The sequence below is a fragment of the Aotus nancymaae genome, unplaced genomic scaffold, assembly GCF_030222135.1.
Source record: "Aotus nancymaae isolate 86718 unplaced genomic scaffold, 86718_ANA_hifiasm-v0.15.2.pri h1tg000015l_1, whole genome shotgun sequence".
In the NCBI taxonomy this organism is placed as follows: Eukaryota; Metazoa; Chordata; class Mammalia; order Primates; family Aotidae; genus Aotus; species Aotus nancymaae.
The window spans coordinates 8,706,119-8,774,027 of NW_026988427.1; the positions used below are offsets into that span (position 1 = coordinate 8,706,119).

General features: G+C 50.9%; 2 protein-coding genes and 2 pseudogenes across 4 annotated transcripts; 3 read left to right on the forward strand and 1 right to left on the reverse strand.

Moving 5' to 3' along the window:
- Window positions 1-29,745: 29,745 nt before the first annotated feature.
- LOC110568817 (high mobility group protein B3-like) lies at window positions 29,746-32,116 on the reverse strand (annotated as a pseudogene).
- Window positions 32,117-32,894: 778 nt separating this feature from the next.
- Window positions 32,895-36,829, forward strand: TMED9 (transmembrane p24 trafficking protein 9). Its single transcript, XM_012437953.2, has 5 exons — window positions 32,895-33,089; window positions 33,229-33,329; window positions 34,378-34,503; window positions 34,865-35,011; window positions 35,977-36,829. The coding sequence occupies exons 1-5, from the start codon at window positions 32,906-32,908 to the stop codon at window positions 36,124-36,126; spliced, it is 708 nt and encodes a 235-aa protein (XP_012293376.1). The 5' UTR covers window positions 32,895-32,905; the 3' UTR covers window positions 36,127-36,829.
- Window positions 36,830-40,475: 3,646 nt separating this feature from the next.
- On the forward strand, window positions 40,476-57,763 carry B4GALT7 (beta-1,4-galactosyltransferase 7). Of its 3 annotated transcripts, XM_064376597.1 has the most exons (8): window positions 40,533-40,604; window positions 42,538-42,699; window positions 44,393-44,755; window positions 47,361-47,586; window positions 48,581-48,664; window positions 48,976-49,080; window positions 49,562-53,596; window positions 56,762-57,763. In XM_064376597.1, exons 1-7 carry the CDS (start codon window positions 40,555-40,557, stop codon window positions 49,715-49,717), a joined length of 1,146 nt encoding a protein of 381 aa, XP_064232667.1. In that variant the 5' UTR covers window positions 40,533-40,554; the 3' UTR covers window positions 49,718-53,596; window positions 56,762-57,763. The 3 variants fall into 3 exon arrangements, with proteins under 3 accessions (XP_021529103.2, XP_064232667.1, XP_021529102.2); XM_021673428.2 differs by lacking the exons at window positions 42,538-42,699; window positions 56,762-57,763 and having other exon boundaries at window positions 40,476-40,604; window positions 49,562-50,291; XM_021673427.2 differs by lacking the exons at window positions 40,533-40,604; window positions 42,538-42,699; window positions 56,762-57,763 and adding an exon at window positions 42,725-44,195 and having other exon boundaries at window positions 44,493-44,755; window positions 49,562-50,291.
- Window positions 54,730-57,067, forward strand: LOC105707130 (large ribosomal subunit protein eL6-like; annotated as a pseudogene).
- Window positions 57,764-67,909: the final 10,146 nt, after the last annotated feature.

Here is a 67,909-nt window from a genome sequence, read left to right on the forward strand (position 1 = left end):
GATTCACTTGAGCTTATTACATCTGTAGGTTTGTGTTTTTCACCAAAGTTGGAAAATTTTTGCCATGATTTCTTCACATATTTTTTCCAGACCCTATTTTTCTCTTCTCTCCTTCCAGAATTCCAGTGATAAGAATGTAAGATCTTTTGATGTTTCCCTGTGGGTCCCCGAAGTTCTGTTCCCTTTTTAAGCAATCTTTTTTGTCTGTTATTCAGATTGGATGACATCTATTGGTCTACCTTCTTGTCTGTTATTCAGATTGGATGATATCTATTGGTCTACCTTCTTGTCTGTTATTCAGATTGGATGATATCTATTGGTCTACCTTCTTGTCTGTTATTCAGATTGGATGATATCTATTGGTCTATCTTCTTGTCTGTTATTCAGATTGGATGATATCTATTGGTCTACCTTCTTGTCTGTTATTCAGATTGGATGATATCTATTGGTCTACCTTCAAGTTCACTGGATTCTTCCTCTATCATCTCCGTTCTGCTATTGAGCCCATCCACCGAGATTTTTGTTATTGTTTTTTTCAGTTCTAAATTTCCACTTGGTTCTTCTTGATATCTTGTTTCTTGGCTGAGACTTTATGTCTTTCCATTCATTTCAAGAGTGTTTGCCCTTACACATTGCACCATTTTCATAATAGCTGCTATAAAGTCTGATATCTCAGCAAAGCAGTCTCAGCATTGGCATCTTTACCCAAGTAGTTGAGCCTTTCCTGGTTCTTTTTTTTTTTCTTTTTGGGACAGAGTCTCACTCTGTCACCTAGGCTGGAGTGCAGTGGCACGATCTCAGCTCATTGCAACCTTTGCCTCTTGGGTTCAAGCGATTCTCCTGCCACAGCTTTCAGAGTAGCTGGGATTGCAGGCACATGCCACCACACCTGACTGATTTTTGGAATTTTTAGTAGAGACTGGGTTTCACCATGTTGACTGGGCTGGTCTTGAACCCCTGACCTCAGGTGATCCACCTGCCTCAGCCTCCCAAAGTGCTGAGATTACAGGCGTGAGCCACTGTGCCCGGCCACTCCTAGTTCTTTCTATATAGAGGAATTTTTGGTACTTTTCTGTTAGCAGGCAAATGATCCAGTTGAGTTCAGCTCATAAATTGCCAACAGCCTCCTGTGGCCTGTGGTTCCAATGTCAGTTCACTTTACAAAGCTTTTGCTGTTTTTTATTTATTATTATTTCATTTTTATGATTTATTTAATGTTTTGCTATTTTGCCATTTGGACCTGCCCTATATGTACCACCCATGGCTAATCTGGAATTCGGGCAGTGGACTACCCCGTAGTTCAGTTCTCAAGTCTAAGCGTGCAGTTTAAGGTCAGATCCTGTATAGATCGTGTACATTTGGGGAAGGGATCACTTTTCCCAGCTCTTCTCGCTCTGAGATCTCCCTTGTACTTTCTGGTTCACTGAGGTTCTCTCCAGTACTTTCTGGTTCAACACTTGTCCAGTTCTCGGGCCAGAAAGCTGCAGCTGTATTTCTCCTCTGCCATACATTTCCTGTGACTGCATGCACTGAGCCCAAGCACCAGAGATAGCAAAGCAGCAGGGGTTTGCCCCACCTCCACGGACCATGGCTCCTTCAGTTGGAGAGGAAAATTCCCCTTCCTCAGAGTTTTAGGTTCCTGCCAGCTTTCCCTGCTGCAGCTGTTGCTAATGAGAGAGTAGAAAAGAGAAAAAGAAAAGAAAAATAGGAAACTTCTTCACTCACTCGGAGCAGTGGGAGACCCCTTTCTTGGTCCTCAAACCAGAATCAGAGGGTTTTCCCTGGAGCTCACTCTGTAGATGCTGATATCTGCTTCCAGGTTTGGGGCTGCATTAAATTCAGGGGTTTCAATTCAGGAGATATTGGATGGGGGAAAAATATTAACTTTTCACCAATTTGGTGTTACTCTGATACATGGTCTTTTTTTCAGAGATTTAAAAGAGTTAATCTGGGGAGGGATAACAGGGGTGGGGGGATTGGGGAGGGATTGCATTAGGAGAAATACCTAATGCAGATGATGGGGGGAGGGATGCAGCAAACCACCATGGCACATGCATACCTATGTAACAAACTTGCATGTTCTGCATGTGTACCCCAGAACTTAAAGTATAATTTTTTTAAAAAAAGAGCTAATCCATGCAATTTGTCCAGGTTTGAAGCTGCGTTCAGTGGGAGAGACAGGGTGGGGCAAGTGTACTTCATCTTACCTCCAGCTAGAACCTCCCCACTAATTTTTAACAGACCTGCTGCACGCATACACGGTGCTAAAGCCGCCATTTAGCACGCGCCTCTTACATCAGGCACATCAACAGGGTTTTACGCTCACAGACTTATGCCCAGGCAGCTAGGGTTTGAGCCCACTGGCCCTCTGTCTAGCTGTGTGATGCCAGGCAAGAATCCAAATGTACATGCTCCTCAGTTTCCTTGCCTGTAAAACAGAGACAGTTGTACGGGGTGGCAAGGATGAGGCACCGTAACATCTATAAAGCTCTTTATCTCAGGACCCAGCACATAATAAGTGCTCAAGAAATAATAGCCACTTTTGGTATATTATTATTATTACTCATTTTGTTGCAAGCAGAGTCCTGGCATTGCAAGTTACAGAGATAGACTCTGCTCATATTAAGCAAAAAGGGAAGGTATGTTTGGGGTTATCTGAATCCCCGGAGGCTGGGGGACCAGGTCTGAGAACACTAGGGACTGAGGCCTGGTTGAGGGTCTCAGCTGAGTTTACGTCTGGCCCCACAACACGGGACAAGCTACCCTGGAGCGTCCACTGTGGGAGGTGGCACCATCACTGCCCTCCTTGAAGACCACACTTGGTGGGGACCTTTCCAGAGGGAAATGGGGACTAACAAGCAAGGGGGGCCTGGGTTCTTGGAAAAAAAACCCGCAATAAGAAAAACCCTTCTCTCTTACTAGTTATAAGACCAAAGGCAATTAACCTAACCTCTCTGCCTGTGTGTTTTCTCACTCGTAAAGTAAGGCAAATAATATGAACTGAAGACTTAATCTGATAATGTCAGAAAGGAAGGATAACTCAGAATCAGACAATGAGCAAGTGCTCGATTATAAAATATGATGATGACGATTATGTGTGGCTGCTCATTCAATCCTCACAACCACCCCTGGGTGTTATTGACCTCACTCTCTGGGTGGAGAAACTCACAGGGGATGCAGTGATTTGGCCAAGGACACACCGTGGCCTTGGATCTAAATGCAGGTGGGATTGCCTTTAAAACTGGTTTGATTCAACAACAAACCTTACCTGTCCTCACAGAATGCCACCAATGCTGGGCAGGCACCCAGTGTGTGTGGATGGATGATAACTACACAAGGCAACATTTGGGGAAGAGGGTCTTGTAAAGAGGTTGATGTGGGAGCCCAGTGCTGCATGCAGACGGGGTTCACCTGGGTGTGCAAAGTGTGTCTGCCCTCAGCACACCTGCATTCTGCTATGTGTTTTTCTCATGAAAAATGTCACTTATTTGGATGAGGCTGTCAGGATGAGAAATTTGACGACCTACCCACTTGATGACCTAAGATAGGATCCCCACAGAGTCTATGGGTCATGAGATTTGGCGGGAAGACCTCTGAGCTGACCAGTCTTATCTGAGACCAGCTGATTTGTCCCACCTGGAGGGCACAGCTGGGGTAGGGTGGGGGGCAGGGCAGGGCTGCAGCAGGACGAGAAGGCTGGGGCAGGGGAAACAGAGGGTCCCTGTGGGATCCACGTGGGACAGGAGGCGATGGTGCTATAGATGACACTCAGTTTCTTTCCACTTTTTTTCTTTTTTTTTTTTTCCGCTTAAGAAAAAGCTGTAACGAGACAGCCTATGGAACAGCAAGATTGATTACGTTGTTCTGGCCTTTGAGGGAAGAAGGGGGAAAAAATCAAATTATCGGACAGGGTCCTTTTAAGAAGCTGCTACTTTAATTTATTTTCTTATATTTTGTCAATAGCTGTTGCTTTTTTCTTAAACAAGTGCTGCACTTTATAAATGGATTTGCTTGGGCAAAACAAACACAGTCATTTCACACTTTTCCTTCCCTCTAAAACTTACTTAAAATGTGGCGAGTGGCTAAGATGGACCCCCAGGGCCTGACCACCACTCAGAAAGGTGACCCATGGCTTTAGAAAGACACCTGGGAGGTGGGGCAGGAAGCGGGATGGACGCAGCAGCAGACCCATGGCAGACGATCACTTCCCCACCATACAGCATTTGGGGGCTCCAAAATCACCTAGGGGGACATTTTTAAAGCACAGATTGTCCCACCCACCCATGAAGAGTGATTCCCTGGGCCTGGAGGGTGTCCCCAGACTTGCGGCGTTTAAAACTCAGGTGATTGGATAGCAAAGCAGCCAGGAGGCTCAAATCCCGGCTCCTCAGCCTGGCCTTCCTGCCTCCTCTGGGCAGCCGCCCTGCCCTGGTCCCCACCCCACCCAAAGTGCCCCGGACTCCCTCAGGGGCTTCCAGCTTCTTCACCTCTGCTTCCTTGGCTTGCTATGTGGACTTCACCTTTTCAAACGGCTGAGTCTCATTCAGCCTCAGAATTCTGGGTAGTCATCAACATCCATTCATTCATTCCTCTGTTTATTGAAAACTTATTTATTCAACATCTTTATATGCCAGCCTTTATATACCAGAGTAATATACCAAGATAAAAACAAAAAGAGAAAGTCCTTGCCCTCCAGAAGCCCGTGGAACAGCTGGGCCACAGTCTCCCATGTGCCCCACGCAGAGCAGGAGTCTCAAGTCCAAATGTCTCCTGGGGTCCAGCGGGGCCCTGGGTGACTGAAGAGAGCAGGCCGGGCCTTCTAGACTGAGCTACCCCCCAGGTTTGCCTTGTGGAAGCCCGCCTGGTGTCGACAGACTGTTTTTCAGGAGAAGTCAGCAATCCAGGTATTTCCGTGAATCCCGGCTTTTTTATGTGACTGGTTTTCTTTAAATCCACGCTCCCTGGGGGCCCCACGGAGCTGTCCTGCCTGGCGCCCTCTGCTGCCGGGTCCCCCGTGGCCAACCCTCGCGGTTCCCAAGGGCGAGGCGCAGACCCCGTGGCGCAGGAGCCACCGCGGGTGGGCGAGGCCCTGACCCGATGCCTGCCCCGTTGGGACCCGGCTCGCGCCCCTCGGCCTGCAGCTCGGCTGAGACGCCTCCCTGGGACTCCGCCCCGCGCCCGGGAGCCGGCCCAGGCGGCTGGGTTCTTTTCTCCCACCCCGGCGGCTCCCGGGAGGCGCGCTCCACCCCGCGGGCTCTGCGGGCTCCAGTAATAAATTGCAGCGGAGGCGAGAGTTGAGCGACGCGCGGCGGGGCAGGAGGTGCGGGGCAAGGCTGGAGGCTGGGACCCGACCCCCGAGAGGGGACGGCGAAGTGAAGCGGGACGGGCAGAGTGCTGCGGGGTGCGGGGCGGGGAGGGAGCGGGACCCGCGTCCTTTCCTCTGAGCCTCGGGGAGGCGGCGGAGCAGAGCGGCACTGCAGGCCGCAGGGGTCTAAACCGGGATCCGCCGGGTCCTCTGCGGCTTAAACAAGATGAAGCCCGAGCCTGGCCCCTCCTCCTCTGCACACGCGGTCACGTCCCCAGACCCCTTGCAGGAGGAGCCTTGCTCCACTCACGTGGAGTCCGGGATGCCTCGGATATGACCCCCTCCTGGTGCCGACAGCCTTCTGCCTGGCAGCTGGGAGAGCCCCAGAGTGACAAGGAGAGGAGCTAGCCTGGCCCTATATGCAGTCTGGGGGGGTCTCAGGCAGGGGGATCCTCGGAGGGGAGCAGTGCGGCCCACGGAGACACCCACCCATCAGGTCCCCAGCCATCAAGACAGCGCCTCCTAACTCCTGTGGGAGGGGCCTGGACAGGCTGGTTGGGGGCAGCTTAGAGTCCCCATTCGAAGAATGCATGTCTTGAAGCAGAAGGGTCACCAGACTGGTCCTGGGATGTGACGGGGGGACCCCAGTGGTCCAAGAGGGGCATGTGGAAGGGATGGATCCTGTACCAGGCAGGATCGAGGTCCGTGTGGAGCCAGTGTGGAAGGCAGAGACCCCTGGGCTGGGGGTGCAGTGTGGAAGTCACGTAGATGCCTGGGAAGTTCCGCCCCACTCAAAGCCTTGACCTCCATGGGTCCCTCCTCCACCTGAGTGCAACCACAAATGGACCAAGAGCACCCCAAAATGGACCAGATTTATCCTGAATTTAATGGGGACTCAAGACAGAAATTAAGTTTTGTTTTAGAAAACCTCAGCAGGGATTTTGCACATCCGAGATGGGTTTGTGACCTTGGAGGCTCTGCCCAGCACCAGGCACAGAGTTCTCAGTAGCATCTGGCGTCCAGGCAGGGACTGTGTGCAGCGTCTGCTCTGTGCTGGGTCCTAGCTTGGGGACGAGTGCCACAGGGTTCCTGCTCTTGGGGGCTGATATCAGAGGAGGAGATGGTCAATACAAAAGTTAAAAGGAGCTCGGGAGTTCATCTTGGATGGTGGCGAGTGCTGGGAAGAAATGCAGACATAGGGAGGGCCCTGGGACAGGACTTGGGGCTGCTTTAAAGGGGGGTGGATTGGCCTCTCTGAGTAGGAACACTGGGCTGAGCCTCAGATGAGAGGAGCTGAAGGTGAAGGTCGGAGGACAAGGCACTCCAGGAAAGTGAACAGCAGGTGCGAAGGGCCTGGCAGGGGCCTGGGTCCAGATCAGCAAGGAGGGGCCCACGGGCGTGTGCGTTCACTGTTCAGCTCAGCCATCTTGGCAGAGAGCCAGCTTCCCTCTGCCAACAGTTCCAACAAGGGTGCAAGAATACAATCTCGTTGGCCAGGCCTGAAGCCAGAGGCCAGGGTCAGCTCTTCCTAAACTACTGGGAGATGAAGGTTTCCCGAGTGAGAACCAGGAAGGAGAAAGATGTGGGCCAGGCAGACATCGGAAGCCAACCTCGTTTGGGGTGAGGATCGAAGGCTCGGATTGCTCAGGGAACATGCCCAGGAACCCGAAGTGGATTCTGGCTCCCAAGAAGTCTGCTGATCCCCATCCAGTGCCTCCTCTGAGCCTTCCTCCACCCCAGCCTCCTCCAGACCTCTCCCTCTCCTCTGGCCACCCCGTCACCTGGCACCGGGGACTGCCTCCTTCCTTCCTAGTCATCACCACCTGCCCTCCCAGCTCTCACCTGCTCCTGGCAGCATCCTCAACAAAGGGGGACTCGGGGAGCAGGAAGATAGATGCCTGTGCTCGCCACTCACCCCGCCCTCTCTGTTCCCGACACCTGCCCTGAGAAGGGAGAGTGAGGAGGGCACGCTCAGGTACACACCAGTGCCTGTTTTGTGACCAGGGATGGGAGGAAGAGCCACCCCGCCAAAGGCTGCGTTCACTGTCCCACATTCAGCCCTGGATTGTGAGTGAATATTCAGGCACTCATGCAGGTGTACCAAAAGTGCCACCTTACTTCCCCGCTATCTACATTCTTCCTTTCCAACCTCCATTTTCTGCTGAATAGCAGAAAAGTCTTGATGAGTTTAGTTCAGCTCTGTCAGCTTCAACTCAGTTGATTCAGGGCCCCCTTCCCCCACCTCTTGGCCTCCCGAATCCCAGCAAATATTGGTGATGTCATAAACATCAGGGGAGGTGGCAGATGGGTCATCGGTCGATGTCATCCCTGCTGGCACCCCCAAGACATGCACGGGGACATCTGGTTCTTGGCCGTCATCTCCCTTCCGAGTTGGCAGCCGATGCACTGTCCGCGTCCCCATCTGGTCTCTGCTTGTCAGGGCCAAGCAAGTTTTGGCCGTGGCCTCCTCTTGTCACAACTGGGATGCCCTTCCAGGCCCTCCTTAAGAACTTGGCTGCTCCCTGCAGGGCTCTGGGACTGGGGAGCTCGCTGGGCTCTCACAGGCCCTCTGTTGAGCCACCACTCACCCCCTGTCTAGTGTCCCCTGACCGCCTCAGGGCACAGCGTACCTGAGGACCCTGCCCCTCCCAGGAGATTAAGTTCAGCCCCACCAATCCCGGGATCAGAGCTGCAGCTTCCCCTTATCCTTCTCCAGCCTACCCCTACCCAGCCCCAGGAGAGCCCTCTCCCTCAGTTCCTTATTCTTCTCTCCTCCCCAGACAACGTTTAACCTCATCTGTCCATGCTGAGGGGAGACACGTGCTGTGCAGAGAGCGTCCCCTATGTGCTGCGTGGGGTAGGACCCGGGCTTTGGAAGCTCCACAGCTAAGGTGTTTCTCTCTGCTTCTCCGTGCAGCCTGCGCCCTCAAGGATGGGGTCTAGTTGTTGTGGTAGTGGGGAGTGCCACAGAACAAATGGCCCACACTAGGGGTGACATCACAGTGTCACCCCCTGGAAGACTGGAAGGGGGCAGTCCTGGGAAGATGGGTGCTGCAGAACTGTGCACCCCTCTCCGGGGCAGGTCCATGAAATCAGTGAGATGCCTGGTTGGGAACCCCTTGGCAGGGGCCAGGAAATCTGCCCTGTCGCCCAGCGGCAAGTGGACATGGAAATCAGGACCCCCGGCCCAGCAGTTGGTGAACAAGACCCCAGGGCTGAATTTGGGGTGGAGGAGCCAGGCGGGGCTGGGCCTGAGCCTCTGGAGTCCCCTGTAATGTCCCTGCTGCTCTCCTGGGCATTCAGGAAGGCTTTGTTAAGCCCCAGCAGTAACAAAGTTGTGTTCAGAGATCCAAGAAAAAGGCTGTTCACATCACAACCAGGATGTATTAAGGGATGGCGTTCGTCACAGGCCCCTCAGCGGTGGGTGGCAGGAACGAGGTGGAGACACCCCAGGCAGAGTGAAACTAAGGCAGCGCGGTGTAGGTTGAATTAATGCAAGCAGGAGTCCCTCAGAGGGCTCCCAGCTCAACAGAGGGGCTTACAGATTCCAGACGATGGGCTCATTGGTCTGGTCAGGCCGGGAAGTGTGACCTGGGCCCTGGCAGGCTCCCAGACTCTGAGCCACTCAGGCTGAGGCAGGAGGATCACCTGAGCCCAGGACTTCGAGGTTGCAGTAAGCCATGATCACGACACTGCACTCCAGCCTGGGCAATAGAGCCAGACTCTGTCTCAAGAAAAAAAAGATAGCAAAAAAGTCAATATCTTTAGGTTCCAAGTGACCAAACCCCCCCAGGACCATCTTAATCATAAGAGGAAATTGCTGACTCACAGTTTAAATTATTATTATTATTTGACTGTCGAGAGGAGGTCACTCAGAGTCTCCGTGGGGCTTTGCAAGAACCTCCATGGGGAGGGAGGCTCCGAGTTCCAAGATCAGATTAGAAACTGGCTAAAGCTGCTCGTGTGGCCGGGGTCTGACTGAGATGAAGCCAAGGCAGACTCCCAATTGTCCTGAAGCGCAGAGGTGCTCCAAGCTCTGCTACCTGCTTCTTTTTTTTTCTTTTTCTTTTTCTTTTTTTTCTTGAGACAGGATCTGGCTCTATTGCCCAGGCTGAAGTGCAGTGTTGTGATCATGGCTTACCGCAACCTCAAAGTCCTGGGCTCAAGTGATCCTCCTGCCTCAGCCTCCCAAGTAGTTAGGACTACAGGCACATGTCACCATGCCCAACTAATTTTTAAATTTTTGGTAGAGACAGGGGCCTTACTATGTTGCCCAGGCTGGTCTTGAACTCCTGAGCTCAAGCGATCCTCTGACCTTGGCCTCCCAAAGTGCCGGGATTACAAGCGTGAGGCACCTCGCCTAGCCTCACCTGCTTCTGAAGTTTCCTCAAATAGCAACTCCTCCCACCAGGATGACTGGAATTCAAGTCAGATAATGCCCGCTGGTGAGAAGTGTGAAGTCAGAACCTCACACGCTGCTGGTGGGAATGTGAAGTGGGTGCAGCCCCTGTGGAAAACAGTCTGGCAGCTCCTGAAACAGAGACACCAAATGGCCCAGGAATTCCACCCGTAGGTACACACACGCACAAGAGAAATGAAAACATATGTCCACGTTGAGACGTGTACACGGATGTTTATAGCAACATTATTCATAGTACAAATGCTCCTCCACTTACGATAAACCCATTCTACGTTGGAAATAACCCTAAGCTGAAGATGCCTGTAAGATGCATAACCTTCTGAACATCAAGCTCAGCCCAGCCTGTCCTAAACGTGCTCAGAGCATTGACATGAGCCTGGAGTTGGGCAAAATCATCTAACACAAAGCCTTTTTTATTTTTATTATTTTTAATTATATTTTTATTTTTCATTTTTATCATGTTATTTATTATTATTATTTTTTGAGACAGAGTCTTACTCTGCCACCCAGGCTGGAGTGCAATGGTATGATCTCGCCTCACTGCAACCTCCACTCCCTGGGTTCAAGCCATTCTCCTGCCTCAGACTCCTGAGTAGTTGGATTACAGGCTCATGCCACCACAACCGGCTATTTTTTGTATTTTTAGTAGAGACGGGGTTTCTGCATGTTGGCCAGGCTGGTCTTGAACTCCTGACCTCAGGTGATCTGCCTGCCTTTGCTCCCAAAGTGCTGGGATTACAGGCATGAGCCACCACGCCCGACCCCACAACGCCTTTTTTATGATACAGTGTTGAACATCTCATGGCAGGATGCTCACATGGGTGCTTGGAGTACAGCTTCTCCTGAATGCATGTGGCTTTCACACCCCTGTAAAGTCAAAAACCATTATGTTGAACCATTGTAAGTCAGGGGCCATCCGAAGTCAAAAAAAGGTGAGAATAACCTAAATGCTTATCGACTGATGAATGGAGAAACAAAATGTAGTATATCATTCGGCCTCCAAAGGAATGAGGTGCTGATTATTGGCTCCAGGGTGCCCGATCCCTGCGAACATGGTGCTGAAGGAAGGCAGTCTGGTGCAGAAGGCCACACATCAAGCGCTTGCTCTCCTGTGAAGTGACCGGACCAGGAAAGCCTGTAGCAACAGAATGGAGATTTGTGATCGCAGAGGTAGGGTGATGGCTAAAGGGTTTCTTTCGGAGGTGATGAAAATGTTCTAAATGATCATGGTGGCACACATCTGTGAATATACTAAAAACCATTGAATTGTATACTTTTAGGGGGCAAATTGCATGGTATGTGGATTACATCTCAATAGCACTGTTTTTTGTTTTGTTTTTTAAAAAAGAAACTCCTTGTAAGTCTTGCAATAGGACTCCTGAGAGGGTTCTGGAACCTGAGAGTCTCCCGGAATAGAGAGTCCTCACCCAGCCACTCACTCCCATCCTGCACCTGCTCCCACCACATCTCTGAGGGTTGGGACCAAGTGCCATCCATGGTGGGGGACAGTGGGCCTGAGCAGGGAGCCTCAGCCCCATACCTGGTAGGCTTTGAGTTGTCTCCCACGCTCGGAGGGACCCTCCCTGTCTCTCTGCTGCTGTCAGGGAGCCAGGGCCCCATGGAGGACTCTCTGTGCCCATGCTCTGCACACCCCTGCCCTATGCTGGCACCACCCGGAGACCTGTGATTTGCCTTTAACTTGCCTCCTTGGCCGCGCTGGAAGGCTACCCTGCCAGCCACACCAAGTGCTGCTGATTCTCACCCAGCCCAAGGCTGTGGCCTGCCTTCACATCCAGGGTCTTGCCTGTTTGCCCTTTGCGTGCCTCCCAGGAATCCCACCCCCCCGACCCAGTGGGGTCACAAGGGTCCCGCCTTCCCACTTCTGCTCTGACACCCTGCCCAGGGCTTTGTGGTTCCTCTCTCTGCCACCTACTTCTTGCCCAAGACGACTCCACAGGGAACCTCTGTGCAGGAACAGCTGTGCGCTCCCCCTCACGGTGGCCAGTGACTGGACAGTAGCCTCGTGCGTGCCAGGTCTCTGCAGCTGACCTCTAAATTCCTGGCAGGTGGGGCCAGCTGGGACTGGCAAGAGCCGCGTGCTGGGCTTCATTCGACTCTCCCGTGTGGAGAGGCTGGGTCAAAGAACAGGTGGGAAGGCCTTCCCTGGGCTGGCTGCTGCCCTGCCGCAGATGCTTTGGACAGCAATGGGACAGCGTCTTCTCCAGCTGAAAATGTACCCCTCCCCACCAGAGAGTTCACTGCTCACCTGCCCTCAAGAAAGCCTTGCCCAGACCCCTCGAAGCACTCTTTGTCATTGTGAAAAGCTGGAGGCCACCCAAGGGGTCATCAGGGGGGCGTCAGGGGGCTACAGCACAGGACAGTCACAGACAGGAGCACCCTGGACAGCTCCAGGAATGACTGAGACCCACGCAAATCTCGAAGACATGTCCAGTGAGAAAAAACGAGGAGTTGAATGAGACCACGTGACACCTTTCAAGAAAGGGTAAAGGGCCAAGTGCGATGGCGCATGCTTGTAATCCCAGCACTTTGGGAGGATGGCTTGAATGCAGGAATTCAAGACCGGCCTGGGTCGTGAACACAGTGAGACCCTGTCTCTACTAAAAATAAAATTAGCTGGTGTAGTGGTGCGCACCTGTAGTCCCAGCTACTCTGGAGGCTGAAGCAGGAGGATCGCTTCAGCCCAGGAGTTCAAGGCTGCAGTGAGCTGAGAGCAGACCACTACACTCCAGCCTGGGTGACAGAGTGAGACCTTGCCTAAAAAAAAAGAATGGCAGGGCAGGAATTCACAAAAGAGTATTACTTCTTTTAAGTCATCTTTACGTATTTGCAAAATCAAGAGGAAAAGATCTTAATAGTGGTTACCTCTGGGAAGGGTAGAATGGGCTGGGATTGGGGCTGGTGCTCATGGGTCTTTACTTGTGATGTTCTAGAGTTTTCAAAAGGAGAATGGATCCTTGTATGACATGTGTAATTTATCATAACCCAAGAAAGACAAAGAACTCCAGCAGCTGGGCCACATGCCCCTCGTGCCAGCCTCACTGCTGTTTCCCTCGAGGACCTTCGTGGCTCCCCGAAGCCCCACCCCCGCCTCATGCCCCACCATACTCCCTGCCTCGCCCCCCACCCCCAACACCTCCCTCAGTCCTCTGCCTCTCGATGGACCTAGAGCTGGCGGCTGTTAGATCTTCCATTTAAAACTCCTCTCCTAGCCCGCACTGGGGAGTTTCTTATTCCCTTTCAGATGTAACTGTCTGTCACCAATAATAGTCTTTTTCGATTTCATTTCCTTCAGCTCCTGCCAGACACTCTGAGAGCCTCCTTCCCATCTCTGCTGCCCCCCCAGCCCCAAGTCAAGGGAAAAAAATACATTTTTGCCTTTACTGTGATGTATGCGATCCCATAAAATAGTGAAACAGATATGAAAGGTTGAGAGAAGGTAGATAAATGGCTCCTATTATTCTACCAATCAAATGAAATACCTCTCCACGTCCTCATCTGAATGATAATAAAACTCGGAGAGGCTGCTGGTTCGCTGTTGTCGTCTCTGCCAGCAGCTTGAGCCGCGGAGCCACAGGCCAAGGTAACCTTGGGGAGTCCTCTGCAGGACCTGCAGGGGCCTGCATCCCCCACCCCATCTCCTCGTCTTTCCATGTCTACCCCCACAAGAGCTCTTCCCCATCCCCATCCTCCCCTTCCTGCCCCCGCACAGGTCACCTCTGTTTGCCCAGCCTCCTGCTCCCTCCAAGGTCCACAGGGTAGAACCAGGGTCCGAGAATCAAAACTCAGGGTCCCTGCCCCCAGGAATGCCCTCCTTTCTGCCACGGCCTTGTCTTATACTGCTCAGCCATCCTGGCCTCCTTTGAAAGGCCCTGCCTGCTGTCTGGGTGGGCCACCTCCCTGGGTATTCCCCGAGCCCTTGCCACACACCTCAGTGACTGGACAGTAGCCTTGTGCGTGCCAGGTCTCTGCAGCTCACCTCTAAATTCCTGGCAGGTGGGGCCAGGTGGGACTGCAAAGCCCGGGTGCTGGGCTTCATCCGTCACAAGTACGCTTCACAAGCATGCACCAAGACCCTCCTGTGTGGAGGCGCTGAGTCAGAGAACAGGTGGGAAGGCCTTCCCTGGGCTGGCCGCTGGGTAGGGGCAGCCCCTTCTGAGGCTCACAGTGCCGAAAGCTTCTGCTGCTTCTGCCCCTTGGAGCTCACTGTTCTGTTTCCCATGCATTCGAGTGCGTCCTGCAAGTCCTCACCTGACACCACCCTCCCTCACCAGTCACCAGGGGACACTTGTGACTTTTCCTTCCCTGCTTTTACCCCACTTTTCGGGAAGCCCACTGCAGACCAGCTTGGCAGCCTGTCAGTCAGGAGACCCACCCTCCACCCTAGTGGGTACTCACCCCTCTGTGCAATTTTGAGTCTCAGCAGAATTTCTCACCTGGGTGGCCAGTTCTCACCACTCAGCTCCCCAGTGCTGCCCTGACTTCTGCCCTTTCTTTCCAGTGAATTCCCCTTTGCATTAAGGTAGTCAAAGTCAGGCCAGGCACAATGGCTCACACCTGTAACCCCAACACTTTGGGAGGCCAAGGCAGGCAGATCACCGGAGGTCAGGAGTTCAAGACCAGCCTGGTCAACATGGTGAAACTCCGTCTTTACTAAAAATACAAAAAATTAGCCAGGTGTGGTCATGCGCGTGTATAATCCCAGCTGCTCAGGAGGCTGAAGTAGGAGAATCTCCTGAACCTGGGAGGCGGCTGCAGTGAGCCAAGACTGCATCAGTGCACTCCAGCTGGGGCAACAGAGAGAGACTCTAGACTCTGTCTCAAAAAAAGAAAAAGGTAGTCAAAGTCGGTGTCTGGCACCAGGACTGGCCAAGGCACGGACAACGCCCTCAGTTGGTCCCCAGGGCATCGGGACTTCCTCTGTCACCTTGAAGATCTACAACAACGCAGCGTCTGCCTCTCCCCCATCAGGCCAGGCGCCTCTCTGGACCCCTCTCCTCCCCTGATCCCCAGCCCCAGGGACAGTGCCTGCACCCACAGGAGATGGGGGTCAATGACAACGAATGAACTGTGGAAATGGTACCCATTTTAGAGATGAGGAAGATGAGCCCCAGAGGACACGCAACAACTCAGTACCCAGATCTTCGTCTTTGTTCCCCGAGCCTGGGACTCTTCCCTCTGCATCAGTTGCTGTCAATTACCAGGCCATGCCCTCTCCTGGGGCTTCCTTAAGCCAACAGAGGGGCAGGAGGCTGAGTCCAGGGGAAGAGCCTGCTAAGAGACAAGCCAGGGCTGAGGCCTCAGGGGCTCAAAGGAGGGGAGCATCCACTGTGGCACGCAGGGTTTGCTGTGCACAAGCAACGGGAAGCTTCCGGGAGGCTTTGGGAGGTTGTCAGGCAGCTCTCTGGGCAGCTGGGAGACAGAAGCCTGGACCTGGGAAGGGTGCAGAGCGAAGGCCGCCTGGAGCCTGCTCTGGCTGCTTCTCAGTCCCTGTGTCAGTTCTCTGCTCAGGGCTCCAGACCTCACCATAGAGAAGAGCCAGCCAGCCAAGCCCTCGGCGTGTGGGCCTCCTCCAGAGAGTGTCAGACCTTGGTGGCAGTCTCCACCACTCATCCCCTGCAAATGCTAGAGGAGAATGAGCCCCAAAAGCAAAAGCAGGGGCTGTCACCTCCAGAAGGGGAATGGATTCAGGGCAGCTGAAGCCTGAGAAGCCAGCCAGCCAGCCCACCAGCCTGTCAGTCTTGGCCGTTGCACTGCTCAGCCTGTGAAGGGCTGCAATGGGGCTGAGCAGGATTTGAATCACAGGCTTGGAGCTCAGGGTTCTCAGACAGGACAGAATCTGTACTTTGCAGCCAAGGACTTCTAGGACCTCACAGAGGCAGTGACAGAGCCAAGGCCTTCCCACCCACCACAGGGCCACTCTGAATAGGGACCCCCAGGTCTCCCCCAGGGAAGACTGTGTACCCGTGGCGGTTGCTTTGAGCCACGTGATATTCAGCAGGCCACCACAGCTCTGCTCCGAGCCCAGCTCCTTATGCATAAAATGAGGCTGCTTTGCGGACTACTGCAAGCATTAAGCAAGTAATAAATGTATGTGCTCCTGTGCTAATACGGAATGGAAATGAAAACATATGTCCACGCACGGATTTGTACACGAAGGTTCACAGCAGCTTTATTCATAATCGCCAAAAACTGGAAAGAACCCAAATGCTCCGTCAACTGCTGAGTAAATGGGGAAGCTGGCGTAGCCCCACAACGGAATACTCCCCAGCAACAAAAGGAACAACAGGGCTGAGTCTCAGCAGCATCATGCTAAGTGACAGAAACCAGACTCAAAAGGTCGCATCTGGATGACTGCATGTATGGCTGGCTTTCATGCCTGGCGGCAATTTTCCATGACTTTCCAGGAACGCTGAATTCGTCAGTATGGAAGCATTGCTCCCAGGGAAATGCAGAGCTAGGTTCCTGCAAACCTCTGCTCACAAGATTGTGGTCATCTGATCAATGTATACCTTTGCGGCAAGTGTGCTTCTGTTTAAAGACACCTTATTTAATAGAGAGGCTATTGGTTTATTAGCATGAACTCATGGCCACAGCACTGTAACTCATGACTGAGCAAAGCTTATCCAACACATGGATTGTCTCTGTAAGACACATCACAGCCTTCTAGCATCGAGGAGCACCAGCCAGCTTGAGGTCCGTTTTGAACAGTGGAATCCCCAACAGAAAGTACGAAAATGCAAGAAAGGCAGCCCTGAGAAGATGGGGAAAGGCCCCGTTGAGTTTGACCTCCGCAGAGACGCGCGCATCCGCAAACGAAACTTCCCAGTGCTCTGCTGTTGCCCAGGAATGATCACAAAGTGCCACGAGGATTGATCTGGAGGTTACAAATCCATTTTCGCAAGTGGACAACTCCGCAAATATGGAATCTGTGAGTACTGAGGATGGACTGTATGCAAAACTTTAGAGAAAAAAATCTAACCCGCAGTGACAGAAAGCAGCTCAGTGGTTGTTTGGCAGCAGGGTAGGAGCAGAGATTGACATGAAGGGCCACAGGGCACCTTCTGGGTGATGGAAATCTTCTCTATCTTGGTGGTGACACAGGGGAATACGTTTGTAAAAGTCACTGAAATACGCACTTAAAGTGTGGAGACTTCGATGTGTGTGAATTAGACTGAATACATTGACCTTACAAAAACTCCTTAGCATGATGCCTGGTCATTCCTCCATTCCTCTAGGGATCTTGGGAGCAGCTCCCTTGGGAGAGGTGCCATGGGACAGAGGAAGGAGCAGGGATCGCCGGCTTGGGCTCCATCTGGAAGTGGTTTACACCTCACTCCCACCCCCCAGAGAGGGCATGTGTGACCCAGGCCTTCAACTTCTCCCTCCTTTCCCACTATGTCCATCAGGACTTTCGGCTGCAGATGACAGAAACCCAACTGAGACCCCCTTAGACAAAACAATGGCTCTACCATGAGATATGGCTACACCCACAGCTCAAGTGCCATCACCGAGCCAAGGTCGCCCACCTTCTCTGGACTCTATGTTTCTCTGTCAGCCTCACTCTGGACCACAGGCAGGAAGGTGGTCACCAGCAGCTGAAGAACTCCAGGGGAAGGGTGCGGAGCCTCTCTGTCCCAGGGAAGACCCAGGAGCAGGCAGCCTTAGCCCCTCTCCATGGCCAAGACCATGGAACGTGCTGATGCCAGGCCTGGGTCCTATGCCACTCTCCTTGAAGAACACAAATCAAGGAGTGAGGATTTTCCCAAAGGAAAATCTAGGTGACATCACCAGAAGGTGGGGGAGAGATGGGGGTCGGGCAGAAGCAGTAAGTGCCTGACACACAGTTCACCCTGAGCCAGAGCCACCTTTCTTGCATGTGTCATAGACACATCAGGAACCCAAACCTAGCAGGAAATAAACAAGAAGTGGGAATTAAACTCGATATTCTAGAACTCCATGGAAAACAGCAGCATATTCTGATGCTCAGTATCCCATGGCAAAGAATGAAAAGGCTTCCTCTTCTCCCTGCAGCTCCCCACTGGCTGGAAGACACTGCCTGGCTTGCTCCCCCAGCTCCCTGCTCCTGTTTCAGAATCCAGGCCCCGCTGATTCCTCTGCCACAGAGACTCTACCAACCCAAACATCTTGCCCCTATTTTTGGATCAACACCAATTATTTTGAAAATGATTTTCCTGGCATCCCAAGAGCTCTCATTCTGCTGCGGTCTTAGGGAAATATCGTGCTTCTATCTTTTTGGCAGGTCCCTGACCAATGGAACTTCTTGGCTACCACTGAATTTTTCAGACTCTAGCTACTAGAGGATCCATTCTGTTCCATCACCTTCAAGAACCTTCTTTAAGGACATAATGAGTTTTTCTCCAATTTAATAGAATGTATTAGGTATCTGCTTAATTGGAAACAAGAGGATGGAGATGGTTCCTGCCCTTGTCTCTTCCTTGCTAATCTTTATCCTTCTTACTTATTTTCTTGTGTTATTGCATTGGCTGGGTCTCCATGACAGTTCTGAATCATGACACTGAGTCAGCATCCTTGTCTTGTTCCTGCTGCTAATGTTTCAACATGAAGTATAAAGTTTGTTCCAGCTGGGCGTGGTGGTGTGTGCCTGTAGTCTCAGCTACTCTGGAGGCTGAGCCCAGGAGTTCTGGGCTGTAGTGCGCTTTGCCAGTCAGGTGTCCGCACCAAGTTCAGCATCAATATGGTGACCTCCCGGGAGCGGGGGACCACCAGGTTGCCTAAGGAGGGGTGAACTGGCCCAGGTGAGAAACGGAACAGGTCAAAACTCCTGTGCTGATTCAGTAGGGGGATCTCACCTGTGAATAGCCACTGCACTCCAGCCTGGGCAACAGAGCAAGACCTCATCTGTAAAAAAATAAAAAATAAAAATTAAAGTTTGTTCCTTATGTCTGGTACATGCCCTTTATCAGGTGAAAGAAATTCCCTTGTATTTCTAGTTGCTAAGAAACTTTGATTTTTTTTTTTTTTGAGATGGAGTTTCACTCTTGTCGTCCAGGCTGGAGTGCAGTGGTGTGATCTCGGCTCACTGCAACCTCTGCCTCCTGGGTTCAAGCGATTCTTCTGCCTCAGCCTCCTATGTAGCTGGGATTACAGGCATGTGGCACCACACCCAGCTAATTTTTTGTATTTGTTTTTTAGTAGAATGGGGTTTCACCATGTTGGCCAGGCTGGTCTTGAACTCCTGATCTCAAGTGATCCACTTGCCTCAGCCTTTCAAAGTGCTGGGATTACAGGCGTGAGCCACTGCGCCTGGTGATTTTATTTTTAATCACAAATTGATCCTGAAATTTATCAAATGTTTTCTCAAGATCATATTTTACAGGTATCTGTAATCCAAACACTTTTCTGTTTTTTTCCTCTGTCGAAGGGATGAGTCTGCTGTGGTTCTTTCATGTGAGACCCTCCCCTGGTTTGCCAGCGCCTGCCCACTGGGGGTCCAAGGCATGCCTCAGCCCACAGGAACTGTGACAGCAACATCAAACTGGGTATTCGATGGTGAGGTCAGCACATATGACAAAAATCAAAAGAATAGTCAAGATCACCCTCAAAAATTGCTTAAATTACCCATAAAAAACATGCTTGGGTTTTCATATGACACAGATGTCACATATGACAGAAATCAGAAGAACAGTCAAGATCACCCTTGGAAATTGCTTAAATTGCCCATAAAAAATAAAATAAAATAAAATAAATAAAAATAATAAAAAACTTTGGTTTTCAGGTCTGAAACCCTGAAAGAATTCTGGAGTGTCCCTGCCTGCTGGACTGGCTCCATCCTGCTTCAGTACTGAGCTTTATTGTATAACTTTAATGCTCAGGCCAGGCACTGTGGCGCACGCCTGTAATCACAGCACTTTGGAAGGCCAAGGTGGGAGGATCGCTGGAGCCCAGCACTTTGAGATAAGCCTGGGCAACGTAGTTAGACTCTGTCTCTACAAAAGAAGTTCAGCATCAATATGGTGACCTCCCAGGAGCGGGGAGGGATGAACTGTGGAAATGGTACCCATTTTAGAGATGAGGAAGATGAGCCCCAGAGGACAAGCAACAACTCAGTACCCAGATCTTCGTCTTTGTTCCCTGAGCCTGGGACTCTTCCCTCTGCATCGGTTGCTGTCAAGTACCAGGCCATCCCCTCTCCTGGGGCTTCCTTAAGCCAACAGAGGGGCAGGAGGCTGAGTCCAGGGGAAGAGCAGCTTCCCTGGTGCTTCCCTAAAAAAAAAAAAAAAAAAGAGGCGTAATGGCACCTGCCTGTGGTCCCAGCACTCGAGAGGCTGAGGTGGGAGGATCACTTGAGCCCACGAGTTTGAGGTTGCAGTGAGCTATGATCTCACCACTGCACTCCAGTCTGAGCAACAGAGCAAGATCCTGTTGCAAAAAAACCCCAAAACTTTAATGCTCATGAACAGATTTCTTAGTTGCTGGGAGTTGGGTTCTCAAGTCAGCCGGAAGTGAGACGAGACAGGAGGTGGCTGAGCCATGCACGCGGCAGCGTCCGGATGCCCTCTCCTAGAGTGGCCAGGAAGGCCTCTCTGTGTCCTCTGCATCTGGCCGAGGCTGGTCCAGACACATGGGGCCTCCCCTCTCCCATTTGCAGGCGTAGTGACCAGGCAGTGATGAAGTCTTCCAAAGCCTGGTTTCCCTTGGGTCCTCGGGCCTGACTGACCCAGGCAGGATCTTGCTCTCAACTTTTGTGTATGGCCCACACCACTCAGGGAGGGGGTCCTGCCCACTGACCCCTTAGACCTGGCACCTGGGCTCTGGCCTTGACCGTGACTTTCCTTGCTTTACTGTCACCCATTTCTCGGCTCATCTCTTCCTCATGGGCCACATTGCAGCCACAATGGCCCCTTCTTTTCCTGAAATGCCCAAGCCCATTCCTACCTCAGGATCTCTGCACTGCCTGGTCCCTTTGCCTGGAATAATTTTTTTTTCTCACCACGCAGGTCTCAGCCCACATGCTGCCTCCTCAGAGAGACCTCCCTGGAAATCTTCAAGTAGCACCTCTGTTTCCTCATCCCAGCACATAGCCCTGTTTACTTTCTTCTGATCATGTATCATCATCTATGCCCCGCTTCCATGAAAGAAGATCTTGACTGTCTTGGCCACTTTATATGGGTACCAGTCCTTGGCACAGTGCCTGGCACATGTAAGCACTAGGTGTTTGTTGAATGACTAAACGATAGCATCCTGCCTGCCTCATGACGCTAGATCCAGCTTTGGGGCGTCTCCCTCCCTCCCCCACACTGACTCCCCTCTAACACTGCCTGCCTAACCTTGGGGTTCCAATGCTTAGAGCCTTCCTGGATGCCACCCCAGAACTCCAGTTCCACTTCCTAGACTGGGCCCTATCTCCAAGGCCTCCTCCTACTCCCATGGGCAGCTGAATTCCGGAGCCCTCCCCCACCTCATCCCCTGTCTGTTCCTCCCGCCCCAGGACCCAGGTTGGCCAGCAGTCGAAGCAGCTGCAGGCGTCCCAGCTGCGTGTCAGGCCTGGCTCTGCACATCTCCATCTGCCTGCCTCTCCCCGCTGTGCGGGCCTCCAGGCGACCGTGCCTTGGTGGCACCTCCTGTCCCATTCATCCCTATTAGCTGCTGTCCACACTAGGCCCGAGGGAGATCAGTTCCCAGCGCTGGCCACTGAGCCGTGCTAATGAGGATGTAAACGCCTCTGCTGCTGGGGTGGGTGGGAGGTGCAGGAGGAGCCCAGGAGGCGGAGCGGGCCATGGGGGATTCCTCACTGAAGGCTAGGGGCCAGGCTCCCTCTGGAGACACTGGAAGGCGCCCTCTGTGAGGCAGAGACCTTCTCCCAGCCCTCCCCCAGGAACCACAGTTCTCTGCTCAAGCAGAGAAAGAAAGCAGAGGAAGCAACCTGGCCTGGGACTTAGGGACCCAAGGAGCAGGGGCCATGCAACTCTGTTGATTAGAGGGGCCAGGCCAGGCCCCCTGCCTCCTAGCCCTCTGAGCCTTTGCTCAGGTGGATACCTTCACCAGCAGCGCCCTCCTTGCGTCTACCCAACACACCATCCTCCTGCAAGGCTCCCAGACCAGCACACCAGCTCCCTCACCCCACACAGAACCACTCCAGCCCAGGGCTCCCCGTCCCTTGGAGCTCGCTCTGGTAATTCTGACTATGCCAAACTGTACTGATCTGCATGAAAAGATGCTCAGCCTCTCTCATAACAAGAGCCGTGCAAAGGAGAACCACAAAGAGAGACCATTTTCTTCCATCAGATTCACAAAGATGAACCGGGTGGGTGAAACGCAGGGTGGGCTCCGGCTGCCGCCAGCGGGAGGACAAGGGGCCGCCCGACGGTGTCTGTGGCACTGTAAACCAGTGTAACCTCTTCCAAGGGCAACTTGGCAACAGCTGTGCAAATTTAAAATGCACCTGCCCTTTAACCCAGCAATTCACTTCCAAACACTTACCCTACAGAGACGGAAGTGCCCGAAGATAGAGTCCAAGGGCGTTCGCTGCCTAGAAACCTCCTGCATGTCCAAGAAAATGGGCTCAGTCGGGCAGTGTCCACCTGACTGGGCATTCCTGGCTTCCTCGCCTGTGCAGCCAGACGGGCAGGTGCCTGTCCCTTGAGCTCTTAGGTGTAGATCAGCTCATATAAATAAAGTGCTTTGAGAATCGTCCAGCACATTGTAAGTATAAATTCTTGCTATTATTATCACTTTGCTGTTGTTGAAACTGAGTAGATCTATACATACTGATACGTCATTATCTTCCAGAAATGCGCGTTAGTGAGAAACACGGACAGGGTGTATGGAGGCCTCTGGTGGGCTGTGCGGGTCTGCGGAGGTGGCTCTGGCGGGCTTTGTGTCTTGAGGAGCTTGGCTTTCTAAGGCATGGGCCACGTCCAGGGCGGCACAGACAGCACTGACCACGGTCCCTGCCCCTGGGAGGGGAAGGGGACCAGGGGACAGGGGCGAGAGAGGATTTGCACTTATCTTTCCATGCAGTGTGTGGTTTTTAGCCACCTGCCTATACCACCTATTTGAACAAATCAATCACTTTTAAAGCCTGCTGATGTACCTGTCTGTGTCTCCCCCCGGCGGCGAGCCCCTGGAGCGCAGGGACTGTGTCAGAGTCACTAATGAATACCAGGTGCCCAGCACAACCCAGAGCACAACATGACTTGGTAAACGTTGGCTGATGGTGAGCCAGCTGGGTTCCACGTGTCCCTGCTGCAGGAGCCCGCACCTGCCCTGAGCATGATTCCAGAGCGGTTCCCACAGATCGGGAGTGTGACAGGCTGGAGCGGTCTGGGAAGGGGCTGGTTGAGGAAAGCAGCTCTCTCGCAGGGAGGCAGACCGAGCGAGCTAATTCCCACAGAGGATGATCCCGGGAAGCAGGACTCAGGTGTGCAGATGCGGCCAGGGCTCCGGCACCCAAGGCAGCCTCTAGTCAAGGGCTGGATGCCTGGACCACAGCAGAGGCCCCTCTTTGCAGGGTGCTGATGTCCCCATCGCTCTGCATAGCTGGCATTACCAGGGCAACAGATTGACAGGGCCTTGGCAGGGCTGGGGGTTCCTTTGTGACTTTCCCACCTCTGATGGGCTGAGGTCCAGACCCCAGACTTGTGGTAACGCTGCCCATCAAGCCAATGCCCCAGCTGAGGAGCAGAAACGAGGCCCCCAGGCCTGAGCAGGGATCTGCCGGGGCCACCTCCATCATCAGCCCTGATTTGGGGCCACCCTCCCTGTCCCTCGTCCTCCTGCCCAGTGAAGCAAGAGGTCTTAGCCACGCCTTGTACCAATGCCTTGGCATGGAAAGGGCCCCAAAGCGGGAACAGCCTGACTGTCCTCATATATCAGGTGGAGAGGGAAAGCATGGCTCCCCGCTGCCGGCAGATACCCCTGCAGTCATGACACGAACCGGCTGAATGCACGAAAGTTTTTTTTGGAGACAGGGTCTTGCTCTCTTGCTCAGGCTGGAGTGACGTGGTGTGATCACAGCTCACTGCAGCCTCAAACTCCCAGGCTCAAGTAGTTCTCCCGCCTCAGCCTCCCAAGTAGCTGGGACTATAGGCATGCACCACCACACCTAACGGATTTCTTAACTTTCAATTTTCTGTAGAGGTGGGATCTCACTATGTTGCCCCTCTCACCCCTGCCCACCCGTGGTCCCCTTCCCCTTCCAGGAGCAGTGACTGTGGCCAGTGCTGTCTAGGATTAAGGGCATGAGCCACTGTGCCTGGCCCACAGCTAGGTCTTGAAAACACATTGTAGGGGGCGCAAATGCAAGCTGCAGCGACATGGGAACAGTGTCTGCCATTCGAAACACACAGGAAAAATACTAAACACTTTCTATGGGTGCAGAATATGAGCACGAAATTTAGAAAACGTAAAAGGTCCGGAAGGATAGACAGTGTGACCCACAGCTGTGATGGCACAGTGAGGGACTGGGGGGTGGCGGTTTTAGGGGACAGAATGGGGTGGAAACAGGACCTTAGCTTCATCTCTTTTTTTCTGTCGCTCAGGCTGGAGTGCAGTGGCACCATCTCAGCTCACTGCAACCTCCACCTCCCAGGTTCAAGCGATTCTCCTGCCTCAGCCTCCTGAGTAGCTGGGATTATAGGTGCCTGCCACTGGGCCCAACTAATTTTTGTATTTTTGGTAGAGATGGGGTTTCACCATCTTGGCCAAGCTGGTCTTGAACTCCTGACATGCAGACTGGAAAGAAAAAAGAAAACTATCCCTATTTGTAGATGACGTGATTGTCTATACAAAAAATCCCAGGGAATCTACAAAAATCCCCTAGAACTAATAAAGGAGTTAAGCAAGTTTGCAGTATACAAGAGAAACACATATAAATTAATCACATTTCTATAGAAATATAATATGATAATAAACACGAGGAAATCAAAATTAAAAGCACAATACCACTTACAATCACTCTGAAAAAAATGAATTACTTAGGGAAACTCTTAACAAAACATATACAGTATTTGTGTGCTGAAAATTATAAAATTCTGAAATAAGATATTGATGAAGATTCAAATAAATGCAGAGACATAGTATGCTCATGGATTGGAACATTTAACATGGTAAAAATGGAAATTCTTTTCAAATTAGTATATAGGTTTAACACAATTTCTTTTCTTTTCTTTTTTTTTTCCGAGTTGGGGTCTTGCTTTGTCACCCAGGCTGGAGTGTGGTGGTACAATCATAGCTCACTGTAGCCTTGAACTCCTGAGATCAAGGGATCCTTTTACCTCAGCCTCCCAAGTAGCTGAGACTACAGGCATGCACTTCCACGCCAGTTAATCCAGCAAATTTTTTTGTCGGGGGTAGAGATGAGATCTTGCTTTGCTGCCCAGGCTAGTCTGCTTCAAGCAAGCCTCCTGCCTTGAACTCCCCAAAGTGCTGAGATTACAGGTGTGAGCCACCACATCCAGCTAAACTTTCAAATTTTTTGTACATATGTGATCTTGCTATGTTGCCTGGGCTGGTCTTAAACTCCTAGCCTCAAGTAATCCTCTGGCCTTGGCTTCCCAAAACTCTAGGATTATAGGCATGAGCTAGCATGCCTGGCCAGTTTAACACAATTTCTATCAAAGTTCCACCAGCATAATTAAAATATTTTTAAAAACCCAAGCATGGTGGTTCATGCCTGTAATCCCAGCACTTTGGGAGACTGAGGATGGTGAATCACTTGAGGTCAGGAGTGATTCAGCCTCCTGAAAACCAACCTGGCTAACATGGTGAAACCCTGTCTTTAATAAAAATACAAAAACTAACTGGGTGTGGTGGCTGGCACACATCTGTAGTCCAAGCTACTTGGGAGGCTGAGGCAGTAGAATCACTTCAACCTGGGAGGCGGAGGTTGCAGTGAGCTGAGATTGCTCCACTGCGCTCCAGCCTAGGCAACAGAACAATAATCCATCTCAAAAAATGAAATAAAGTAAAATAAAATTAGCGATAGGGTCTCACTATGTTGCCCAGGCTGGAACAAACTGGGTATTCACAGGTGTAATTACAGTGCACTGTAGACTTCAACTCCTGGGCTCAATGATCCTCCCACCTCAGCCTCTCAAGCAACTGGGACAAATGACATATGATGACAACACACCTGGCCACACCTGGCCATAACTAAAACATTTTTGAAAAGGAAGAATAAAGTGGGAGAAATCAGCCTGCACAATGTCAAGACATTATACAGTTACAGCAATCAAGACTGTGCCATTGACGGGATAGACATGTAGATAATGGGACAGAAATAGAGCCACGTAAATAGGCCCATCTAATTATTTTACAAAGGTGCAAAAGCAAATCAGTGGAGGAAAGACAGTATTAAAAAGCAGACTTTAGGCCGGGTGCAGTGGCTCACACCTGTAATACCAGCACTTTGGGAAGCCGAGGCATGTGGATCACCTGAGTTAGGGAGTTTGAGACCAGCCTGACCAACATGGAGAAACCTGTCTCTACTAAAAATACAAAAATTAGCCGGATATGGTGGCAGGCATCTGTAATCCCACCTACTAGGGAGGCTGAGGCAGGAGAATCGCTGGAACCTGGGAGGTGGAGGTTGCAGTGAGCCAAGATCGCATCATTGCACTCCAGTCTGGGTAACAGGAGCGAAACTCAGTCTCAAAAAAAAAAAAAAAAAGACTTTATTTTTTAGAGCACTTTTAGGTTCACAGCAAAATTGAGTGGAAAGCACAGAGATTTCCCATATACTCCCTACCCCGCCACCCCCTCATACACAACTTCCGTTCTATCAGCATCCCACTCAAGAGTGGTACATTTGTTACAATCACTGGACCTGCATAGACATGTATCATTATCACCCAAAGCCCAGTTATACTAGGGGTCATTCCCGGTGCTATACATTCTATGGTTTTGACAAGTGTATATTATATCGACATGTATCCACCATCATAATATTATATAAAATTGTTTCTTTTTCTTCCTTTTTTTTTTTTTTTTAAGATAGGGTCTCACTCTGCTGCCCAGGCTGGACTGTGGCCGCGTGATCTTGAGTCACTGCAACCTTAACCTCCCAGGCTCAAGTGACCCACCCACCTCAGCCTCTCCAGTAGCTGGGATACAGGTGCTCACCACTATGCCCAGCTAATTTTTGTGTTTTTTGTAAGGATGGAGGTCTTGCTATGTTGTCCAGGCTGGTCTCAACTCCTGAACTCAAGCAATCTGCCTGCCTTGGCCTCCCAAATAGAATAGTTTCAATGCTTCAGAAATCCTCTGTGTTCTGCCTATTTATCGAGCCCTCCCCACAACCCATATATGTTTGATGATTCCAGAATATATGATTCTGTGTAATTCCAGAATATCCTCTAGTTGGAATCATACAGTGTGTAGCCTTTTCAGATTGGCTTCTTTCACTTAGTAATATGCACTAAAGTTTCCTTCATGGGTTTGTATAGCTTGATAGCTCATTTCTTTTTAGCACTGAATATTTCACTGTCTGGATGTACTATAGTTTATTTATTCATTCACCTACTGAAGGGCATCTTGGTTGCTTCCAAGTTTTGGCAACTATGAATAAAGCTGTTATAAACATCTGTGTGCAGGTTTTTTTTGAGACAGAGTCTCGCTGTTGTCGCCCAGGCTGGAGTGGAATGGCACAATCTCAGCTCACTGCAACCTCCACCTCCTGGGTTCAAGTGATCCTCCTGCCTCAGTCTCTCAAGTAGCTGGGATTATAGGCACCTGCCACCATGCTCATCTAATTTTTGTATCTTTAGTAGAGATGGGTTTTCACCATGTTGACCAGGCTGGTCTTGAACTCCTGACATCAGGTGATCTGCCTGCCTCGGCCTCCCAAAGTGCTGGGATTACAGGTGTGAGCCACCATGCCTGGCCCTGTGTGTAGGTTTTTGTGTGGACATAATTTTTACTTCATTTGGGTAAATACCAAGGAGGGCAATCACTAGATCATATAATAAGAGTATGTTTAGCTTTGTAAGAAATTGCCAAACTGTCTTCCAAAGTGGCCACACTACTTTGCATTCCCACCAGCAATGAATGAGCGTTCCTGTTGCTCCACATCATTGCCGGTGTTTGGTGTTGTCAGTGTTCTGGATTTTGGTCATTCTATTCGGGGCATGCTAGTATGTATGTCATTTTTGCTTTAATTTACAATTCTCTAATGACATATGATGATGAACACATTTTCATAGGCTTATTTGTCATCGTTATTATTTACTTGTTTTTTAGAGGCAGGGTCTTTCTCCCAGGCTAGAGTGTACTGGTGCCATCATGGTTCACTGCAGCCTCAAACTCCCGGCTTCAAGCGATTCTCCTGCCTCCGCCTCCTGAGTAGCTGGGATTACAGGTGTATGACAACACACCCAGCTAATTTTTGTATTTTTAGTAGAGATGGGGTTTCACCATGTTGGCCAGACTGGTTTCAAACTCCTGACCTCAGGTGATCCACCCACCTCGGCCTCCCAAAGTGCTGGGATTACAGGAGTGAACCACCGAGCCTGGCCGTCACTGTGCATTTTTATTTATGATACTGCCAAACAGGAAACAGCTCAGATGTCTTTCAATGATTAAACAAATTGTAGCACATCATACAATGGTTATTACTTAGTGGATTTTTTCCAGTTGTTTTTATTGTAAAATAAATATAACATAAAGTTAACTGTTTCTAGGTGTACAATTCAGTGGTATTGAGTACATTGTATTGCCATATAACTCTCACCACCATCCATCTATCGAACTCTTTTTATCTTGCAAAACAGAAACTCTATACCTATTAAACAATAACTTCCTATCTCCCTTTCCTCCAGTCCCTGGCAACCACCATTCTGCTTTCTGTTTCTGTGATTTTGATGACTCTAGTACCTCACATAAATGGAAGTATCCAGTATTCATCAGTTTATGTCTGGCTTATTCCACTTAGCGTAACGTCCTCAAGGTTCATCTATGTTGTATCACGTGTCAGAAACCCTGTCCGTTCTAAGGCTGACTGCTATTCCATTGTGTGGATACACCATACTTTGCTTATCCATTAATCTATTGATGAACAATTGGGCTGCTTCCATTTTTTTTTTTTTTGCTTGTGAATAATGCTGCTGTGAATATATGTGTACAAATATCTCTTTCAGATCCTACTTTTTTTTTTAAAAAAAAGTAATACTGTTTATTTAACTTCAAAAACATTTCAGCATTCTAAACATACAAAAAAATAACAGAACATTGCAAATTGTGTGTAAGTACAGAAGGTTCTTGAACTTTCGTTGATGCAGTGGCTCTTCACTTTGCTGACAATGAAGAGTTCTACAGTTTGTTTTAAAACGAACAGTTTAAAAACTACCACACTTAACTAACAAAAAACAAAACAAAGCAAAAAAAAAACCTTCTCATGCCAGCTGACCCCCTTTGTCCACAGCTAAGATGGCAGCAGGATGCTATGTCACTATATACAGAAACAAGACAACCTGAAGCTAAATGGATGCCCACTGCAGAGTCAACAGGTCCAGCCTCACAGTGCACGCCCTGAGCTACAGCCCCTCCAAAAGGCATCGTTCCCGCAGCCTCAACGCCAGGCAAGGAGCATCAAGAGTTTGTCTCGGTTGTTTCATTCTTTTTACAAACTACAGATATGTGCAGTTGATAACTCAGGATTTCTAGCCAATAATCATATGGTTAACACCACCTTACAAATTTTAAAAATGCTAGAAACATCTTTAAATGCCTTGCCACACCAACAGCAAAGTGCACAGAGTGGGAAAAACACAAGCCCCTTTTCATTTTAAAAATGTTTGGAAATATGTACAACTTTGATACAGTTTCAGAGTGCTCCAGACACCCATGGCCACTTCATGTAAACCACTGACAATCTCTAGAGCATTTTGAGAGACTACAATATGATCGTGATCAAATTTTGTAATTAGACCTAATGAGGGAAACAGACACTTCTCAAATAAGAGATGTGTCAATTACAGCGCTCCCCTACTCTAAGTATAAATCCAGGTGACAGACAAATAGTTTATCCCTCCTCTTCCTCCTCCTACTTGTCTTCTTCATCTTCCTCTTCCACTTTTTTCCGGGCAACTTTAGCAGGACCCTTTGCATCATCAAACTTTCCTTTCAACTTACAGTCAGCAACATCCTTCCCATACTTCTCCTTCGGCTTTCCCACCTTAGTGACGTAAGGCTGCTTTTCACTCATTTAACTTGTTCCATATCTACCCAGCTTTTTTGCCACGTCTCCAACAGAGATGCCAGGGTTTGTGGATTTGATTTTGGGGCAGAATTCCGAACAGAACAGGAAGAAGCCAGACGGTGGCCTTTTGGGGGCATTAGGATCCTTCTTCTTGCCTCCCTTAGCTGGTCCATAATCCTTCATTTCCCGATCACAGCGCACTTTATCCGCCTTTGCCATTTCATCAAATTTAGATTTCTCTTTCCCGGACATTGTCTTCCATCTCTCAGAGCATTTCTTGGAAAATTCTGCAAAATTAACAGGGACCTCAGGGTGGTTCTTCCTCCTCCTCCTCCTCCTCGTTCTTCTTCTGATGGGGTCTCACTCTGTCACCTAGGCTGGCGTGCAATGGCACACTCTCGGCTCACTGCAACCTCTGCCTCACGGGTTCAAGCGATTCTCCTGCCTCAGCCTCCTGAGTAGCTGGGATTACAGGTGCGCCGCACCACGCCCGGCTAACTTTTGTATTTTTAGTAGAGACGGGGTTTCACCATGTTGGTCAGGCTGGTCTCCAACTCTTGACCTTGTGATCCGCCTGCCTTGGCCTCTCAAAGTGCTGGGATTACAGCCTTGAGCCACTGCATGGGGCCGGGTTTTTCTTCCTATGTTCTTCTCTGCACAGCTGCACAAAGAAGGCATAAGCAGACATCTTGCCCTTTGGCTTCTTGGGGTCACCTTTAGCCATCGTGACTGTATTGTTCGATAGTCTAAGACCCTATTTTTATTTCTTTTGAGTATATATCTAGATATGGAATTGCTGGATCATATGGTAATTCTATTTTTATTTATTTTGAGACAGCATCTTGCTCTGTCACCCAGGCTGGAGTGCAGTGACATAATCACAGCTCACTGCGGCCTTGACCACCCAGGCTCAAGCAATCCTCTCACCTCAGCCTCCTTAGTAGCTGGACTACAGGAGCATGCCACCAGATCCAGCTAATTTTTGCATTTTTTGTAGAAATGGGGTTTTGTCATGTTCCCTGACTGGTCTTGAACTCCTGGGCTCAAGCAATCCTCCTGCTTCTGCCTCCTGAAGTGCTGGAATTACAAGCATAAGCCACCACACACAGCCTGTTTTTACCTTTTTGAGGAATCATTATACTGTTTTCCACAGTGTCGGTACCATTTTACATTCTCACCAATGGTGCACAAGGATCACGATTTCTCCACATCCCTGCCAATGCTTGTAGATTTTTCCTTTTTTTTTTTTTTTTGCTAGTAGCCATCTTAACAGGTATACGACGTAGTATCTTGTTCTTTACCTCATTGTGATTTGTGTTTCCCTAATGATTAGGGATGTTGAGTATCTTTTCAAGTGCTTACTGGCCATTTGTTGATCATTGGAGAAACGTCTATTCAAGTCATTAGTTGTGATTTTTGAATCAGGTTGTTCTTTTTTTGTTGCTGAGTTTTAGGAGTCTCTGCTTATTCTGGATATTAATCCTTTGTCAGATACATGATTTGCAAATATTTTCTCCCATTCTGTGGGTTGTCTCTTTACTCTGCTCTAGTGTCTTTTGATGCACAAAATGTTTTAATTTTCATAAAGTCCAATTTGTCTATTTTTTCTTTTGTTGCCTGTGCCTTTAGTGTCATATCCAGGAAATCTGTTGCCAAATCCGATGTGGTTAAGCATTTGCTCTATGGTTTCTGTGAGTTTTATGCTTTGGGATTTTTAAAATTCTGGGTCTCTTTGAGTTAATTTTTATATATGGTGTTAGAGAAGGGTCCACTTTCATTCTTTTCCATGTGGATATCCAGTTTTCCCAACACTATTTGTTGGAAAGACTGTCCTTCTTCCCCCCATTGAATGGGCTTACCGCCTTGTTAAAAATTATTTGACCATATATGGCAGGGCATATTTTGGAGCTCTCTATTCTATTCCACTGGTTTATATGTCTGCCTATATGCCAGTACCACACCGTCTTGATGACTGAAGCTTGGAAGTAAGTTTTGACATCAGGAAGTGTGAGTTCTTCAGCTTTATTCTTCTTTTTCAGGATTGTTTTGGCTAATCAAGATCGCTTGAGATTCTATATGAATTTTAGAATGAGTTTCTCTGTTTCTACAAAAACTGTCATTGGGATTTTGATAGGGATTGCATTAAATCTGTAGATTGCTTTGGGTAATATTGACATCTTAACTATATTAAGTAAGGATGATTTTTTATTACTGATTCAATCTCCTCACTAGTTATAGGTTTATTCAGATTTTATTATCTACTGAGTCAGTTTTGCATTTCTATAACTTTGTCCACTTCATCTACGTTATCCAATTTGTTGGCTTATATTTGGCTCATGGCACTCTCTTATGAGCTATTCTACAGAATTCGCTTTCTGTAGAATTGAAAGTAACGAGCCATTGCGGTGGGGATCGGCAGCAGAGGCGGGTGTGTGTGTGTGTGTGTGTGTGTGTATGGTGGTCAGAGGAATGCCTGACAAGATGACACCTGATTTAGGACTGGACAGGGTGTGAAGACAAAGAAGTGGTAATGGGAGACCTTGGCTTTAAAAAAATACATATTTCTTTGATAATACATTTGTGCATTATTTTGTCATTCTCTATAAATTCGATTTTTAAAGATAGAAGCAAATTAAGAGTGGTAGATGCTGTGCCAAGGGAAGTCAGGGATCCTAGGTTCGAATCCTGTCTCCGTTAGTGATTCGCTCTGCGACCTCAAACAAAAGTTTAATCTATATAAAGCTGGTAACCATCTTCAGTCGCCCGGCCAGGAACAGAGTAAACGGAAATAAGTTTTTATTCAGGGGCACTCACTCTCTCCCAGGTAAAAGCTGCGCCCCAATCAGGTACTGCCGCGCCAGGGCCGCAGGACATCTCGGGACTTGTGGTCCACCCGGCGGAACTCGCGGTCCCGGCAGGCACCGCGGTGGCGGCAGGGCGACGTGGCGCGGCTGGTTGCGGCTGCGCGGGCGGGTGGAGCAAGATGGCTGTGGAGCTGGGCGTGCGGGTCGTCCGGCCCCGGCCCGGAACCGAGCTAGGTGGAGTGATGCGGACCCTCCTGCTGTTGCTGTGCCTGGCGACGCGCGGAAGCGCCCTCTACTTTCACATTGGAGAGACAGAGAAGAAGTGCTTTATTGAGGAGATCCCGGACGAGACCATGGTCATAGGTGCGGGGGCGGGGAGGAAGGGGCGAGTTTGGAACGTGACCATGGTCTTGGGGCAGGGGATGCGAGACAGTCAGCTCTCTAGTGCTCAGGCGGTCGCGGATGCACTCCTCTGACCTGGGATCGTCCTGTTTCCTTCCAGGAAACTACCGGACGCAGCTGTATGACAAGCAGCGGGAGGAGTACCAGCCGGCCACACCGGGGCTTGGCATGTTTGTGGAAGTGAAGGACCCAGAGGACAAGGTGAGCCGACCCCTTCCCCTCCGCCAAGATATCCTCTAGGCAGGCTCTGGTACTTCCTCTTCTAGTTACTGCATCTGCTAAAGTGGTTGATGCTGTGGGACTATCCCAGAGTTTCACTGCAGGCCAAATGTGGGCTGCTGCAGTGCTCCCTGCTCCTCTCAACTTCCTACTGACTGACGGGTGACCCTGCCAAGTTAGTTACTTTCCTGGAACCATTTTCCTCGTCTGTGAAATGGGTGGATTAATTGTGGTGATAAAAATCAAAGAGTTTGTCAACTCTAAAGCTGTGGCATGAAGACTTAAAGATTTCACAAAACATGACACTTTCCCCACAAAATGAGCAGCTTTTAATCTTCACAAATAAGGATATTAAAACGAAAGCCAAAACCCTTCAGCTGTCACCTTCTGTCACTTTTCATTAAAAAACAAACATGGTGGGGTGCGGTCGCTCATGCCTGTAATCCCAGCACTTTGGGATGCTGAGGTGGGTTGGATCATTTGAGGCCAGGAGTTCAAGACCAGCCTGGGCAACCCCCATCTGGCAAACCCCATCTCTACTAAAGATACAGAAAACATTCACCAGGCGTGGTGGTGCACGTCTATAATCCCAGATACTTGGGAGGCTGAGGCACGATAATCACTTGAATCCAGGAGGTGGAGGCTGCAGTGAGCTGAGCCAGCACCACTGCACTCCAGCCTGGACGACAGAGTGAGACTCTGTCTCAAAAACAAAAACAAATCCCTAACCCCCCCCCACCAAAAAAAAGCAACTCACATCAAAAGAGTTGAAAGGACATGAGCTATAAAGGAAAGCCCTTCCCAAGAGCAGTCACTTGCCACCCTGATGTCAGACTCTTAGACACTAAACCCCTGCTCCAAAGAGTTCTTAGACAAGCATATGGCAACAGCAGCTGAGTAGCTTTGGATCTTTTAGTGTTGTGAGATGCCAAAAACTGTGCTTATCAACTTTTTGGTACTTAGAGCCTTAAGTACTGTTTTCCTCCGATCCCTACCATCACACTAACAAAAGCTTGTTCCCTTTCTCCAGGTCATCCTGGCCCGGCAGTATGGCTCCGAGGGCAGGTTCACTTTCACCTCCCATACTCCTGGCGAGCACCAGATCTGTCTTCACTCCAATTCCACTAAGTTCTCCCTCTTTGCTGGAGGCATGCTGGTAAGTGGGCCCATGTGGGACTTGCAGCTTTCAGCCTTCATCCTTTGGTGAGGACTGGGGAAACTGGTGATGCTGTGAGTGTGAGAGGAGTATGTCAGATTTTGTGTCTCTTAAGAACACTGGGTCTCCACTGGATATCCAGGACAGAGTGGCTGAGCTCTTTGTATAGGCCTCACTCAGCACCAGCCCAGGCTTAACACTTGCTTGTGTGCCCAGAGCCCCATGGGGCTAGACACTGAAGAGGGCCCAGTCTTCTGGCTAAATGAACAGATGAAGGAAAGTGGGGAATGAGCTGTCAGTCTTTGGCAGGAAGATGGAGCAGGGTTGCTAGATTTCCTTTATCTCCTTTGTCTGTCCCCAGAGAGTTCACCTGGACATCCAGGTAGGTGAGCATGCCAACGACTATGCAGAAATTGCTGCTAAAGACAAGTTGAGTGAGTTGCAGCTACGAGTGCGACAGCTGGTGGAACAAGTGGAGCAGATCCAGAAAGAACAGAACTACCAGCGGGTGAGTCATTGGACTGGGAGCTGCCCACTGGCTCAGCCAGGAATTTCACATCAGATGCATTCTGAGACCCCCAAGGGACTTACCTGCACTGGATTGTAGGTCATGTAACCCCACCTTGTAATTGAGGATACAGACTCCTAAGAGGCTGTCATTGCCCTAAATCACAGTTACACACAGAATGGCACAGTAGGGTTGTGTTGATACCAACAGCTTGGGTGCTGTTTCAGTGGCTCCACATGCTCTCAGGACCAGGGGCTCAAACTCACCGGTGCTGAGGAACGAGAGTACCATGAATGAATCTGTGACCTTAAGGACTAGTAGGGCAGTGACCCATCTAAACAAGCACAGCTACTGTTCAGTGTCAGCTGGGGGCCTCCTTGCAGAAATGCCAGTCCTGGGTTTACAGATGTTCCATTTTTTCAAGAGGAAATAGCCAGGATTCTTATGTGAACATTTTAATTTATTTTTTATTTTTTTCTATTGCTGTTGCATTAATTACCTGAGTTTTAAATGTTGTCAAAATACTGTGCACTGTGTGAGCCCAGGAAAACAAACAAAGCCTGGATCCAGCCCCTAGCCTGCCAGTTTACAGCCTGTGCCCACCATCTTCAAGGAGCAGTCTGGGAAACCCGGGCAGAGGGCTTAGAGCAAGTCCATTCCTGCCTGCTCCAGGACAGCTCTGTCTTGTGGGTTAATTCCACAACTACCTTACCTCTCTCCCAGGTACCAGGGCAGGACTAGGTGAGGACTGTCCCTGACAGGTGAAGATACAGACTTGGGAGAATGAGTAGGTTGCCTGACATCATCTAGTGAGGGTAAAGATAGTCCCCAGGTAGAGTGACACTTTGCAGGCACTTGGCTGGAACCTGGACAAAGCTGGCTGACCTTGGGCATCCTCTTGGGCTGGGAATCCAGCAGTTCTAGCAGCCCCAGCCAACTCAGGCTCACCTTATATTCCCCCACAGTGGCGAGAGGAGCGCTTCCGGCAGACCAGTGAGAGCACCAACCAGCGGGTGCTGTGGTGGTCCATTCTGCAGACCCTCATCCTCGTGGCCATCGGTGTCTGGCAGATGCGGCACCTCAAGAGCTTCTTTGAAGCCAAGAAGCTTGTGTAGCTGCCCCAGGCATCACAAACCATCCTCCCAGGCTGGGGGAGAAAGGACCTCCTGGAACTGACTTCTTCTGGCAGGAGGACTGGTTCCCAGCCATACATGTTCTGGAAGGGAGAGGGGCTGCAGGCACCCACAGGTACAAGCTGAAGGCAGCAGCTTGGCTGGCTAATACTGAGCAAGCGGTGGGGCAAAAGCCTGCCCTCTCCCTCTGGCCTCTGGGCCTTTTGCAGTAATCACCTAGGGGCTGGTAAAGCCCCTCCTATTGGCACCTCAGAATTACAGTGTTACTGATCTGGGATGTGAGGCTGCTGTCAGGGGTGGGGTGGGGAGGGAATGGGCAGGCAAGCCAGTCTTCTGTCTTCCTTTGCTAACTTAGGGTTTTGAGCAGGTTGGGGTATGGTGCCTGTCATACCCACCTGCCACCCTGGGAACCTCAGTGTTCTCTCTTTCAGCCTAGACCTGCTGATCCAGGGTGTGTGTGTCAGTTGGGGGTGGGTGGAGGGGTTTGCAGTGTGGGAATGTGGCCTTGTGGTTGACCCCAGCTTCTTCACCTGGTTGTACATTCTGGGGCTTAAAGAACTGGGACTAGACCAAATAGAGTCCTTGGTGCTGGTTGGGGCGGGGCCTGCAGAGTCTTAGTTACTGATTTCATTTTCAATAAATTTAGGTTTGTTACATGGGTTTCCCAATAAAAAAAAAAAAATGACGTCTTGTCCAGTGCAAGTTACTCAGCCATCAGTGGGTATAACTGCAAGGTGCCTCAGAGAATGTCAGTTCTTCCAAAGAGCAAAGCACTTCACATTGCAAAGTGAATTCCCACCAGTCAGCTTAATTTTTTTCTTCTTCTCCAGGCCTTCCCTGCCATGGCAGGGAGTAGTGGGTTTAAGATCATACAACAAGTAAATTGTGGGGCTGGGGCTCAAATCTACACCCTCTCCTCTGCCAGCTCCCTGTGAAGTCCCCTCTGTTTCTAGAGTCAGTCAGCAGAATTGTCATGGTGCAGTCAGGAAGTCCCTGGTAAGGAGGTGCATTGAGCAGGGGAGTGCTACAGGACAGCCACCCTGGTCTGGTGGGGACAAGGATGTTGATGTTGATAACCAACAGCAAGTGATTTCAACCAGGACCCAGAAGGAGAGGAAGGATTCTGCTGGAAGGAAATGGTAGGACAGAGGTGGTTGGAGGAGTGGAGGCAAACAGCTGGAATGGAGGTAGATGGGTGTTTTGTTTCAGCTGGAGAGGGTGTTGTGAGGAAGCTGGAAAGGAAGGTTGGATTCAAATTAAAAGAGCCTCTAGCTCCAGGCAAGAGATTCAGACATGCCCGCCTTTCAAGAGGTGCTGCAGGCACCCACAGGCACAAGCTGAAGCCAGCAGCTTGGCTGGCTAACAGCAGGTGGTGGGGCAAATGCCGGCCCCCTCCCTCTAGCCTCTGGGCCCTTTGCAGTAATCACCCAGGGGCTGGTAAAGCCACTGAGAGCCCTATTGGCACCTCAGTATCACAGTGTTACTGATCAGTGATGTGAGGCTGCTGTTGAGAGTTGAGGGAGGGGAATGGGCAGGCAGTTTTGAGAAGAACCTTCCAACGAGAAACGTGAGAAAGGTTACAGCAGCGTGAGAAAGACTGGGAACAAGGAGACAAGTTAGGTGGCTGCTTACCCTACTGGGAGGATGTAATCTGGGCCAATGCTGCCAACTAGTTTTTTTCCATATTAAAAAAAATTTTTTTTTGGCTGAGCACAGTGGTTCACACCTGTAGTCCCAGCAATTTGGGAGGCCGAGGCAGGTGGATGGCTTGAGGCCAGGAGTTTTGAGACCAGCCAGGACAACATGGTGAAACCTCATCTCTACTAAAAATACAAAAAATTAGTCAGGTGTGGTGGTGCGTGCCTGTAATCTCGGCTACTCTGGAGGCTGAGATAGGAGAATAGCTTGAACTCGGGAGACAGAGGTTGCAGTGAGCCAAGATAGTGCCACTGCACTCCAGCCTTGGCAGCAGTGAGACTCTGTTTCCAAAAAAGAAAAAAAAAAGGATTTTTTAAAGAACAGCTTTAAAATTGCAGAAAAATTATGAAGATATTTTCCCTATTATTAACATTATCCAGACTTCCTTATTTATTTTTTTGAGATGGAGTCTTGCTTTGTTTCTAGGCTGGAGTGCAGTGGCGTGATCTCGGCAACCTCTGCCTCCTGGGTTCAAGCGATTCTCCTGCCTCAGCCTCCCTAGTAGCTGGGACTACAGGTGTGCGCCACCATGCCCAGCTAAATTTTGTTTTGTATTTTTAGTAGAGACAGGATTTCACCATGTTGGCCAGAATGGTCTCGATCTCCTGACCTCGTGATCTGCCCACCTCAGCCTCCCAAAGTGCTGGGATTAGAAGTGTGAGCCCCTGTGACCAGCCCAGACTTCCTTAGTTTTTACTTACTGTCCTTTTTCTGTTCCAGGATTCCACATTACATTTAATCACTGTGTCCCCTTAGGCTCCTTTTGGCTGTGACAGATTTAGACCTTCCTTGTTTTTGATAATTCCTTGACAGCTTCGAGGAGTATAGGTCAGGTATTTTGTAGAATTTCTCAGCTAGGATTTGTCTGATGTTTTTCTCATGATTAGGGTTGTGGGTTTTTGAAAAGAGACCACAGGCCGGGCACGGTGGCTCACACCTGTAATTCCAGCACTTCAGGAGGCCAAGGTAGGCAGATCACCTGAGGTCAAGGGTTCAAGATCAGCCTGGCCAATATGGCGAAACCCCGTCTCTACTAAAAATACAAAAATTAGCCAGTTGTGGTGGCAGGCCCCTGTAATCCCAGCTACTCGGGAGGCTGAGGCAGGAGAATTGCTTGACCCCAGGAGGTGGAGGTTGCAGTGAGCCAAGATTGCGCCACTGCACTCCAGTCTGAGCAACAGAGCGAGACTCTGTCTCAAAAGAAAAGAAAAGAGACCACAGAGTTGAAGTTCCATTCTCATCCTGTTATGTTACTTAAACACGGCTTATAGCTGAATATCACATTTAAAAATTAGATAATTTGGATTTTATGTGAGATCTGATTTCTTGAGATAGTGAATCTGACAATCTGAAGTAGGGCTTCATCCTGATATAGTAACAGCTAACCGGATGGAGTGGTGGCTGTCCTCTTTAGATGGGCTGTGGATTGGCCAAGGTTCTGGTGTAGAGTGCAGTGCCCTGGGGGAGTCAACAGGAAGGGGAATGGGTGGATTATATACTTCCAGGTTTAAGGGGTAAAGGTGTTACTGGGAATTATTCATTTTCCACTCATAGTGAAGTTCTCTCTGAAGCAGAGTGATTAAGATAGATTGTGGGGAAACAAAAACAAAAACTCAAAACCCATAGATTGTGCAACTAAACTATCTGATTTGCCTCTCTATGCCTCAGTTCCCTCAGCTTTAAAGTGGGAATAAGTACCTACCGATAAGTACTACACGAGATAACCCTCATGTAGTAAGAATTGTTAACAATGGCACATAATAAGAACTTAACAGATGTTTGCTATTAGGAAACTTAAAGTTTACTTGGAAGAGCAGGGAGGTCAAGTCTAACAACTGCCGCTTTCTTTTTCCTGGTAGGAGGCTAGCAGGAGGGATGTGGTGGAGGTGAGGGGGATGGTTACATTCCCACGGTGACGGGGCAGATATGGGAACTTAGTCTCCTATTCCTTTCTTCAGTTCTCAGCTCCACCAAAGTACCCTTTTCCGGGATGACAGCTGTCATTTATGGCGTTGAACTGTATGCCTAGCGCTGTACAAGTGTTTGCACTTTCTCCGTGAATCCCCACAGCTACCATATAGAATAGGAGCCACTGATACACCCATGTGAGGAGACAGATCTAGAGATGGGGCTTGCCTCAAAACACAGCTGTATTGGCAGAGTCGGGTTTCAAATTCAGTGGACTTGTCTTCAGAGCTCGGCTCCTAACGCCTGCTTGGGCTGTCGGCTGAACTCAGCGTGGAGCTCTGAGCTTGGCTTTGCCCCTCCAAGTCTGTGTAGAGGAGAACGCGCCACCTGGGCCGAGTAGGGGATTCCGGGACGCTCCCGCCTCCCTCCGGAAGAGGACGGAGATGCAGATTATCCCCGAGCGGGGGTTTGGAAGTGTGGACACTTAGGTCCAGTGCCAGCCCAGTGACTTGTTGGGAGGCCCTGCGCCTCTGGGCTTCAGTTTCTCGGGCTGTCAGCCGGGTCCCGGGGCGGATAAGAAGGAGCTGCTCGGCGCTGGAGGCGCGCCCTCGCCGCTCGCAAGCAGAACCTTGCAGGCGGCGGCTCCGGGAGCTGGCGGTGCGGCCGGAGCAGCGGACCCGGCGGACCGGGGGGCGGGGCGGACAGGCCTGGGCGGGGCGGGAGGCGGAGGCGCCGCGTAGGCCCGGGAGGCCGGGCCGGCAGGGCTGCGAGCCCTCGCCCCATGCGCCGCCGCCTCCCTGCACGATGTTCCCCTCGCGGAGGAAAGCGGCGCAGCTGCCCTGGGAGGACGGCAGGTGAGCGGCTGTGGCCGGCCCGAGCCCGGTCCTCCGGGGCACCGCTCCTTTTCGGGCCGCCCGCAGAATCTGGGAGCCCGAGGCCGTCGCGTCTCCGTGTCTCTGGGTCCCTGTGAGGCCCTGTGGTTCTCTTTGCGGGTCCCTGGCGCTCTGTTCCGGTTTCTGTCTGTCGGTGTGGGTCTGTCTCTCCCGCCCTCCGCCACTCCCCGCCCCCTCTCTCTCCCCTTTCCGCGACGCTCGTTCTCCCCCATCACTTCCCCCTCGCCCCGTGAGTCTGTATTTCTCCATTGACCATTGACCTCCCTTTGGGAGTTTTCTGTTCCCCTCTGTGCTAGTCTCTCTCATTATGTGTGTCATTGTGTCTGTGTTTCGCCACCAGCCTCCCTCTATCTGCATGCGGGTCTCTGACTCCGCTGACCTCTCGCCATGGATTTGTTTCTCATCTGTCTCTGATCTCTGAGGGCGTTTTTCCATTTCTCTGGTCTCTGCCTCCCTCATCACATCCATATAGCCTCCGACCCTACCCTCCCTTCTTAACGCTTTCCCCCCCCCCCACCCCCCCACCATCCTTCGCAAGCTACCCAGCAGAACCCACCAGACAGAAGCTCCGTTCGCTGCGTGGCTGGTCACTGCCTGGCACGTACCGGACACTCCTCATACACCCATTAGTCCATTTCCTGTGCAGCTGTACTTGCCCTACGCAGAAGATGTGAGCTTGGCCCACACCTTAGCTAAGATGTTTTTCACTAAAGCAGAATGGGAGAATCGATTTGACTGCCTCCATTTGGGGGCACTTGAGATGCTGGAGATAGGCCCCTAGAAGTCTTCTCAGAGAATACATGACTGGATCTCCTCCCAGTGAATGACTCCTCATTTCCTTCATGTTTCTTAAGTTTGCCAGGGGCCATGAGATTCTGGAATTTAGTGGGCACAACTTCTTACTTTTGGGGATTTTTCAGACTTGGTGTTGAAAGGACAAGAGAGGAATATAATAGAAAGCATGGATTAGAGTTTGACCCGGGCAGGAGTTCTCCTTAATAATGTGAGCAGAGGGCTGGGTGCGGTAGCTCACACCTGTAATCCCAGCACTTTGGGAGGCCGAGGTGGGCAGATCACCTAAGGTCAGGAGATCGAGACCCATCCCGGCCAACATGGTGAAACTCCGTCTCTAAAAAAAAAAAAGTGAGCAGAGACCATTGCATCTTTCTGACCACAGTCTTTCCATTGCTGAGACAGTTATCACAATATTGACTCTGCAGCTGTGTGAGGATTAAAGGAGAGCATACATGTAAATACCTTGGCACTTCCTGGCACAAGAGGAGGTGCCAGTTGTCTTCCAGTTACCTTTGCAGTGTTGAGGCTCTGTAACCAGAGCAGCTGAGGATTCAAACCCAAAGGTTTGTATGAGACAAGAAAGGAAAGGTAATAGAGGAGCATTTCTGTTTCCTGTCCTTTTCCGTAACTGTGTTCCCACAGAAATTTACCGATGTCAGTTCTGTGCTTTTGACACAGTGCTGTAATGATCCACACCACAGATGCAGGCTAGTGTAGCAATTGAGTGTGGGCTCTGGGTCCAGCCTGCCTGGGTTTGAATCCGCCTCTTACTAGCCTTGGTCAATGATTGATGAGTGTGACTTCCCCTCAGATCCAGAAGGGACTGGGCCTGGGAGCTTCTGGGACTGCAAATCTGGAGTTTGCCACCAGAGGGCACAAGGAGCAGCTCTTCTCAGTGTCCACTGTCCTGAGGAATTGGGACTCTGGGTTCAATTGAGTTGCTCAGCGGTTTGTGCTCTTAGAGCACAGGATGATGCCCATGGGGACATGCTCCTCGTAGGAGAGGGGAGCAGGGCCAAGGGAATAGTACGTGAAAGTGCTCAGAGTGCCCAATCCATGCCGTTCCCCTGGGTAATAGTCACTGCTTCTTTTCCTGAAGGTGGGATATCACCCCATATCCATCTCTCCAGTCTCTACCCTGTCCCCAGAAAAAGCCCAGAGGGCAAGGGAGAATCTGTAGAGGTTCCAGCCTTCCCAGGCCACTCTCAGGACTGGGCTGTGCTCCTCTCCAGCTGAAACCACCACCACAGGATAATGGGGGGTAAGTCAGAAGCCCACGGTGGGGGGAGGTGTCCTACCAGGCCACCTCTCAGCTGTGTGTGGAACCTGGGACTGGCTTCAAGGCTTCCAGGTTGACAGTTGTTTCTCTAGAAAAAGGGAGAAGTTAGTCTGGCTCTAGCGTGTGACTTAAAGCATGCCCTAACTGCTTTAACCCTTCCTGTAACTCACTTTGTAAGCTCTCTGCTGCCTGGCCTGTGCTTGCTGTGCTGGGGCCACAGATATGAATGTGACATGGCCTGACAAGCAAGGACACAAGGCATCATGAAAAAGCAGGAAGTAAGATGCTGTGGGAATACAAAAGTGGATGCATTATGCAGGCAGGAGGCAGTGCTGGCCATGACATTGGAGTTTGGCCCTGAAGGATCAACAGGGGGCCTCAGGCAGTTAAAGAAGGACATTTCAGGCAGAAGGAGCGGGCTGTGTGAGGGCTGGAGCAGGAAGGAATACGACAAGTGGAAAAGCTCTGAGGTGCCCAGGATGAGAACATGGGGCTAAGTTTGGAAGCACCTGGAGTTGGGGCCAGGTGACAGACGGCTTTGACTCTCAGGCCAAGAGCTTGGCCTTTGTCTTGCAAACAGAGGAGGGGAGGGTCATTCAGAAGATTGAAAAGGGGTCCCAGCAGGGCAAGGAGCAGATGAGTGAGGAAGGATCAGAGGGGGACTTAGGAGATAGAATTTATAAGACCTGATAGCTAATTGCTGACTTTTACAAGTTGTGGATTCCTTTGCAGATTATTTTGGGGAGAAGGTAGGGGGTACAGAGGAAACTTCCCTCTTCGTGGATTCTTGAGCTCCTCTCTCAGCATATTACAAACTTCCAGAGGAGGGGCAAAGGAAACTGGTGAATTCTACCTGTTTCTTTGTATTTGCTAAGCAAAAGCGCTGTCTCCTTGCATCTCCCCAATGTCTAAGACGTTTCATTTGTTTTTCCAAGTTTCTGAAATCAGTGCCTGTGCTGTACCAGCCCTCATCTTTCTTTCCCTCTCTTGTCTCCCATCTTTGATCACATGAGCTGCCTCTTGGACTAAAGGTTTGAGGTTTGTTCAGTGAACTGCCACTGACATTTGGGTCTTGCATTGCTTTGGGGGCAGGTCTGATCTTCCCAGAGTCAACATTGGTCATTTCACCTGGACTAATGCCAGCACACACCCGTGTCTGGGTGGCCTTTCTGATCATTCTGGGAAGTAGGACAGAGTCACGGCTTCTGCTGGGGTGGATTTGTAGGGGAATGGGTTTGGAAGGCGGTGGGTTGCATCTCTAAGGTGGGGCTTCTGTCACTGGCTCAGAACACTGAGCCACTGTCATGGGGAGGAGCACATGCAAGTGACAGGAGCCTCCTCATTCTTGCCCTGAGCAGCTTTGACCAGGACTCAGTCACAGAAAGTAAGAGAACATCGAGGAGCTAGGGCAGCTCTGTGACCTGGGAATGGTTCAGATGGCTTCCCAGGAGTGGGTGGCATGGATTGGGTGTAAAGAGGTAAGCAGGATTGTGATGCGTGGTAGTGGCATGAGCAAAAACATTAAAGTTGCTTTTGCACTAATTCCCAGGTGCTTGGGGTAGACCAGTTATGTGCAGCCTCCTCGTGGGGAGGCCAGGGAGGGGGTCTGTCAGAGGGCCCTAGCTCAGCCCAGCCCTGCCTTGCGCCTCTGACCCTGTCCCTACTCTTGTCCCAGGTCCAGGTGGCTCTCTGGCAGCCTCCCTCGAAAATGCTCCGTCTTCCACCTCTTCGTGGCCTGTCTCTTACTGGGCTTCTTCTCCCTACTCTGGCTGCAGCTCAGCTGCTCTGGTGACGTGGCCCGGGCAGCCAGGGGACAAGGGCAGGAGACCTCCGGTCCTCCCCGAGCCTGCCCCCCAGAGCCGCCCCCTGAGCACTGGGAAGAAGACACATCATGGGGCCCCCACCGCCTGGCAGTGCTAGTGCCCTTCCGTGAACGCTTCGAGGAGCTCCTGGTCTTTGCGCCCCACATGCACCGCTTCCTCAGCAGGAAGAAGGTCCAGCACCACATCTACGTGCTCAACCAGGTGGACCACTTCAGGTAGCGCCTGCCCGCACCTCCTCCCCTCCCGGCACCCCTTTCCTGGGCTCAGGCTTCTCAGGGCTTGTGAGAGGCCACCTGGGGCAGGGGCAGGAGGGCAAGGGGTGGCAGGCCCCTCTCACTGAGTGTGACGGGAATCTTTGGGGAGGGCCCTGATCTAACTGCCATTTTGAAAAGCTCACTGTGGCTGCTGTGTGCGGAATGGATTATACCAGGGTAAGAGGAGAAGCAGGGAGACCAGTTAGGTGGTTACTGCTGTGGTCTGAGATGACAGTGGCTTGATGGTGTGGTGCTGGGTGGGTGGGGGGGTGGGTAGAGAAAGGTGCTGTGGAGGAAACCCAGACAGGACTCCCTGGGGATTGGCTGGGGAATTAGGGAAAGGGAGGGTCAACGCCACGGCTTTAACATTGCCCACAGCCTGGCATTATCCTAAAATCCCCACCCTTACCAAAAAGTGCTCCCTTCCATGACCACAGCCTGGCATCTCACCCTCCAGCCCCTCACCTCCTTTCCCTCCAGTTAACTCCCACTGGAAGATGGATTCTCAGCCCCACCAGCCTGATCTTCCCACCTTTTCAAGTCTCCTTGATCTGGATCCCCAGGTCCCCCCACCTTTTCCCTGCCACCCTCCTTGTCTTTACTTTTCCTTACCTAACCTGGAGTCCAAGGTCCGCCACTAAAATCCTCCCTGGCATACTCCCTCAAGCCTCTGGCCCCTTGTTGCTGCCATAATCCCAGCCTGACCTACTCCAGCTGTCTGCTCCACACCCGCGCCTGAACACTGGAGGGGACTGGAGAGAAAAGATCACACATGAGGCGGCCACACTGCTGCCCCTCTGCCAATGAGTCCCCCCAGGAAGGCCCTCTGCCCTGCTGGGAGCCTCACTTTCTTCTGGTCTGTCCACCGCAGCCTTTAAAACCATCTTTTCTCATTCCTCCCCTGTCCTCACTCTTAGCTGATGACTTTGCTTCCAGTTTCAGAAAACGGAATGAAATGGAAGAGAACTTTCCCCGGTTCCCGCCACCTCGATTCACCTCTCAGCCTCTGTGCACAGGAATTCAGGGCTGTCCTAGCTTCTGTCAGGGCTGACTCTCCACCGTTCCTACCCCCTAGTGTTTCCCCCCACCCCTCAGTTGGCCCCTTCCTCTCCCTCATGATCAGCATTCCTCTCCTGGAGCGTACCCATGAGCACACACACACACACTGAAGTGGCTCCTCTCTCAAAGGAAAAAGACTCCCTGGATCCCACATCCCCCAAGGCTGTCACTCCACTTCTCTGCTTTCTGGCAGACCTCCTTCCCTTTCTCTCCCCTCGTCTCTCTTGAACCCCTTCCACTTAGACTCCCGTGCCCACCATGGCACAGAGCAGCTCTCACTGAGGTCACCAGCCACCTCCACTCGGTTGGTCCAGAGGCTGTGCTGGGCCCATATTCCAGGGACCTGTCAGCAGCATCTTCCTTCATAAACGCTCCTGCTTGGCGCTGGGACAGCACCCTCTGGTCCTCCCTCTGCACTGGCTGGCCCTCTGTCTCTGTGGGGTCTGCTTGTCTCCGTGAGCTCTCACCATTGGGGCTTCTTGGGGCTCGGTGCTTTGGTAGCCCCCCTTTTGTAACTCCAGGCGTTCCTTGGGGCATCTCATATCATCTCCTGGCATTAAATCCCATCTCTACTCTGATGATTCCCGGGGCTATTCCTGGCCCAGACCGCTCTCCTGAACTCCAGGCTTACCAGCCCAGCCGTCTACACAGTCCCTCCACATGGTGGCCTCAGAGCCACTGCAAGCTTCCATGATCACAGCTGAATTGCTGGTGCCCTGCCCTACTTTAGACCTGCGGTTCTGCCCTCCTCCCCATGGAAATGGAAGCTTTTTGCTTCCCTTGCTCAAGCCCAAAAGCCTCGGAGTCGTCCTCAGCCGCTCCTTCTGTCATATACTGTATCCTGTCAGCAAAATCCGTCTAGAATCTGCCTGCTTCTCACTGTCACCGCTGTCACCTCCTGAGCTAGGCCACCTTCATCTCTCCGTCTCTCACCTAAATTATCGCTGTAGCCTCCCAGCTGGTCTCCCTGCTTTCACCCCTGCTCCAACAGTCTATTCTCAACACACCAGCTAGGGCGGTTCTGTCTAGACGTTAGTCACAGCGTGCCCCACCCCTGCTCAGAGCCTCCACAGGGAGTCCGAGCCCCATCCTTCAGTGGCCCTTGGGCTTTGTGCAGTCACCGTGTCATCCCTGACATCGCCTCCGCCGCCCTCGCCCCGCCCGGCTGCGTCCTGTCTCCTCGCCTGCTTTGCTTTTCCCCCGGCACTCACCGCCACCGGCCGCGCTTTGTGTTCGTTTCTCTTTCCTTCTGTTGGAATCTCACTTCCTCGAGAGCAGGGCCTGGTTTTTCACTGCTGTACCTCCAGTGCTTTGAATGGTTTCTGGCACGTAGTAGGCGCTCAGTAAATATTTGTGCGATGAGTGGAGGGGACAGCCCCGTAGGCTGAATGAAGTCAGTGCTGGGCCAGAGGGCAGCATAGGCACCACGGGGACCCCGGGGTGGGTGCTGAGCCCCGGGCAGTGAGCCCACGCGCCACCCCTGCCCAGCCTCGGCCGCCCTGCACAGGTTCAACCGAGCAGCGCTCATCAACGTGGGCTTCCTAGAAAGCAGCAACAGCACGGACTACATTGCTATGCACGACGTTGACCTGCTCCCTCTCAACGAGGAGCTGGACTATGGCTTCCCTGAGGCTGGGCCCTTCCACGTGGCCTCCCCGGAGCTCCACCCTCTCTACCACTACAAGACCTATGTTGGCGGCATCCTGCTGCTCTCCAAGCAGCACTACCAGCTGGTGAGGCCCGGACAGCCCGCTCTGCTCAGGCTGCAGGTGGTGGGCAGGACGGGGCAGTGCCTCTGGGGCCCAGCAGATGGAGCCCTGCCCCAACCTGGCAGGGAAACCCGGGAGCAGGCAAGCCGGTCAGCCACAGCAGCAGAACCCTGGAAGCTGGCTTCAGAAACCTGGGGAGTTAGTGGCCCTCAGCATTGAAGATTGTGGGGGGCAGTTCAGGTGCAGCTTGCCCACCTCCCGGACAGGGTCACTGGGACCCTGTTTCTCTGTCCATCTCTCAGCTCTGCCTTCCCTGCACTGGGTTTATTTGCAAGGTGGTAGTTGTCACTGCAGCCCGTATCCTAGATGGATATCCAGGCCCCAGTCTGGTGGGAGACGGGGCCCTTTCCTCGTAGCTCAGGCAGGAGTCTGGCTCTGAGCCGCACTGGCTCAGGATTGGCCGGCTTGAGTACTGAACCCACCTGAGCCAGTGACTGGCTGGTACAACTCGTTGTCCTCGCGGACAGGCGGGCAGGAAGAACCTGGTAGCTCAGGCTGGGTCTCCTCCTCTCCAGGCCATGGCAGAAGCCCGCTTTATGGAAATGAAAGGCCTGAGCCAGGTGCAAGAATGGCGGTCTGTCATGGAGCCCAGCTGCCCCTCTCACACACACAGGAAGAGATGAGGGCAGGGTCACCAGAAGAAAGGGGAGTGAGGGAGGCAGAAATCAAGTAGGAACTGGCACTTCTGCCCATCGACAGTTCCCCAAAGAGATCCCCTCTGGCCAGTGAGACATTTTTGAGAAGGCGAGTGTCTCACACAGGTTCAAGGCCCCATGAGAACAGGAGAAGGACTGGACGTGCTGCCTCCCACAGCCCCCAGCACTGCAGAGGTGGAGGGGCCTGTAAGCACCTGGTGCTTATTCAGAGCAGTCGGGGAGGAGGGCACTCCCGAGTAGTAGGAGACCAAAGGCCCCCCCCGGGAGGATGGGCCGAGTGACGCTGCTTGTCTCTGTGTCAGTGCAACGGGATGTCCAACCGCTTCTGGGGCTGGGGCCGTGAGGACGATGAGTTCTACCGGCGCATTAAAGGAGCCGGGCTCCAGGTGAGGCTCCCCGGGGCCCTGCTGCCACCTCAGCTGTGGTGGCTGCGCAGAGATTCTCTTCTGTTTCCTCAGATGACACTCCCCAGGGTCTGGAGATGGCCCTGGTTCTGATCCCTGCCCTGACCCTGCCCTGCATGGTCATCTAGCCAGTTCCTTGCCCTGTGGGCCCCAGTCTCCTCTCCTGCAGGCTGGGAGTGCAGACCCCTGCCTGTGACTTCCTGGCAGGCAGTGGGACCTCAGAGGAGCTGGTGGTAAGGGCCAGGGCTCCAGGAATTGTGTGGCTTGACCCCGACTTCCTTTGGCCTCTCTAGCTTTTCCGCCCATCGGGAATCACAACTGGGTACAAGACATTTCGCCACCTGCATGACCCAGCCTGGCGGAAGAGGGACCAGAAGCGCATCGCGGCTCAAAAACAGGTGCTGGCTGGGCTCCTCATCGGGGACGGATAGGTGGTGGTGTGGGGAGCCAACAGGTCCGAGTTCTCACCAAGTTCTCCTTGGCCCAAACGGCCCCATCCTCCCCTGCTTGGCCCAGGTCAGTTGACGGGCATTCTGCTTGGGCACCCTGGGCACTTGCGGGTCAGCCCAGACCTCAGGGTCCATGCGGGCTGGCAGGGTGGGGTGGGGGAGGCTTAGCTGAAGGTGCCACAATCCCAGCCACACCCGGGATGCAGGGATCGCACCCTCAAACAGTCCCTTCTGTAGGAGGCGTATGCGTCCAACAGGAGATCCCGGCTCTCCTGCTTCCTAGTGGGGCACAGCCCTGGGCAAGAGGCTTCACTGCTCTGAGCTGTGGGTTCCTCCTCTCCAGTGGTGAGGTTGTGTGTGGTCAGTGGTCAGCTGACTCAGGGTACCCATGCAGCCCTGAGTCCATGCTGTTTCCTCCCTTCCTCCCCAGGAGCAGTTCAAAGTGGACCGGGAAGGAGGCCTGAACACTGTGAAGTACCGTGTGGCTTCCCGCACGGCCCTGTCAGTGGGCGGGGCCCCCTGCACTGTCCTCAACATCATGTTGGACTGTGACAAGGCTGCCACACCCTGGTGCACGTTCAGCTGAGTCGGATGGACAGTGTGGAAGCCTGTGCCTACAGGCCACATTGCTCAGGCTCAGGACAAGGCCTCAGGTCCCAGGCCCAGCTCCAAGAGGATGTTGAGTGGCCAGGACCAAGACAGCAAGCTACACAACTGCAGCCGCCCGGCCACCGAGGCAGGCTTGAGCTGGACCAGGACACACGGGGTGCCTGGGATGCTGCTAGCCATGGACAGTGATCAGAGAGAGGCTGGGATGTGTCCTGAGTGGGACACCCTACCTTTCTGCTCACGCTACTCTGCCCTCCCTCACATGCCAAGGCCTGTGGGTAGTGGAGAGGGCTGAACAGGACAACCTCTCATAAACCCCGCTTTTGTTCCTTCCCACTGGGCCACCTCGTGCAGAGACGCAGCATAGGAGCCAGCAGCTGGCATAGGTGACAGTTGCGACTGGGAGGGTTAGAACTTCAGAAACCCGAGCACAAGCCCCACAGAGGGGAACAGCCAGCACTGCTCCAGCTGGTTGTCGCCGTGCCGAAATGTGCGCCTAGTGTCGCCAGATCCTCTGACTTTTCAAAAGAAACTAGAATGCTGGATTCTTAGGTGAAATCTTCTGATTTTTAAATGATAGCACCTAAACGAAACTTTCAAAAAGTTTGGCAGACCAGGCAAAATGTGTTGTGGCGTGCTCGCATGTCACTTTTGGCTGAGGGACGGGGAGGGGTGAGTTACAAACTGGTGAGGAATTGGGGTGGGGCTGGGACAAGTCCAGCCGGGAGGAGAAGCCAAAGGCATGAGGGTTCCTGGACCACCTCCACCCCACCAGGGCTTCCGGGCAGCCCCCTGGGTGCCCTTCTGAGCAGTCTGACCACCTTCAGGCTCTCTCTGGGTGAGCCACATCCTGCCTCACTAGACACGGAGGAAGGAGAGTGGCTGAGGAGATTCATCCACAGTGTTAGGAACCAGCCCAACCCTGTTCATGGGCGCCCCGTGTCCCGGCAGTAACGAGGGAGTGAGACAAGAAATAAAGACAAAGTCACAAGAATAGAATTTTATAACAGGTCCAGGGGTCCAACGGGATGATCGGCGGTGTTGGCACTGAGCTCTGGGCTCCGAGCGCTTTCATTAGGTGTATTATCTTGTTCATCTTGCAGGCTGTGGGGAGAGGGGTTGAGGAGGAGGATAGCCGGAGGAAGAGCATGTGTTTGCAGCATTCAACAGCAAACGTGGTTCTCCTAAGAAATGCTAACCAAGGACACTGAGATTTTACCACCCATTGTCTCTCCAGGTGTTTTGGCAAGAGAGGTGCAGGGATAAGGCCCATAAGGTCTGACCACACACAGTGCGCCAAGGGGCTCTTCTCTCCCGAGCATTGTAGACAGAGCAATCAGAATTGCTCCATATTCTGAGAACACAGGCAGAGCCTGTGACGTTTGGGTGTCTCTGCCCTGTAAGGCTTTCTGGCCTTACCCGCACGCATCTGGGAAGACCTTCCCGAGTCTTATGAGCAGAGGTTGCATTACTTCCCAGAGTCTCTTGCATAAGCTCCCTCTATGAGATCCTCACACAGACTCTATGTTGGGAAGAGTTGTGGGACCAGAGCAGTTTCTTTTCTGCTCTGCAGCCACACCGCAGTGTTCCGCGGTGACAGGGCGCTCTCAGACGGTCCTCACCACAGGCCTCCTGTTACGCTCGATCTCTGCTTTTATTTTACTGCACCATAGTTTGGATGTGATCCGTGGGACAAATCTCGGTGTACAAAGAGCAAAGCAAGCTTGTAATCATTTAACTATAAGTAACACAGGTCTGCCCCTGGCCATCTCTTCCCACACACGGAACTGGACTGAGGCAGGCAGGGCACTCAGGCGATGCCTCGGGTCATGGCTTGAGCCGGGAGGAAGGAGAAAGGGAGAACTGAGAGGATCCCCGTGGTATTCTCGCAGCACAGAGGGATTAAGGTGGTCACTGAGTGCCCAGGAGCAGTGAGGACACGTGGAACTGGGGAGTGCTTTGGGGGGAATCACTCAGAGGGAAGCCCGGAGCCCATGAGAATGGGAGGCAAGGGACCCTGCATGTAGTCCACTCCAAGGCATTTGGCTGCCAAAGATGCAGGGCAGAAGGCAGAGGAGACCATCAGGCCCAGGTGACGTGGGTTTGTTTTAACACAGGGACACCTGGAGTCCTGGAGAGGGAAGCGGTTGTGTCCCAGAGCTCAGGAAGGTAGAATCCACAACTCTGGTTCAAAGACTTCTCTGAGGATGATCAGGGCTCCTGTGTGTAGTTGTGTGGGTTGTGCACTGTGTAACCTGTGTATAAGCCAAGGGATTTAAGCAGAGATGGCTAGGGTAAAGCTTCAGGTTCAGATATGTAACCCAGGATCTTTGTGGTCCTAAATTGACCATGCCCAGTGATTCAGCCACACCCACTATTGTGATGGCCAAACAGGGCCTAGACTCCAGAGCAAGGATAGTGGAGAGGGGACTGTGCCAGTTCTCTGGACAACGCCAGCTGCCTCATCTTGGACTGACATGGACACGGGGCAGTAACACCAGCTCTTGGAGTTGGTGGAAATGGGTATATATCAAAGCTCCCAGCTCTGCACTCTCCTGTCACATAGGAAGACCTCAGAAAATGGGGGTTCCTTCCTTTCCAGCTGCACTGTGGAAGTACAATGAGCAGAAGAAAAGCAAAGATCCCTTTGCCTGGTGAGATCAGCTGACACCTGGGCTCAGGTGCATCCCCAGCCCTGCAGCCTGTTACCTCCCTTGACCGCTGCCCCCACCTCCATCTTCAAGGCTGTGCAGGATGCATCCCAAATCTCCAACTCCCTCACTCTGCATCCTGGGCCTCCACCACTCTCCAGGAGAGTGGGAGAGGCCTGAGCCATGGGCGCCGAGGAAAAGTGGCAGTCCCGTGCTGCCTCCGTGTCCTGCTTCCCTCCTTCGTGGAATGGAACTGACATCCCCGCCTCACTGGCCAGGGCATGACTGAAACAGGGCCAGGATGTAGGAGCACCTAGCACAGTGCTTGGCCAGTGGAGTGGCTGTTGCAATAATAATAACCATCACTTGTCGAGCATGCACCAAAGACAAAATTCCTCATACTGCATTTCACTGAGGCCTCCCTACCTAAGAGCTAGGTCTTTTCACCAGTTCTGTAGATGAGGAAGGCAAAGCATAGACAGGCAAGTAGCTTGCCCAAGGTCCCAGAGCTGTAAGGGGTGGGGAACTTGGGAACCCCTGGGATGCACCTTCAGAGCCAGATTTCTTTCCCCCTGCCCTGTATAGCAGGTGCCCATGAGCAGGTGTTCCTTCCCCACAGGTCTCCTTCCTCTCACCTGCTGGAAAGGGCAGACGGGGAGGGCTGGGAGGAAAACAGGGCCATGGTGGAGGTGCAAAGGATCTGTCTCAGGCTCCTCTGCCTCGAGCAAGACAGGGATTTCGCGGCTTGGCACTGAGGAGCACTGATGGGGCATCAGTGGGACCCAGAGTGTGGCACTGTAAGTGGGCTGTATGGAGTGCTTGGGGAAGGCTTCCCGGAGGAGGCAAAGTCTTGCTGGTAGAGAAAGAGTTCACCAGCAGGAAAGGGAAGGGATCAGCGTGCACAAAGGCAGACAGCCCGGAGCAAACGTGTGTCAGGGACCCAGGAGGAGCTCGAAGTGTTCCTGGCACCCCCGATACTGTGCAGGAGTTGGGAAGTGGGCAGCAAAGGGAAGGCTGGGGTGAGTCACAAGGATCTGTGAATGCCACATGAAGCAACTTGTACTTTATTCTAGGAGTGCAGGGGTTTTGAGGAGTTTCAAGCAGGGGAGAACTTTGTTTTGAGGCAGGGTCTCACTCTGTTGCCCTTGTTGGAGTGCAGCGGTGCGATCTCGGCACTAGAATTGCTTGCGTTAAACCTGGCGGAGGTTGCAGTGAGCTGAGATTGAGCCACTTCACTCCAGCCTGGGCAAACTCCACCTCCCAGGTTCAAGAGATTCTTCTGCCTCAGCCTCCCAAGTAGCTGGGATTACAGGCATGCAGGACCACGCCTGCTAATTTTTTGTATTTTTTTTTTAGTATATGTACTGCCAAAGGTAGCACAGTTTTTTGTATTTTTTTTTTTTTAGTAGAGAGATGTTTCACTGTGTTTGCAATCTGCCCGCCCCAGCCTCCCAGAGTGCTGGGATTACAGGTGTGAGCCTGGTCAGGGGAGAACTTTTGAACACTTACCTGTGTTCTATAACACAGATCTTTTGGGGGATAACAAAGATCCTTTGGGGGACCCAGAGTGGACTGCAGGGTGGAGTCTGAGGAGGGAGAGAGCCCGGTCCAAGGGAGAGATGGTGAAGCCAGAATGAGGCAGGGGAATGGGGGTGGGGATGCAGGCCCGCTGAGCCCCTAGAGCCAGCAGGAGCCCTCCCTAGCAGGATCAACCAGACTCCATCAGCCTCCCTTTCACGGAGGGTCAACTCCACTGCAGACTGTTTCCCAAAAGGCAACTGGATGGACACATGGTCTTTTTGCCATCTCAGCCCTCATGCCTTGAGAACATTTTTTACAAACAAAAAAAAGAGAAAAGCAACTTTCCGTTCCAGCATCGACACGTAAACAGCTTGTAAGTCATCATTCCCATCCTTTCAACAAGAAAGAGAGTACAACAGACTGAAAAGCAACTCCTTGTCTCAGACGCAACAGAGATGAGGTTGCAGGGCAAACTGCCTCCCACGATCTGCAGAGGCAGGCAAAGCCTTAGCTAGAGCAGAAGCTGCTGGAGCCACGCACTGGTTAGGAATATCTAAGTGGTAATGTTGACAAAGTCAGGATGTGGACTCCTGGTGAAGACCCAAGAAAAATCCCCTCCTGCCTCTGACAGGGAAAGGGAAAGCTAACCATTTAAAAACACCCAGAGTGGGCCAGGCCCGGTGGCTCACGCTTGTAATCCAAGCACTTTGGGAGGCTGAGGTGGGCAGATCACCTGAGGCCAGGAGTTTGAGACCAGCCTGGCCAACATGGCGAAACCCTGTCTCTACTAAAAATACAAAAAAAAAAAAAAAAAATTAGCCAGGCATGGTGGTGGGCGCCTGTAATTCCAGCTACTTGGGAGGCTGAGGCAGGAGAATCACTTGAACCTGGAAGGCAGGAGGCTGCAGTGAGCTGAGATCATGCCATTGCACTCCAGCCTGGGCAACAAGAGTGAAACTTTGTCTCTAAATAAATAAATAAAATAAACACACCCAGAGCGATCTCCATAACAAAAGCCTACTCTCCAGGAAAAAAGAGCCTGTCTCACTGAAGGGCCAGGACAGTCACCCAGCTCCAGCCCCCTCCAGCCTTCCTGTCTCACCTAAGGAAGTGGGACAAAGCTAAGACACCTGTGAAGACACCAGGAATGCGGACACACTGAAAGACCGAGATTTAATCATAAAATTAGAAACGTGCTTCCCCACTCCCTAAACCTTGCCGCCACATCCGCGGGGCTCCAGTGTAGCAGTATGGGATTGTAGCTGAGGGAGCTATTAGGCGCAGTATTTAAGAAGTTCTTAGGGAAACCCAGAGACACTAGAGGAATTGAAAGGCTCTGTCACTTGAAGTTCCAGTAAACATTATGCCCAACTCCTCATCAGATTAACGTCAAACCTTGCATTAAAGGCTATTTACATCAGTTTCTTTGCCCAATAAATCATGTATAACAAGGTATGGCAAAAGGCATGAAAAAAACACAGGCCGAAGAGACAAAGCAAGTGTCAGAATCATGCTCAGATGTGACAGATTTTGAAATTATTAGACAAGAAACTTAAAATAACTATGACCAACATGCTAAGGGCTCTAATGGCAAAAGAACAGATGGGAAATGTAAGCAGAGAGATGGAAACTTTAAGAACCAAAGGACAACTCTTTCCCATCTTGCAAGATGGTGGGTGAAAAAGTTGAGAAGCCGGACACTAAAGAGAAGAAACCTGAAGCCAAGAGGGCTGATGCTGGTGGCAAAGTGAAAAGGGCAACCTCAAGGCTAAAAAGCCCAAGAAGGGGAAGCCCCATTGCAGCCGCAATCCTGTTCTTGCCAGAGGAATTGGCAGGTATTCCCGATCTGCCACGTATTCCAGAAAGGCCAGGTATACGAGGAAGTACTCAGCGGCTAAATCCAAGGTTGAAAAGAAAAAGAAGGAGAAGCTTCTTGCAACTGTTACAAAACCAGTTGGTGGTGACAAAAACGGCGGTACCCGGGTGGTTAAACTTCGCAAAATGCCCGGGTATCATCCTACCGAAGATGTGCCTCGAAAGCTGCTGAGCCACGGCAAAAACCCCTTAGTCAGCACGTGAGAAAACTGCGAGCCAGCATCACCCCCGGGACCTTCTGATCATCCTCACTGGACGCCACAGGGGCAAGAGGGTGGTTTTCCTGAAGCAGCTGGCTAGTGGCTTGTTACTTGTGACTGGACCTCTGGTCCTCAATCGAGTTCCTCTGCGAAGAACGCACCAGAAATTTGTCATTGCCACCTCAGCCAAAATTGATATCAGCAACGTAAAAATCCCAAAACATCTTTCTGATGCTTACTTCAAGAAGAAGAAGCTGCGGAAGCCCAGACACCGGGAAGGTGAGATCTTCGACACAGAAAAAGAGAAATACGAGATTAGAGAGCAGCACAAGATTGATCAGAAAACTGCGGGCTCACAAATTTTACCAAAAATCAAAGCTATTCCTCAGCTCCAGGGCTACCTGCGATCTGTGTTTGCCCTGACAAATGGAATTTAATCTCACAAATTGGTATTTTAAATGTCCTAATAATCTAATTAAATAACTGATTACCTTTAAAAAAAAAAAAAAGAATCAAGGGACATGCTAGAAATTGGTCGGGTGCAGTGGCTCACGCCTGTAATCTAGCACTTTGGGAGGCCATGACTGTCTCTAATGTTCTCCAGCCTAGGTGGACTGCCCGAGCTCAGAGGTTCAAGACCAGCCTGGGCAACATGGTGAAATCCTGTCTCTACTAAAATTACAAAAAATTAGTTGGGCGTGGTGGTGCGTGCCTGTAATCCCAGCTACTATGGAGGCTGAGGCACAAGAATCTCTTGCATTAAACCTGGCAGAGGTTGCAGTGAGCTGAGATTGAGTGAGTGAGATTGAGCCACTTCACTCCAGCCTGGGCGACAGAGCAAGACTCTGTATCAAAAAAAAAAAAGAAAAGAAAAGAAAGAAAGAAAGAAAGAAAAAAGAAAACACCATAACAGAGATGAAGAAGGCCATCAGTAAACTGCACACAGATGAGGCAAGAATCAGCCTGAAGCTATGTTAGTAGAACCTTCCCAAACTGTAATGCAAAGAAAAAAATGGGGAAGAAAACTAGATTATACCAGAACTGTGGGATATTTTCAAAAGGTATAATATATGAATATATGCACAGTTGAAACACCACGAGGAGGAGAAAGGGAGAACAGGGCAGAAGAAACATGTGAGTATTAATGGCTCACAATTTTCCAAAAGTAAAGGCAGACACCAAGCCACAGATCCAGGAAGCTTAGAGAACACCAAATAGGTAAATACTAAAAAAACCCAACACCTACATATCATGTTCAAAGTGGAGAAAACCAAAGACAAACATACAATCTTGAAAGAAGCTATAGAAAAAACCCAGCTTACTTATATAGGAAGTGAAGAAGAATTACAGCCTGCTTCTCATCAGACACCACGAAAGCAAGAAGAGAAAAGGGTGAAATATTTAAAGTGTTGAAAGAGAAAATCTCATCAACCTAGATTTCCACATCCAGTAAAAGTATCCTTCAAAAGTGAAGAAAACACCGTGTATGTAGTACAGACTACAGAATAGAGAATCCGAAACAGGCCCACGGAAATGTCATCAACTGGATGTGAGGGCGATCTGGCTGCAACATCTGTCACCCCATTGATCGCCAGGGTTGATTCGGCTGATCTGGCTGGCTAGGCGGGTGTCCCCTTCCTCCCTTACCGCTCCATGTGTGTCCCTCCCGAAGCTGCGCGCTCGGTCGAAGAGGACGACCATCCCCGATAGAGGAGGACCGGTCTTCGGTCAAGGGTATACGAGTAGCTGCGCTCCCCTGCTAGAACCTCCAAACAAGCTCTCAAGAAATGTCATCAACTGATCTTTAACAAAGGAGTAAAGGCAACTAAAAGAGCAGTGACAGTGTACTTAATAAATGGCACTGAAACAACTGGATATGCACATGCAAACTATTATAAAAAACAATGTTTAAAATAAAATATTTAATTAAAATAAAATCATCCAGATACAGACCTTCCACTTTTTGTAAATATTCATTCAATGATCATAGACCTATATATAAAAGGCAAAACTATCAAAGTTCTAGAAGAAAATCTAGGAGAAAATCTGGGTGCCCTTGGGACAATGAGTTCAGAGGATCCCAGGAAGGAACGTAGACTGTGACAAGAGAATCGAACTGTGTTACAAATGTACGAAACAACTTCACAGAAGAAGGCGGGGAGGGGGCTGCTGCTCTAACACTGGAAATAAGTGGGGTCCGTAAGACTAAAGACGAGGAACCGCACATAAGCACTGTTCTCTAGTTGATAATGTTGTCTCCCGTAGGGATACTTGGGTGTAGAATAAATATTCTGTATGCTGGAGTTGAGCAATTAAGTAATTGGATGACGGGTGCCGAGAGCCAGTTTTCTTGCTGTTGGAGCGGGAATTTATGGATAAGCAAGGGGAAATGGCTAGACTGAGTCGTATGGTAATAGGCTAGAATAGGATATACCAGTATGAATTCACATTAGGCTTAGTAAGACAGGGATGGTTACATATAGAAATATTTATAGATATGTATATATACACAGAGTATACACACAGATATTTTCTTGTTCTGTCAACTGAGAGGACCTGGAAGCAGTAATGTTCCAGTAGCAGCAAGCACAACTACTGCCCAGACCTTGGTTTCCTCTTTTGCTTTTTCTTCCCCCCACCGCTTTTTTTTTTTTTTGAGTGTCACTGTTGCCTAAGCTAGAATGCAGAATGCAGTGGGAAGATCCCAACTCACTGCAATCTCCTCTCCTGGGTTCAAGCAATTCTCTTGTCTCAGCCTCCCGAGTAGCTGGGATTACAGGCATGTGCCACCACACCTGGCTAATTTTTGTATTTTTAGTAGAGATGGGGTTTTTACATGTTGGCCAGGCTGGTCTCGAACTCCTGACCTCAGGTGATCTGGTGCCTCGGCCTCATAAAGGCCTGGGAGCATGAGCCACCATGCGGGGCCAGACCTTGGTTTCTAACACCATTGTCCAGCACAAGGAACCAGGGCTCCTTGGAAAAATGGCTGATTTCAGGACTAGGGCAGGAAATACACAAGATGAGCCTGGAACATCTCATGGTTCCAGAAAGTAAAGAACAATTTTTTAAAAAATCACTGGGTGTATGTCAAAGGAACACAGGAGCTGACCGAAAGAGTACCCAGTGGCCATAGCTGGGACAACATGAGTGACAAAGTGAAGCAGTGTGGATGACAAGTCAGTGTAGAAAGCAAATATCCATGTACCCATACTGATAAATACGCGATTGAGGCTGGGAGCAGTGGCTCTCACCTGTAATCCTAGCACTTTGGGAGGCGGAGGCAGGTGAATCACCTGAGATCAGGAGTTCAGAATGAGCCTGGCCATTGTGGTGAAACCCTGTCTCTACTAAAATACAAAAATTAGCTGGGTGCAGTGGCATCTGCCTGTAATCCCAGCTACTAGGGAGGCTGAGGCAGGAGGAGAATCACTTGAACTGGAGGCAGAGGTTGTGTCGAGCCAATATCACACCATTGCACTCCAGCTTGGGCAACAGAATGAGACTTCATCTTAAAAAAAAAAAATTGAATAAGCAAATAAATGGAGGAGAAGAAACAAATGTCCTGCGTCCTACGTAGAGTTATCCCAAATAATTCAGGTAGGTGCTCTGCTCCGAGGAAGGGGAGCGTAAGTCCCCACCCCTTAAGTGCGGGCCAGCATAGTGACTTCCTTCCGAACAGCACAGTGAGGGAAGTGGGAGAAACCAGACGAACAGCCTCAGCCAGGTGACCAAGGTCAACATCAACAGTGATAAATTGTGTTGATAGTATACGCCCCGATATGTTGTGATAAAAATGACACTTTGCTTCTTTCTCCTCCAATCCATAACCCTATCTAACCATGAGAAAAACAGCATATGAATTCCAATAGAGGTCATCCTACAAAATACCAGACCAGTACCCCTCAAAACTGTCAAGATCATCAAAAACAATGTAAGGGCTGGGCATGGTGGCTTGCTCCCAGCAGTTTGGGAGGATGAGGTGGGAGGATGGCTTGAGCACAGGAGGTCAAGACTGCACTTCAGCCTGGACACCAGAGTAAGACCCCATCTCAAAAAACAAACAAAAACCAACAGAAATAAGGAAAGTCTGAGGAACTGTCACAGCCAAGAGGAGCTTAAGGAGACACGGTGACAACTAAATGTCATGTGGGGCCGGGTGCGGTGGCTCAGCCTGCAATCCCAGCACTCTGGGAGGCGAAGGCGGGCAGATCACCTGAGGTCAGGAGTTCAGCACCATCCTGGCCAGCATGGTGAAACTCCGTCTCTACTAGAAATACAAAAATTAGCCGGCATGGTGGCTCACGCCTGTAAACCCAGCCACTTAGGAGGCTGAGGCAGGATAATCACTTGAATCCAGGAGGCAGAGTTTGTAGTGAGCCAAGATCATGCCACTGCACTCCAGCCTGGGCAACTGAGTAAGACTTTGTCTAAAAAATAATAATAATAGTCGGGCGTGGTGGCTCAAGCCTGTAATCCCAGCACTTTGGGAGGCCGAGGCGGGTGGATCACGAGGTCAAGAGATCGAGACCATCCTGGTCAACATGGTGAAACCCCGTCTTTACTAATACAAAAAAAAAAAAATTAGCTGGGCATGGTGGTGCGTGCCTGTAGTCCCAGCTACTCAGGAGGCTGAGGCAGGAGAATTGCCTGAACCCAGGAGGCTGAGGTTGCGGTGAGCCGAGATCGCGCCATTGCACTCCAGCCTGGGTAACGAGAGCGAAACTCCGTCTCAAAAAAATAAATAAATAAACAATAATAATAATAGTTAGAAAAAAGAATGTTATGTGGGATTCTTGATGAGATCAATCTTGGAACGGAAAAAGGACATTGGGTAAAAACAAAGAAAATCCAAACAAAGTGTGAACTTTAGTTTAAAATAATGTATGATACCGTTAGTAGAAAAACAAAAATAAAATTAAAAAATAAAAAAATATGAATAGTGGTTCATTAACTATAATACATGTGCCATAGGTAGATGGGAACTCCATACTATCTTTGCAATTTTTCTGTGAATGTGAAACGATTCTAAACAATAGAAGTCTATTTTTAAAAGGGAGGGAAAAACGACACGGAGGGGCCAAGAGGAGGCAGCTTTTGGAAGCTCAGGCGGAAGGACGTCACCTTCGTGGAGGTTGGCGATGGGGTGGTCTTGAAGCACACACTTCCTCCCAACGGTTTCTTCCACTTTCTGGGTACCCCAGCCCCTGGCTCCAGCTCGGGTTCTGCTGTGGCTCTAGAGGTCAAACAGAAAGACTTAGGTTAGGGCAGGGGACATCTTGCAATGTCTGGGGATGTTTTTAGTTGTCACCACTGAGGTGTGTTACCAGCAGGGAGTAGGTAGGGGCCAGGGATGCTGTCGAACGCCTACAGGACAGCCCCACCACAAAGAACCAGCCAGCCCCAAAGGTCAGCAGTGCCACGCTTGAGAGACCCTGGGTCCGGGAAAGGGGCTTCCGAGGATGCTGGGACTCAGAACGAGGGAGGGAGAGAGAGACAGGGAGAGACTGAGAGAGAGGTTCATTGTAAGGAACTGGCTCATATGATTACAGAGGCCAGCAAGTCGGCAGGCTGGAGACCCAGGAAGCCAATGGTTTAGTTCCAGTTCAAGCCTGTGAAGGCTTGAAATCCAAAGAGCCAATGGTGTGGTTCTGGCAAATGAACCCAGAAAAAACCAATGTTTCAGTTTAAGTCCAAAGACAGGAAAAACGCCTTTTTGTTCTATTGAGGCCTTCCATTGATTGTGCGAGGCTGCTCCTATCACGAAGGGCAATCTGCTTCCTCAGTCTACTGAGTTAGATGTTAATCTCATCCAAAAACACTCTCACAGAAGCACGCAGAATAGTGTTCGATTAAATGTCTGGGCACCCTGTGGCTCAGTCAAGTTGACATAAAATTAACCAGCAAACCTGGGAATCCTGAGCCCCAGGCTCTGCCGGGGAGCTGGTGAATCCAGCAAGGGAAAGGCCCTTCACCTGCTCACCTCTGTGGCCCTTACACTTTACTTTTTGTAAAGACCCTGTCTCTACAAAAAGTAAAGCAATTAGCAGGGTATGGTGGCATGTGCCTGTAGTCCCAGCTACTTTCAAGGCTGAGACAGAAGGATCACTTGAGGCCAGGAGTTAGAGGCTGCAGTGAGCTGTGATCACCACCGTACTCCAGCCTGGACAACAGAGGAAGACCCTATCCCAGTCAATCAATCAAGCAATACAATTTTTGTATCAAATGATATAAAACAGTATCCAGTGGGGAAAGTCCCGCCCACCCCTGTCCTTCAACGACCAAGCTGCCTCTCCTGGGTGTAACCAGAGTTGCCAATCACCCCTGCATCCCAGCCACGGTATTTTAGGCTCACACAAGCAAACACATATGTAAATACAGTCTTTTCTCCCTTTTTTTTTTTTAAGGCTCAGCGGTAGCACAACACATACTGAGTTTTGTCTCTTGTCTCTATGTCGTGGACTGTCTGAGATGTTTTGTCTCCCAGATGGAATGTTCTTGTTTTTTTTTTTTTGAATGGCTGCATTAAATGACATTTGGGTGAGTGAATGGGAGGGATAAATTCCTAGATGTAGACCTGCTGGGTCCACGTGTCTGTGATGGGACAGCGCTGATTCCGATCCACAGAGAGACAGCGCCCACATCCCGGCCTCCTCCATGCACCTGAGGATGTGCTTTCCAGGGCCCTGCTAAGCCTGTGACTGTTTCATTGCAAGTGGGTACTATTTCATGTCACTACTTTATCCTAAGAGATTATTTCCTTTTCGGCAAATGGCCCAGTCCTACCCTCGGTTCACTCTTCTGTTGGCTATTCACATCTTCCTCACTGATTTGTAGGAATGCTTTAAGAAGTTTTCATGTGGGTTGGAAATATTTTCTCACAGTTTTATACTTTTAACTACCTTGGGGGGTTTCGTTTTGTGTTTGCATCATGAAAAAAAATTTCAATGTATTCACATTTATCAGTCTTTTGTGGCCTCTGAGGTTTGTGTCATATATAGAGGGGCTTTCTCAAATCAGACATAAAAGAAGTTTGTAGCTCCTTTGACTACTTTTATAGCTTCACTTTGCTCTGTTCTTTCTAAAGGCTGTGCACGGTCTCATTGCATGACTACGTCATAATTCACTGACCTCCCGTTACTGGGCACTGGAGTTGTTTCCTGCCTTTTTCTATTAAACGTGACGCTGCAGTGATCTCCCTCATACATGATGCTTTCACGCATATGTGGAAATGTATCTGAGGATGAATTCCTCCAAGTGGAGTTGCTAGATCAAAGAGTATGTGCATTTTAGATTGGGAAGTGTATATTACCAGTTACTTTCTGAAGACGGTCTCGTATATTTCCCGTTTTCAGTGGTATGTGAGAGTAGCTTGCCAACTCTCTTTTTCTCAAGTGGGAAACATCTTCCTTTATTTTCTTCCCAAAACATTCAGTGTGAGGAGGATGGACAGGCAGACGTGCTGGGCCTAGTTCTGCACAAGTGCAAGGGATGGAGACTCCTCTCTCAGCAGCCCCGGGAAACAATTACGTTTATCTCATCTTGTACCTGAGGAGCAGGCAGACCACTGCACGCAGAGGGGCATTCTTAGAAGGAGAATGAATCTTCCAGAGTTTTTAGCCTACGTTGTCTATTAGGCCACAAGAAATGGATGACCCTTGTCTCTTAGTTGGGTGCAGCATTCCTCTCTGGAGGGAAGATAAAGAGGTTTGTCTTTGCCACGTATTAAAAAGAGATAAAGAGGAGCTGTGCTTCCATATCTAATCTATTATTTCAAACTCCTCTTTACGATGAACTGTGCAAGAATTGATCACAAGGTCAGGAGATCAAGACCATCCTGGCCAACATGGTGAAACCCCGTCTCTATTAAGGATAGAAAAATTAGCCGGGTGTGGTGGCAGCAGCCGGTAATCCCAGCTACTTGGGAGGCTGAGGCAGGATAATCACTTGAACCCAGGAGAGGGAGGTTGCAGTGAGCTGAGATCATGCCCCTGCACTCCAGCCTGGCAACAGAGCGAGACTCTGTCTCAAAAAAAAAAAAGAAGAATTGTAAGAACAATTGCTCTAAACACCTGCTGAGGTCATGGGGGTTCATCTCATCTCTTCCCTGCTCCCCCATTTTCATTCTTCAGCAGAGGTTCTCACCTCCTTGGCTGAACTCTGTTTTTGTTTGTTAAATTTCTTTAATAGCATTTCCATCTTGCGAATTTCAAAGGTGGTCATTTTATCTGTCTCCTCTTTTAAGAGAGAAAAGATCCAGAGCACTCAGGTGTTTTGACAACTGTGCCATAGCTCTGCAAACTTGATCCAATCACAGAACCGCCTGCAGCTTCTTGAAGTCTTGTGCCTTCTTGGTGCGACCAGGATGGCGAGGAAGGTGCCCGCCTCACAGGTCTGCCGAAGAACTGAGTAGAGAAGCCTGGATGACGGTGTCTAGCTTAGGGCCTGTGCCTTAGTCCACTACGGCTGCCATAACAAAATCCCACAGACTGTGCGGTTTCAACAACAGAAAGTTATTTTCTCGAAGTTCTGGAGGCCAGATGTCCAAGACCAAGGCGTCGTTAGGGTTGATTTCTGGCGAGGCGCCTCTTCCCAGCTTGTAGGCAGCTGCTGCGTTCTCACCTTGCAGAGACCAGGAGCCCTGGCCACCCCTCTTCTTATAAGAGCAGCAGGCCTTTCGGGTTAGGGCCCCACCTTATGACCTCATTTCACTTTAATTTAATTGCCTCCCTAATGGACTTGTCTCCAAATATAGTCACAATGGGGACTAGGAGCTTCCACATATAAACTCAGGGGGCACAATTACTCCAAACAGCCTGAAACACAGGATGCAGCCCAGAGGCTGTGCACCAAGAAATCAGCGCTATCCCCAGCAGGACCAAATCTGAGATCCCAAGATGACCCCAGATCTTGCCCCGGCCTGAGCTGCCACCTCCTGTCTCCCCCACACTCCAGACACTGTTTTCTGTCTCATCCTCCCTGTTAAAGAAACAGCCCTAGGGGTCGTTTGCTACACTGGCTGTTTCCATCAAGCTCCCAGTTCCCCGGGCAGAGGCCGCTGAGACGGGTCCCCAGCAAGGCTCGCCGAGTGACCAGTCACGCTGTGCACACGTGTTATTGCTCATCCAAAGGTTTGCTTCTACAAGGGGAGAAAATGTAGTTCCTGCTCCCCGCCCTGAGCTGCCAGGGAACTGTGAGCACGGGAGGCTGAGCCTGCTCTCGCTCACTCCTCCTGCTCTCTTTCTCCCCACCTAGGTCTTTCTCTAGAGCCAGGATCCCCCTGCCCACCTCCAGAGCCAGACACAGCTGCACCTCATCCGTTAGGACCCTCACACTCAGAGGCCCACCTCCACGTCTCTGTTGCTGGGTGTGAGCGCCATGCCACGCCACAGGGACAGTCAGTGGAGCTGTGAAGTGTGGCTTTCCTGCTCAAGTGGCCTTGGGCTTTGGCCTTCTCAGGGTTGGCAGAGTCTCCTGGCACCCCCAGGAGACCACCCCCGCTGGCCCTGTCCTTGATGTCGGGCAGGAAGTGGTCCCTCCTGGATGGGAAGATTCCAGCCTGGGACATGATTGTGGGACAGATAGCTGCTGTCGGGCCATTCTGCACCTCGGTTTGTTAAAAGTGAGGATCAACACAGCTGGCCCAGGGTCAGAGAGAGAGGCTTGCGTGCTGCAGGGAAAGGCCCTTAGACAAGAAGCGGCCCAGCTTCAGTCAAGGCCAGAGGAGTGGGGTGGGCCGGCCACACACAGGGCCTAATAGGCTGATGCGGCAGCAGGGCTGCTCAGGGGCTCAGCAGCCTTGTTCCGTTAACAGAGGCCCCCAGCAAAATCAATCACTCCATCTTCAATGCTGTCATTGCAGCATATTACCACTTCCTCTGTGGCTCTTGGAACACTGCGTTATAATTATCTGGTGAGGAATCCCAGGGGGAGCCTTGAGCTACCTGTGCCAGCTTCCTCCCGATTCCTCCCTCCCCATATCACTAAGTCCTGGCATCGTGCTGGCCCCACCCGCCCGTCTGTTCATCCAGCCTTGCTTCCTGACTGCCCTGACCCAGACGCCGTGCTGGGTGCTGGAGTACCGTGCCAGCCACTCCCCAACTTAGGCAGCCGCACAGCAAGCTCGCTCTGTGCCAGGCACTGTGGTGGGTGCTAGGACCCTAAGAGAGCTGTCAGAGGATGAGCTGTTGATACCAAGTGCCAAGGATGAGACGGAGAAATAGACGCATGTTTCAGAGGCATGTAGGGCTGGGAACAAGAAGGAGCAGGGGGGCAGGACCAGGAGGGTGTCCTGGAGGAGGTAGCATGGGTGCTCAGCCCGAGGACTGAGTGTGTGGGAAAGTGCTCAGTGTAATTGTAGGCAGGGGAACAGCGTGGCACAGGCTTGGTGTCTGTGGGCACAGCCAGCTTGTGTTATAACCTGATTGTAGGGTGCCTGGAGAGGAGGCACAGAGAGCCTGAGGACCTCGAGGGCCAGAAGACATGATAGGAGCTGAGACCCTGGGTGAACATGCACTGGCCTCATGGGGGGGTGGGAACTCTACCCAAGTCCTACCCACACTCTCCAGGCCTGGGAGGTAAAGAAGACCCCAGGGAGGTGCCAGAGGTCCCCCTTCAATCATGGACCACTACAGAGGGCAGCCTTCTCTAGATCACACCCACTAGTGCAGCTGAAGCCACACAGACGTCCCCCGCCCCACCCCTGCAAGGAGGAGCCTGGGGCCCAGGTGGGGGCTGGGGAAGCCAGGCAGGACTTGGTCCATCATTCATTCACGCAGTCAACCATCAGGTGTAGGGCTTGGTCTGTCATTCATTCACACAGTCGACAATCGGGTGTAGGGCTTGGTCTGTCATTCATTCATTCATTCAACAATCGGGTGTAGGGCTTGGTCTGTCATTCATTCATTCATTCAACAATCAGGTGCAGGGCTTGGTCTGTCATTCATTCACACAGTCAACAATCGGGTGTAGGGCTTGGTCTGTCATTCATTCACTCAGTCAACAATCGGGTGTAGGGCTTGGTCTGTCATTCATTCACACAGTCAACAATTGGGTGTAGGGCTTGGTCTGTCATTCATTCACTCAGTCAACAATCGGGTGTAGGGCTTGGTCTGTCATTCATTCACACAGTCAACAATCGGGTGTAGGGCTTGGTCTGTCATTCATTCACACATTCAACAATTGGGTGTAGGACTTGGTCTGTCATTCATTCACTCAGTCAACAATCGGGTGTAGGGCTTGGTCTGTCATTCATTCACTCAGTCAACAATCGGGTGTAGGGCTTGGTCTGTCATTCATTCACACAGTCAACAATCGGGTGTAGGGCTTGGTCTGTCATTCATTCACTCAGTCAACAATCGGGTGTAGGGCTTGGTCTGTCATTCATTCACACAGTCAACAATTGGGTGTAGGGCTTGGTCTGTCATTCATTCACACAGTCAACAATCGGGTGTAGGGCTTGGTCTGTCATTCATTCACACAGTCAACAATTGGGTGTAGGACTTGGTCTGTCATTCATTCACTCAGTCAACAATCGGGTGTAGGGCTTGGTCTGTCATTTCACACAATCAACAATCGGTGTAGGGCTTGGTTCGTCATTCATTCATGCAAACAACAATCTGGTGTTGAGTCCGTCTTCTGGGGGCTCCCATGCTACCACAGGGAGACAGAAGATTAAAAAAAAAAAAAAGGAGGCCGGGCGCAGTGGCTCATGCCTGTAATCCCAGCACTTTGGGAGGCCGAGACAGGTGGATCACCTCAAGTTGGGAGTTTGAGACCAGCCTGGCCAACATGGTGAAAGCCCATCTCTACTACAAATACAAAAAAAAAATTAAGTGGACGTGGTGGCAAGCGCCTGTAATCCCAGCTACTCGGGAGGCTGAAGCAGGAGAGTTGCTCGAACCTGGGAGGCGGAGGTTGCAG

Excerpts from the sequence above, each read along its gene's own strand:
- TMED9 (XM_012437953.2), top strand. The coding sequence starts at position 32,906 with ATGGCTGTGGAGCTGGGCGTGCGGGTCGTCCGGCCCCGGCCCGGAACC. Across the intron at positions 33,090-33,228 it reads GGACGAGACCATGGTCATAG|GAAACTACCGGACGCAGCTG; the intron begins GTGCGGGGGCGG and ends GTTTCCTTCCAG. Across the intron at positions 33,330-34,377 it reads TGAAGGACCCAGAGGACAAG|GTCATCCTGGCCCGGCAGTA; the intron begins GTGAGCCGACCC and ends CCCTTTCTCCAG.
- B4GALT7 (XM_064376597.1), top strand. The coding sequence starts at position 40,555 with ATGTTCCCCTCGCGGAGGAAAGCGGCGCAGCTGCCCTGGGAGGACGGC. Across the intron at positions 42,700-44,392 it reads CCACCACAGGATAATGGGGG|GTCCAGGTGGCTCTCTGGCA; the intron begins GTAAGTCAGAAG and ends CTCTTGTCCCAG. Across the intron at positions 44,756-47,360 it reads AACCAGGTGGACCACTTCAG|GTTCAACCGAGCAGCGCTCA; the intron begins GTAGCGCCTGCC and ends CGCCCTGCACAG.